The sequence below is a fragment of the Homalodisca vitripennis genome, chromosome 5 (genome assembly GCF_021130785.1).
Source record: "Homalodisca vitripennis isolate AUS2020 chromosome 5, UT_GWSS_2.1, whole genome shotgun sequence".
NCBI lineage: Eukaryota > Metazoa > Arthropoda > Insecta > Hemiptera > Cicadellidae > Homalodisca > Homalodisca vitripennis.
In genome coordinates this window covers 143,937,824-144,009,912 of record NC_060211.1, presented here as the reverse complement: position 1 = coordinate 144,009,912, position 72,089 = coordinate 143,937,824, and the positions used below count along the sequence as shown (strand labels likewise).

At 31.9% G+C, this 72,089-nt stretch overlaps 4 protein-coding genes across 7 annotated transcripts in view; all 4 read right to left on the bottom strand.

The window, feature by feature from the left end:
• Positions 1-13,812, bottom strand: part of LOC124362964 — a 16,756-nt gene extending 2,944 nt beyond the window's left edge. Inside the window, exons 1-6 of the mRNA XM_046817878.1 lie at positions 13,743-13,812; positions 6,294-6,407; positions 6,060-6,120; positions 4,076-4,176; positions 3,497-3,653; positions 1-2,072 (exon numbers count right to left, since the gene is read on the bottom strand). The exon at positions 1-2,072 is cut by the window's left edge and continues 2,944 nt beyond it. Of these exons, the coding sequence (XP_046673834.1) occupies positions 1,894-2,072; positions 3,497-3,653; positions 4,076-4,176; positions 6,060-6,120; positions 6,294-6,392 (597 nt within the window). The 5' untranslated portion in view covers positions 6,393-6,407; positions 13,743-13,812 and the 3' untranslated portion in view covers positions 1-1,893. The remainder of the gene's footprint in view (positions 2,073-3,496; positions 3,654-4,075; positions 4,177-6,059; positions 6,121-6,293; positions 6,408-13,742) is intronic.
• Positions 13,813-15,681: 1,869 nt separating this feature from the next.
• On the bottom strand, positions 15,682-20,839 carry LOC124363645. Its single transcript, XM_046818906.1, has 5 exons — positions 20,747-20,839; positions 18,994-19,054; positions 18,127-18,227; positions 16,322-16,478; positions 15,682-16,035 (listed from the first exon to the last, which is right to left on the bottom strand). The coding sequence occupies exons 1-5, from the start codon at positions 20,837-20,839 to the stop codon at positions 15,959-15,961; spliced, it is 489 nt and encodes a 162-aa protein (XP_046674862.1). The 3' UTR covers positions 15,682-15,958.
• A 7,199-nt stretch (positions 20,840-28,038) lies between these two features.
• LOC124362961 lies at positions 28,039-37,092 on the bottom strand. 2 transcript variants are annotated; one of them, XM_046817872.1, is made up of 6 exons: positions 36,953-37,092; positions 35,272-35,394; positions 31,787-31,847; positions 30,901-31,001; positions 29,112-29,268; positions 28,039-28,421 (listed from the first exon to the last, which is right to left on the bottom strand). In XM_046817872.1, exons 2-6 carry the CDS (start codon positions 35,359-35,361, stop codon positions 28,345-28,347), a joined length of 486 nt encoding a protein of 161 aa, XP_046673828.1. In that variant the 5' UTR covers positions 35,362-35,394; positions 36,953-37,092; the 3' UTR covers positions 28,039-28,344. The 2 variants fall into 2 exon arrangements, with proteins under 2 accessions (XP_046673828.1, XP_046673829.1); XM_046817873.1 differs by having other exon boundaries at positions 36,863-36,968.
• LOC124362963 lies at positions 36,953-51,239 on the bottom strand. Of its 3 annotated transcripts, none has more exons than XM_046817876.1 (6): positions 50,995-51,239; positions 48,977-49,084; positions 47,074-47,134; positions 44,979-45,079; positions 42,973-43,129; positions 36,953-42,252 (listed from the first exon to the last, which is right to left on the bottom strand). In XM_046817876.1, exons 2-6 carry the CDS (start codon positions 49,058-49,060, stop codon positions 42,176-42,178), a joined length of 480 nt encoding a protein of 159 aa, XP_046673832.1. In that variant the 5' UTR covers positions 49,061-49,084; positions 50,995-51,239; the 3' UTR covers positions 36,953-42,175. The 3 variants fall into 3 exon arrangements, with proteins under 3 accessions (XP_046673832.1, XP_046673831.1, XP_046673830.1); XM_046817875.1 differs by having other exon boundaries at positions 51,075-51,239; XM_046817874.1 differs by having other exon boundaries at positions 51,079-51,237.
• Positions 51,240-72,089: the final 20,850 nt, after the last annotated feature.

Genomic DNA, 72,089 nt, shown 5'->3' with positions numbered 1-72,089 from the left:
ACAATAATTATGAACCAACAGTTGAGTTTAACTCAGGTTATTCATTAAAAAGATTAAAATTAATCTCTAAAATACAGGGTTCTTAGTAATGAAAATATAATTGTAGAGGGCTTATGGAGCTTACAACAAAACAACAAAAACAGCCCATATTTCATTCTCATAAATAGTTTTATGCCTTCTTACATAACTATGTAAAATATGTTTTACTGTGCTGTTAGGTTTTATTGAAAAAAAAAAATAAAATTTAAACTCTTTTTATAACTTTTTAAAGTTATTAGTAGTATATTATTATACCATCAAAGTTTAAAACTACATACGAAAGTTCTAAAATGTACATAATACTTCTAAAAAAAGGATATATTTTCATCTGAACTTTTAAAATTTAACGAACACATTTAATCTAAAAAATTCTGTTCAGAACACATTTAGTTTATAATTAACTATTATGTTTGGCAGCTTACTGTATTCTACTTATAAAATAACAATCAATTTACCATTTCAATAACGATCAATTTACCATTTCAATAACAATCAATTTACCATTTCAATAACGATCAATTTACCATTTCAATAACGATCAATTTAACATTTCAATAACAATCAATTTAACATTTCAATAACAATCAATTTACCATTTCAATAACGATCAATTTAACATTTCTGTAGACCTATTACTATTTGCTACAATGCAGTGACCAGACTAAACAAAGTATTTGGGTGACGATTATAGACAAAAAGCTATTATATAGGGCTACAGCCTATAAATTTTGATGGTTAAGAAATACATACTAAATGAAATTCCAACAGCACAGAACCTATCGAATCTCACAACTAACAATACTATCATGCTCATTGCCTGCTGATAATCTTAAAGATAAATAAATAAATTTATTATTTCATAATTTGTATTGTTTACCACCAATTCAGAGGTAGTTTTATTTAACAATTTGCTATGTTTTAGTTCTCTTGATATTATTTGTTGTTTTTATTAAATATAATTTGTAAATAACAGCTTTAATAAGAAATTTTGTTGAGGACTATTAAAAAAAAATATAAGAGACTTGTAAATGCACAAAAATGCAGTATCATACGAGTACATATAATACAAAAACAACTGATATAAGAAAAAAATAATAAATAAATAAATACAAAAAATAAAAATTGTGCTAAAATTTCATAAATATGAAGACGCTTAAATGACACACACACACACACACAAAGCCTAAATTTATAAATAATATTTATGGAAAACATAGATATCTAAACTTCTAAGTACAAGTGCAAATGTTCAACATGTTAGCTGCTATACCAGCCTGATTGGATTATCGTAGATTATCCTCAGCAGAAACATCAGTAGCTGATCAGGTCAGCATAAGTATTTCGTGGGACTTCCATATATTGTTCTTCAACATTATCAAAATCATTTAGTGTTTTTTTCAGTCAGCTGATTAAAACGGCTGATTTTTAGCAGTTGACCGTTGTAAAAATAATAACTACAATACTTTTAGGACAAATTTATAGAATCCAAAGTAACTTTGTTATTCTTGGAAGAGTAAATAGACATGATTGATAGTAAACGAGTATAGTACAAATAATATTAAAATATACCATATTTTATAGTAAAGTATTTGTATACAGTAAAAAAAAAATATATATAAATGACACTACCATTAGTAGTGGCAGTGTAGCAAGCTCTTAATGCCAACCACCATGGAATCACTGGGACAGAACATGTTTAAAAGTTCACTAAATCACAAGTTATCACAGTATACATTTTCTACTGTCAGCACACTCCGTGGACAATTTAGCTTATAACATTACAAGTATAAATAAATGTCCATGAAGAAAACGGATGACTGTAGCTGCCTGAGTAAAAATATTATAAGCTATGCTTTACAGTATGTAAAAAATAATATAACCTGGATTTTTAAAATGCTGTGTGAACACTTCAGTTACAAAGTTTCCCCTTCGGCATCCATAGGGTGAGTCAATCTTCAAGACGTAGTCTTGTCTGGGACGTGCAAGAGTTCGGTAATAGCTGTACACGACTAGCCAACCGTAGATGTCATCAACTGTACAACAACACATTGTTAACTGAACCTTTCAATATTCATATTACAATTAGTTTGAGCTTTCAATATGTTTATGCATTAATAATTAAAGATCAAAGGATGAATAACTCTTAAAATTCATAGATACCAAAAGTAGGTTAGATACAGAGATTAACTCTAGATTGGTATACCTGAAAGTGAAGAGGAAGACTTCCAGTCCCTTTCAGCTGACTAAAAAACAATTCCATACGCCCTTTGGCTTTGCTACGAGGAAGTTATTTAATGTTCAAAAAAAGTAATTTATATGGAGCAGACAGATACTTATTCAATACACTTGCTCATGAGCGTTTCAGTTCACTGATGAATAACAGTGCAAACGAGATCAAATTTTGTTCAGATTAGAAACGAATTGGATGTTTATAATTATTCATATCAGATACAAAATAATAAAATATGTCAATATGTTATCATTAATATCATCATTAACACTGATGTACTGACTTTGAAATATGTGCTGAACAATCTTATTTACATTGAGCAGAACGACGATACCTGTAATTAAACTAGTCTTACTATTAACTTTTTTGTCTATTGTAGAAGTGGTGGGAAGCCCCTTTCAAGTATCTTCTTCAATATTTTTGCTGCCTACACAAAAATACTCAGACCTATGCTGTTTTATTTACTGAATGTACTCTATATGGTTTTTCAAAAAGTAACTTATTTACTGACATAATTTATAACAATGTTATGTACGATGTGGGGTGATATTTTATTATATTAAAAAAATAAAAGTATTAAAATTTGTTGTGCAAAATAAAAGTTAGTTTTAACATTTTTATATGCATACATAGAATCTATTTATAAACAACATTAAAAAAAACCAATGTAAATGAAGAAAAATCAATAGTTAGAATATAACATAAAAAGAAGCTCCCTGTCTAAATTGCCGTTTGATGTCTAGCATTTTTAGCAGAACATTGGTATCTCACACCTTATCATTTTGGAACTGAACAAAAAATTGTTTGCTTGGATTTGAAACTGTTAAAACACACACTGCTGTTAAGGCTGAGCTTCAAGGAATGACAAAGATCTTTCAATATTTGAACAATAAAAAATTATTTATTTGATTATAATGATGGATACTTTATTTACTTGTGAACTATACTTAACAGTCTTTTTGTTTCAAAAGAGCACAACTGGAGGATTTGACTTTAAAAATGTATCCAAATTTCATAACATTCATTAAAAATTTCAGAAACAGGCAATAAAATAAATACTTAAAAATAATTTAGTTTTAATAGTTAAACTAAATGTTAAAAACAAACTAAATAAATTTATTTTAATTGGGGCATGCTACAGTTAATTATTTTTTCTACATTGTTATTATTATGGGTTGAATATTGGTTGTTCATGTTTAACTGTAGATTAATAACTATTTAACTCACTGAGCATTATGATGGTCACTAAGACTAGCTTATAGTTGACTTCTATGAGTTTGTGGAATATCAGGACCCGAATATAGATAGATGGGACTACAAAGGCTTCCAGGAGTGCCACCATTACTGCGGTGATGAGCCAACCGAACATAGGCTTGTTCCTCTCCTGCAACAGGTGTCACATCCAGGCTAATCATATAAAATTTACATTTAATTTTTTTACCACTCAAGCATTATAAATCTGGTAATTTTATTAATATTTAGCCTTCTGATTTGTGTAGTATTACAATGACGCTTCATACATATAGTTTATAATTTATGTATTAAAAAGACCAAATTTCAACTCAATTTAGAATGTGTTTATGTCACTGTTTTCCTACACTCAGCTCCATGAGTATTATAAAACTGTAGACTAGTTGAGTCTTATAAAGTGTTAGCATTTAAATTAATAATTCATTTAAAGTGAAAATATATCATTGCCGGCTTAATATTATGAAAATTCATATGGAAACATAATGTTTAGTCAAAAGTTACAAGATACGATTATAAATCTTTCATCCAAATTCAATTTTTAGAAGTACAACTCACCTTGTATACACCAAAGAGAAGCGAGGCTGAAGTGCCAATGTGAACAGAGTGGACAAGGATGGCAAACAAGAGGATTCCAGCACCCTCTGCCACGTAGTCAGCTGTATACAAATAGAGAAAGAGAGATAGACTGATAGGAGGCTTGTTGTAATAAAATCTGTTATGTTTTAGTTAACATTGTACTGCCATATCATTTATTTGTAACCAAACTGTTATATAAATCTACCCTTTACTATTAAGTCTCAGCATAGTCTTCTCATACATGCTACATAGACATCCAAATTGTGCAACCAATCATGATTACCAGGTATGGAACATACATCTGTGATTTGACGTCCATAATTTACATTTATATGAGAATTTGATTACTTAACTGTTTATTAAATTTTATAATAAGTTACCACTCAAAATAATTTTTTTTAAGTATTGCTCCCACTCAAACCTACACACTAGTGGTCATCCATTGGCAAATGACATCTGATCAGCAAAACTCTTAAGATTCCAGTCTACAATGCAACCTTGAACCCCATGCTCAAACAGTTGAATTGAAGACTTGTTCAAACGAGTTAAGTGTGAGTAAGAGTTGCAGAGTCATAGCTCATATACAATTTTAAAATTCTATTAAAACTCGCTCAAGTTGTTATAGAAATATCCGACCTGTTAATAGTACTTCAGGTACTATAATACAAGACATATCATTCCAAGCCTGGTCGTTTGATTTAAATATTTATTAATAATGTAAAAAATTCTTTATTCATAATTTTAATAGCAGCTTTATTGCAAGAAACTAATCTTATGTACTCATGAAAATTTTAAACAATATATCTCAGGCTTAAGTTCATTACACAACAGTTTACAGCCACAACCCAGGGTTGCAATGATATGTCTTGTACTATAGTAAATATAATTGCATAGTTACAAACCTAAAATACTTTTCTTGTACTAAAGGTAAGTGCTGAAAATCTTAAATCTAAAATTCTGCCGGTACACTGCAACCATGTAGATCTCTGACATTCCTTCCTAACATTTATCTATTCCATCCTGTGCTGGAAACTGGACAGTCTTGGCTGCTACATATGTGTAACTCTAGTTCCTATTCTAAAGGATGATGGCTTACTCAGGATGATTTTGGACCAAGGGCCTTTATGGACAAAAGCGTTAAATCAGAATCTTTACCACAATAAAAACAGTATTCTAAATTTAATACCCAAGTTCGTCATGGATTTCAAAACAACACTACTCATGAGAACTTTAGCTTGGAAAAGAACACAAGGATATTGCCAGGTTATGCTTTCTCTTGGTCCTATATCTAACAACTTCGTAGCAAAATAAACACAGATCAAAAAACCACAAGAGAAATAGATTACTAAGTTGGGAATAGTTCAGGTATTACTGGGAAATATTTGCAGTCTCTAAATGTTTAAATTAATCTTTCTTATGATTAATTTTACAAACATTAGTTACTGTGAAACTAGTTTATATTAAATCTTAAAAAACTACAACATATGTTAAATCTTATGGTAGAAGGATTCCATGTTTAGCCTAATAGTACTGTTTATAACAAGTACAGACCGATAAAATCAATATAAAACAACTTTGTTACAAAAACTTTAAAAAAATGATCTATTTGTTCTTTTTAGCTTAATTAAATTGGTTAAATTCCCATTTACTTACTGTTGGGGTATTATAATAAAGTCTGTAGTCAGCTGCAATGGTGGTTTTAAGGAGAGGAGGGGCAGAGGGGTCATGGGCCATTTCCAAATATATGGTTCTCGTGGTTTTTGTTTTGTGCACAAATACAGTTTTAGACAACAAAAATTTCAGGGAAGGGACCTCCATTCTGTTCCTGTCGAAACTTTATGCTAAATCTTTCCTTGGTTAACTGAAGCTGTTCACAGAGTTGAAGTATGAATCTCAATTATATTGTAGGTTACGATTAATATTTTAATTCTTTTAAATATCACATAACACTTAAAATACTTACGATTAACTGATATCATGATGATTGTTGCAAATATTTCCAAACACATGTATATGCTTCCCAACTGAAACAAAAACAAAGGATAACACATTGGAAAACATAAAAAAATAAGTAAAGTCTAGCAGAGAGTAAGTAAATTAATTAATTTAACAGCCAAGACAATTCCAAGAACCAATCTCTTTGTACATAGGTTTATGATAATATGAAAAATTGGATGCTTCTTCTCTCTGCACTTACCAGCGATATCACTCCAAACATTTTAGCTCCCTCCCTGAGAGACAAGCAGCCACAACAAGTCTCCAGTTCTGGGAGGTATGGGATCTTTATATTGTCCATTTTGTTGATCTCTACCTAAACAAAAAATAAACGGCTTAGTTTCTCCCACAATCTTTAATTAGTTTAACACCTTTACCGAAACATGACTTTCACATGGCTTTATGTTTAAAGAAAATCCTAAGATCCTTCATTTTTTGAGCTTAACAGACACACCCGGTCTAGGAGACCCTTATTGTTCACTTAATACAAAACGTTATAATATCAGTAGTAGTGGTTTTGAATGAAATAATAAAACAAAATACAAACAAGATCTGTTAATATGTACAAAATTATGTAGAAATTAATGTTTTAGAATTTGAAACTTGAATTGCACATAGAATATTGAATTGTAAAATTTGACGTTTGAAGTTCTTTAGTGGTTTTAGGCACATGAAATGCAAATCTTTTTGCTGCATACAAGACAGACATGGTCAGAGCATGCTACACATTTATGGGCAGTCTTTCTTCACTTTGCACACGGACACTTTGAACAAGTTTTTATCTTTGGTTGAACAAAGAGTTTGTCATTAAGTTCTGCATTTTCTTCATGAGATTTTCAAAAAAAGTCCACAAGTATGCCCTTGAGGTCATGGGGCAAATTTGGAATCGTGAGTCTTCTCTCTAGGATAGTCCAAGTCATTTTAAGTGAAACTAAGCCAAAACCGGTTCTAGTTGTAGGAAGGAGTTGGGGGGGGGGGGGGTAGCTACTGTGGCGGACAGCGGCACACATGCTGCAGGGCTGCCAATAAAAAAGTTAAATTTCCCAGGGAGTTTCAAAGACCAATGTTTCGGTAAGGGTGTTTATATTATTTGGTATTTTGTGAGTATTTTCATGCATGAAGAAAATGGGCAAAGTGGTTATTTTTGTTCCAGCATACTTCCCGAATCCATCTATACCCTGTTCTAAAAAGATTGTTAGAATAATGCATAAGGAAAAGAGTAACACTGGTCCTCAAATCTAACAGCAACACCCACCATACCTTCTGGGGCAGCTTCAACATTAACAAGAGGCAAGGAGCTACTTGATTTTAAGATTTGATCTAGAATTAGCTAATAAGAAGGCAGAACCTATTTTTACTATAAAGGCACAGGAGGTGTTAGATATCACCTTAATAAAAGGCCAAAACAATATATATTTAATCAGATGGTAAGTTTCACCGAAGATTTCTTTATTTCTAAGGTTTGATCTGGAGATTGATTTAAAGATAAATTTAACCTTTAGGGTTCTCAATTTAACCAACTGGATGGGATATAGAGAGTCATTAGCAGAAGGGTTATTAGAGTTGGATCAGTATCAAAAAATTAAATAGAACTGGAAAGGTTAGCACAAATGCTAGAAATGTCATAATAAAGATGTATGAGGAAAATTTTTTCCATTAGAGGCAATAAGCTTATATGACTCGGTTGTCAAAGAGATTTTATGTATATCAGTGGATAAAAAGATCGGAAATATTAAAACACAGTAAAGAAACTCTTCAGATGGGCAAAAGTTACAGAAGAATGAGATCTATTACAAAGTTGTATAAATGAATATAAGGAAGAAATAAGGAAAAACAAAAGGAGAACTTAGAGAAACCAATATAAAGATATACATGGTGTCGATGATATACCTGTAAATTACGTCTCAAAGATTATAGTTGAAAAAACTTGTTTTAAGAGTAACAATAACTTGTTGGTTTGATACTGTTCATCACAAGTCTGAGAGATCATTATCTGAACATTATCCATGAACATACTAATAGGTGTGTTGGAGAAAGTCTCTACTCTAAACAAGCAGATAGTAATAGTGGGTGATATAAATGTACACAACCTAAAAGAAAACAACGATAACACGAAATATTAAAAATGTTAGAGATTATTGATACTACAATATTTGTAGAGATTATGTGATTTAGTGATTCTTCTTCCTCCAACAAGAATCACTTTTCAAACATCATACTTTAATTTTGAAATCTAGGCAACCAGGCAGATAAATTCTAGGCAACTTCATATAAGTTGAATTTTGGTACATCCTTTTCATAAACTTTTATTTCTGTATTGAAAATTACAAAATATTATACTACTATATAAAATTATAATGATACCTGTGAGTGTAAGTGTGACTAATCATGTAAAAACTATAGGGCTGATTGTACTGGTACTCTAAATGAACATTATTGGGTCCCTGATTAACATATAGGCCTATTACAATTTTGAAAATCCTTCTAAACTACACTATACTGGTCTGTACGATTACTTGTGAAAAAAATCCGGTCTCTAAAGTTCCATTACAGCAAACAAATGTTATTTATTGAAAAAGCCTGTTAAATGTAGTCAAGTGATCTGTGTAAACCTTCTTTCATTACCACTATTTTAAATTAAGACTGCAGTAAAATAAGCGGTCACCATCACAATCAAATCATTGATATTCATAATTATCTAAACTACCATAACCAAAATGTTGAAACAAATTACATTATAGGTATAGTTCATCATAACTCAGTTACTGTTTTTATACCTTAAAAAATAATAGTACATTAACATCTTACTTGCAACCATTAATAAAAAAAGAACTATATGATGTACCTACTTTGTTTAAAATAATTTGGAAGAATATTGTTATTCAATACATTAAAAAGAGCTGGGATACTTAACTATGGATAACTATAATTTAATTAGAATGTTTCTGAATACAATATTTCAAATTTATAATCAATGACATCTTTCACTGGTTTGTTTGTCGTGGTGGCCGCATACTATACTGCAGCCTGTTTGTTTACATTTATAGTCTTAAAAGCATAGAGTAAGCTTGATAGTAACAATACCTCTTATTTCAACCTTTTCTGTAACCGCTGTTGAGTACAGAGTAAGAAAATATTTAAATAAGAACATTTAAACTTTTAGGAAAAATATAAGTTTCACTGTAAAATTTTACCAATAATACTAAGTATGGAGTGCCTGGTTAATACTGACGTGCAGATATGAAAGACAAAGTTGCTATCTACCTTTAATAAAAATTTAAAGACTTATAAAACCCCTCTTAGTTGTCTTTTGACAGAAGCAAGCTTCTCCGATATGCGTATATAGCCTATATATTTTCTTGATCGGGAAAAAACAGGCAAACTCAAACTATGGCACCACCTGAAATGGAACTAAATTACAATGGCTATAAATATACACTTTTTGACCAAAATTGGCTTTTCAGACTTTTTATCCTTCATCAAGGCAACAAGGCAAACTCAACCAAGGTGGGAAATATAATTCATTCAGATCAGAAGTACGTTTAGATACACATGCAAAATCTAAAATAAAAACCATATGCAATTTCGCTTAATACATGAAACTCTTAACCATGAACACTGGCAGTATAATTTACTTAAAATATGCCCACTTCTGATTAAAAAATGTAAAAATTAGCTCCACCATTTATTACATCATAAGTGCATTAACTGAAAATCTAAGGACTTTGCCTTTAGGATTCCTTCACATTTGGCTAAAATAATTATTACTTAAATTGTTAGATTTGCTATTAAATATAATATCACAGAATATTGTCCGGAGAGACATTTGAGTTATTCCACAATTTTCAGGGTACAAATAAAAATAGTTTCAATCTCTATTTTCAAAATCTCAAAAAGCTGCTATCTCAGGAGAATTAAACCTTAAGCACTGGCTCAGGGTGTTTTCAAACCCCCACCTTGGTAAATCTAGATACAACTGGAAGGGGTTAGCTGCAATGCTGCGCTTTTCAGTAGTTCCATGTTAACTCATGTGTGATCTTTTAAAGTGGTTTTCGTCAGTTCATTTCACTCTACTGCAGTCAAGGAGGGTTCAAAATGCCTTGGGATATTGTTATACCCTATGCTAGTTTATGTGTTTTGTTGCTGTTGGAACTTCTCCATGTAATTATCATTTTAAAGAAACCAGAATTAGGCAATATCTATAAAGATATAGAGTGAAATTGATAGCTTTCTTATTGAGCCAGAATCAATCATGATGAAGAGGACCATATCATTGTTTCTGACCACATTAATTCTACTAAAGATGACAATAAGGATGAAATTGGATTTGCAATGATAAAGCTATAAGCTGTACGGCAACTTTTCAATGCTCATATTCTGACATATATTTGGCAATCTGCAAAGAAGATTGTACAATTTCCATTGGATGAAGGAAACACCAACAGAGCAAATGTAAAAAGAAGGAAAGTTCGATGTGTAGTGTGCCCAAGGAACAGGGACGTTTAAGAACAAGTGTTTCCTGTGCAAGGTTTAGTAAACCAATGTGGATAGAGCACATGAAAAATGTGAAAAGTGCTTGAACCCGAAGCTGAATTAGAGTAAGGAGTAATTATAGTTAAGGAAACAGGATTTTTCCGGACATTTGCCATCGTTTAGTGAAACAAGAAATCAGTAACACTACGTTTCGAGATCTCAATCTGATCTCTTCTTCAGGTAAATAACTAGTTCCTAATACATAATTAAAAACTAGGTTAAAATAAACAAATCACACCATGCGTTGTGGAACGCAAGTCAGGAATCACAACCACCGTGTTGTTTGTCAACTTCACTAACTCTAAAAACATGCACTTAATAAAAAAACTATACACAAAAACTAACCATTAAAACTTGAACTACAGAATACAGGTCACAATACATCTGCATTCGTCTACTAACCACCTACAACCTATGACAGAAACATAGTGTTACTGATTTCTTGTTTCACTGAACGATGGCAAATGTCTGGAAAAATCCTGTTTCCTTCACAATCCTTCCATCGTAAAAAATAACCTTCAAACAAAGAATTATAGTTAATTCATTAATTTTCTCCAGTAATTCTGTGTACTTTTTATATTTTACATTTCACTCCTAATTATAAGCAGTGAATTTGGTAAATTAAATAAAGTACAAAATAATAAATTTGTGTTATATATTTGTAAATCACTAAGGTATATTTTAGTAAGCTTTTAAAAGTAGGGTAATTTTGAATAAGCATAATAAGACATGTACCATTATAAACTACAAGAAAATATGTTTAAAATACAATTTCAATATTACTTTAAATTTTTATAATGTTTAAAAGTTTGTATGGTATCATATTAATTTTCTAAACCAACTTATTGAAATTTGTTACTTTTTACACAATATTTTATGAATCAGAAAGAATGCAGGTAATTGAAACATCTGGTAAACATACTTCAAACTGTGACAAAATAATTAAATACAACCTACATTATGATAAAATCAAAATAATTTAAAAAAAGCATTTTGGTACATTTGTTAAAAATTTACTAAAATAGGGGTCTGGTGGACCCACCACTACCTTTTCTTAAGAATGTCATTCCAAAGAAATATAATGACATTCTGTTTTTCAGTGGGAAATTGAGTGCAAATCCGCAGATAACTACTAGTAATACATAAAAATTAATGAATAACATGTTTGAGAGAGAATTCATACCAAGGATATTATTGTATGGCGAGTTTATAATATATTTTAGCTTTTTCAAGCATTTGTAATTATTATAGTTTTCATCTAGGCTAATACTAATTGGTACTATCTTTAGGTTTTTTGTTAGTCACTAATGCTGTGGTGGTGCTGCAGCATTGTGTTAACTTTTTGAACTAACCTACTAGTTCCTTTTTCGACTTTTTTATATTTAAGGTTTGAATGCACACCTTAATTGTTTTCTGTGAACTTTCTAGACTGCAGTATAATAAGCAGCAAACACGGCAATAGAATAATTGATATTTCTGATTATCTCAACTACCAAACAATAAAAAACTGAAATGTCAAATCCAATTATTTAATATGGATTCCAAATTATAGTATAATTCACCTTATGTTATTATATCTAACAAATTTATAATTAAAAGACAAATTGAAAACTATCCTTGTATTTATTTAAAGTAACAAACAAGGCAGTGTAAAACTTACATAACTTACTTCTTACTACTAATGTGTCTAAAAGCCTATGACAAAAATAATGCATTTTCATCGCCATTGCACTTGTTGCCAGGGTAGGGTACGATAAGCGGACCCGGTTTTTTATATCAAAATTGGCAAACTATATTACTTAATCATAACCATTGATATAATCAATCGATACCAATTAATTATTTTGAACAATTAACTTAAATAATCCATATCACCACCAGCTGTAAACACTTAAAAATAATACTCGTAACGTAATATTTCAATTTTATATAAGTAATATTGGATTATTAAAAATGGCAGTCAATTTTAGAAAACTACACGACATTGTTTCGAAAGATGTTAAGACATGTTTTTCGTGACTTCAACATGTTAGACTCGTACCGAAAAACCCATTATGTGAAATTTGTGGGAAAGAAAAAACTAACTGTAAGAAGAGCAAATATGGTCGTCTTAATTTTTTAAATTTTGGTTATAGTAATTTGTTTGATTACTGTTAATATTAAATTCATATTTTAATTTAAAACATATGATTGTTATTAAGGACTACAGATACTTTTATATCGATTGATAGTCTAGGATTTGAGATGCGAATATTAGGTATCGATGATTACATTCTTCAATATAAAAAACCGGGTCCGCTTATCATACCCTACCCTGTAGCCATTACTCAAATGTCATACGTCATGTGATTTTTCTTTGAAATAATTTGAATTATTACATATTAAATATGTAATATATACTATTGTTAATACGCTACCCAGAGATAGCAATAATCAATTGTATATAACTATTAATAGCAGTTTTTTGTATTTGATAGTTTAAGCATTTTTAATCATTCTTCGTTCGTTCTTTCATAATCTTTGTTTCTTTACTGGAATGATTGTCGTAGTGACCGCTAATTACACTGCTCCACTTTCTAAGCATTTCACATTTAAACTACAAATAATGAAAAGTGGGTAATTTAATATTTAGTAAAATATGCAAACTGTCGTTGATAGAACCCCTCCCCCCTAAAAACACCTGAGATATCTACCTGTTAGTCTATCCTATGATAGGGCAAATTGCTCCTATTAAATAAATCCCTAGTCCTCCTATAAAGTATATTACGCCTAACAAGAAAACTAATTGGATAACTCCTAGCCTTGGTCACAAATAAAGTTTTGATTTATAGGCTAACACAAATACAACAAAAGAACTGGAACATAAAAAGTTAAACGACTATAAATATTCTTGAAATTCAAAATTTTAAATACCCGATAAAGCTTTACACAAAGATATGTATGAGTACAGGTTACTTTCTCTAACAATCAAACAAGTAGATTTGTTTAATTTCACATTATGCAAGAATTTATTATATAAAACTGAATAATACATATTTTAAAAATGTAGCAAAACATAATATGTTATATGTTTGTTAAACAAATAAATAAAGGGGTTAGTAATAAACAATAAACATACCACCCCTGAAAGTATCACTTAGTCTTACCCCCTCCAATCCATCAGATTGTCAAAGTCGCAATCAGCTGTTGTTTTTATTGAAGAGAGTAACCAACACTTGCAACAAAAAACTTCTCAGTGTGTACCTTTTGCTGTTGAGTAATAAATATTTTATTTTTTACTTTGTAAGCCACAGCAATAAAGAAACCCAACAATGAGGGAGTAATTGTAGCTCATTACAATTTTTGTAATAGTATAAAACATTAAACACAATATAGTATTGACATATATTTAAATGAAATAACGAAACGTTATACTACATGTTCCAATAATCGAAAGTAAATATTAAATTGAAGTAATTTTAATACAGACTAACTTAATAAAATAAAATATATTTGTGTTTTTATATATACAGTTTTTAAAGTGAACGTCAATTTTCCTTATTTTGAATCAGTAGATAAGTTGTGACAAAGACTTGCATTGTTTTTGACACAGAGGAAGACCACCTCAAATATAACACGGTCAGTAATATAGGCGACGACGTACAGTGTAATATGACGCTCTGAAACATGGTCAAAAGTACTGTTCTGATTTAAGATTACTATAAGCACTATTTTAACTTCATATAAGTTGTATAACATACATATTAATAAAACAAGTGAAAACCCTTTTTAGCTCAGCATAACAGGTTTTTTTCTTGTTAAATTTAGGTCCTTATAAGAATATCATGTTAGTATAGGAGATGAGAAGCAAATTGCAATGTATTACTGGTTAAAATCGATGACGGAATATGAGCAAATTTTCTTTGAAACTGTTTTTGTGCTTATTGCATTCGAAGCTATGAATGCCCGTTGTTTGTTCTCTTTGCGCCCCTTAACAGTCATTGATACACTAAGAGAAATAAATGAGTTGAATAACCGGTGTAGATTAATTATTTAGGTTAATGAACAATAAGATTAACATTTAAATTTAAATCAGTAGATAATTTAAATTTATATTAAATTAATAGTTCTGAATTAAATCTTTATAATCGTTACGCGATGTTAACAAAACCACAATAACAGTTCTGATAACATTATATTCGGTACGCAACCATTATACCATTATACGCAACAGGTATAAATACCTCTATAAGTTAATCAATTGTCTCCAAAAATATTGTGTCCAATATTGTACAGGGCGCTAATTTCCTACTTCAGTAGTACCAATGAGATAATCAGTATTAGTTTATGTATTAAGATATTTTGACTCTCTTTTCCGTTTCGAGTATACATAAAGATATTGCAAGTTACCAAGAATATCACGCATTGTCATTATCTGTTCCACTATCTTACGTTATTATCTAAGAGTTTCATATTTACCTAGCAACTGATCCTGGTAATGTCGAAGCCGTCGTATATTTAAAAGTATACTGTGACTGATAAATTGTACCCTCATAAAATAAGAACTAATATTAAGTTAGTGGTATGAAAATTCAAGTTTTGTAATAATAATAGGTAGTAATTTATTAAAAACTGGTAACAGCAGATAAGAAATGGTTATGCTTTCTTTACATAAACATTAATCAATACGGTTTTATTAGCTTAGTATATTTGTTAGAAACGTCGTTTTGGATCACATTCTTCACAATATACTCATATTAATTGAAGTATGTTATCTTTATTTAAAACTGAATTTACAATTAAAGAACTGAAATAATTTAATTTAATCGTAATCTTTTATTTCAACCAACAAGTGGCTCTTCTTCACTCTGTTGCCATAATAGTCCTCTGTTACTGAACGAGGGATTGAAGATACACTAAATTAAACATATTAATAACATATTGTAGACATATGCACTTTGAAGTTGAAGCTTTTAGATCACTATACTTTCAATGTGTGAAATCCTTAATGGTTAAACTTTTATGAAAGGAATAAAATCATTAGTTATATAGACATTTCTTTATTTAATTCATAATACTCAACATTTTTCTGAACAGCTTTGTATGTTTTGTTTTGGCTTTTTTTTACAATTTTAGTTTTAGGCAAGTAAATTATCTACATAGTTCACGCTACAAGATAACATTATAGGTTTGTGTTTTAAAATCACTGTTATAAATTTATTTGTGTTGGGACTAATTATGTAAGTCATGATTAAGAAGACTTTTCTAATTATCTTCTCCTCTTGTGAATTTTCTCTCAAATGTCAACTCCATCAACTCTCTCCCCACAATTCTTCTTGTGGTAGGTCAGTGCAGTTAAACCACGTCCGTGCCCTGAGGAGTCAATTTCCTGTAGTAGCTGTGGACCACAAGCCATCCGTATACGTCGTCAACTGCAACATTAGAGACAGAGATTTGTCATTTGATGCTTGAAATTCACATTGGCACCGGCTGATTATTCAAACAATTATTAAAGCTAAATATTATAAGTTTTCGTGGAAGTTAGAGTGTAATGAGTTTAAAACATACAACTACCCGATTCATTCTTTCAAAATCTGCATTGTTTAAACGTTTTTTTAAACGATATTTGTCCTTAATTTAAGTAGTTCAAAGGCATGTAAGAGTAAAAATTTACACCTATTTAATTACTGAAACTGGTAGGAAAAGGCATATGCTCACTCATCATCAGCAACGTAATGCAGATCATCTTGTAGTCCTTGTCGAAAGGGAGGTGTAAAGTCAGAGCTCGGATCAGTAGTGATGGCAACAGGAAGGTTTCCATCACGAAGATCAGCACGGCAGTAATCAGCCACCAGAACATGAGGTTAGGTTTATCCTGCAAGAGGAATGAAGTCACTTGAGGGTATAGTAGCAAACAATACAATTCATCTCCTAAACTGATTCAGTTGTAAACAGTCCAAATTTATGTCAGACTGCAGTGAAGATGGTTTTATGAATTTGATACCCCAATCATAGAAACCTGCAGGCTGAAGATTAGTTGACTGGGCTCATGACCACATGTTGACGTTCCAGGTTGTGATTGGTATTTCTACCATTTTCGGATATAAAAATATAAGAAAGGAATTTTTATTGATTCCATCATTACCGTTATAGTTCTCCCCTTTTGTGCATCAAGACTTTGATTACGAGTCTGTGCCATGAGATCTTTTATCCGCTAGAAACGAAAAGAATGAGAGGTTCATGCAATAACATAAATAACTAATAACATGTATAAACTCAAGCTTGAGATATGAATTACCATTCAACGTATTGGAACATATTTTATGAAAAGTAAATTTTTGATTCGATTTTTACGCACTAAAAATTTTACGACTGAATGTAATATTACTGCATTTATAATATGTAATTAAAAATTCGTTATTATTCTTCCTCAAGCATTTTAATTAACTACATTAAAAGGGATTTCGGTGTGATTACAACTAAACGCGTTAATTTGGACTAAGGTTGATGAGGTGAATCATGTAATTCGGAATATCTTTCATGTATTCGGTGAATAATCGTGGTTTAATGATAAGCAATGTACTGTACGCGATCGAGCACAGTTGGCATAAACGTCACTTGGGTAGTTGCTGTTGCTATTACACTAATCACGAGGTTAAACATTTCCATTATGTTTCATGAATGTGCCCATAATACACTTGCGGTGTAAGTGTAGCTCGCCGCTTACAGGGATGTCTATCGCGAAGCCATTTTGAAAACAAATTGGTCGTCCGTCATCCCTCACCAACCCATCACTCACCCTGTCCGCATTACACGCTATAAAACAAATTTCATCGAGAATATTTACAGTTAGTATTTACTTATGATAATGATTGCAGTACATACTATAGTAGATTTAGTTATGGACATATCCTGACAGTTTTATCACTATGGATAAGCTCTATTCGTTCTTGAGGTAGTGTGTTCATAGTAAATAAAAAAAAAAACCAGTTTCCAGATATTCAACCTAAACTTTTTATTTCAGATTCCCTTTAATGGCCATTCTTGACGTTTTTAAATGATAGAAATATTGCAACTTACTTTTTACAATTTTTATCCAAAAGCAATCACAAAAACACAAAACAAGCTTTTTTTGAAATTTTAAGGTGTACTGGCTCCCTTGAAGCATTCTTGAAAGTTGCATGCTTATCTTTCAGTTAAAAAAGAAATGATATTCGCCTAAGGTACTGTCGCCTTTGATAAATGGGATGATACAGAACAAGGATGCATATGGAAATCTGCCTTCTAAATTGAATACATTAGAATCTATACTATAAAAAACATTAATTACTATCTACCACACAGCATAATGTATTTATTTTCGCCATAACAACATAAGTAATTAGTTTTATTACGAATGGAAAAGAAGTTAAACTAAACTATCAATTTGAATAAATACAAATTCTTGACTGTAAACAAATTATTATACTATATTATGTACTTATATCTAGTTTAAAATCAAAATGTAAGTTATGCAGCCTTACCTGATATACTCCCAAGAGCAAGAACACCGAAGTGACAGAGTGGACGATGTGCACCAGGAGCTCCACGGCCAAGGCGCCTACCGCCGTAGTTATGAATTGCGCTACAGTCATAGTTTTTATCAGGAAGAAGATAAAATAACTATATACACATGTATTACAGATAAGATCTAGAATTAAATGGGCAATCCTTGAGCTATACTGAAGATAATAACTATAATTCTACAGTGACTCAAGTTTGTGGTGTCCCAAAAATCATTTAAGCATTATTTTTCATATAAAAAAAAGTTAGAAAATATTTATATAACTAGTTTACAGAGCGCACATTGAAAAGTCTGTTTAATTTCTGTTACTAGCAAATTATTACAAAACCTGCTAGATACCTAGCAAGATGTACTAATACACTAGAGACGCGATTATCAGAAGCCATTAAATACTCAACCTCTGCTTAGTATTGAAATGCATTTGTACAGCGTGGGTTGTCGTTCGCTGTTTATAGACATAATGTAACCCATTGCTATCGGATTGATATATATTGATTGATTGATTGTAATCATAACAATTATTTCAAGTATTCGGTTTAGTACATAGTCTAGTTCCTAGCAGCAGCCACTTATGACACGTTCACTGTAGTTCAAACTAACGACATTTTTTAGCCAAATAATATGATTTTAATACTATAGAAATACATAGATTTGTCTATAAGAGTATTAGATGAGTAACTTTGTGTTTTTAAAATGGATTTTATACCAATGGTAACTGGATTACGAACAACTTTAACGTACTATAATAAACATCGGGTAAGAACATTTCGGATAGTCGTGTATCTAGTGTATGACTAAAAAGAAATAAATGAAAAAATAAACTTACGGTGCACATGAAACAATATTATAGCACAGGCACATTCTAAGCAGATGAACAGGCTCCCTATCTGCAACAGTGATAAATATCAATTGTCACAATTCCTTCACAGTTACAATATTCAGATTAGATCATACTGTCTTGAGTTTAAGAAGGGTGCTTGCAGTTAGGTCGATTTTAAACTGTCGACAGTTCCTACGACCTTAATATGTTGTGATGTAAGTTAGATCAATTTTAACATGTTCCTCCTTCATTTTGAATAAGATTTCATAGAAATCTGCCTATCGTAATCAACTTCATAATGATGTTCCCGGAGAATTTTTGTCACTTGCTCCAACCATGGACCTCGAAATCAAGACCAACCATACTCCAACCATTTAAAAATGTATATATATATATATTCTGGAGAGAATGATGTACTTGTAAAATAAGCCAATAGTAAACAAGCATAAAGTTACAAAATACACAGAATTTTGTCCCTTGCTCCAACCATGGACCCCGAACTCAAGGCCAACCATACTCCAAAGATGTACATTATATATATATATAATATATATATTCAATCATAAAAAAGTACTTGCTCCGCCGGACTCGAACCCGGATCTCTCACTTGCCGGGTGAATGTGCTACCATTACACCACAGAGCCCTTACTTTTTTACGATTCAATTATATTGTATTTGGCCGTATCTGTCACATATGCGTTTTAAATAATATATATATATACATATATATATATACACATATATATATATATATATATATATATATATATATATATATATATATATAAGTATATAATAATATACAAGACACAAAGTTACAAAATACGAAGAACGTTAATTTAATAAACAGATATTGCATTTACTGTCTTATTCGTATTGTTTTAAATTAATTAATTTTTGCAGTTTTGTGTTTGTTTATTACTGACCTATTTAACATACTATTTTCGGAATGAAATTCTCTACATGTTTTTTTGTTATAAAGTTTCCTTGTTTATTAACCATTACTTCTGTGAATGTACTTAACATTCAAACAAAGCACTTATTTCGAGACAGAATTTTGCATATTTTGTCTAATATCTCAGATATGGGTGTTCTTACAGGTCTGGGACGTATTTTATTCAATTTTTCAGTCAATTATACATGAAATCCGATAAATTTTACACCTAACTTTACCCATAAAAAACTATTTCGTTTATTCTTCTGCCCTTTCGCAGTAAATCTGGTGAAATCCTATGCTGAGCCTTAGTTCGCTTGTGAAGCGTCTTCGGACATATGTTTATATGGGGGGTTTTCATTATTATGATGAGAGGAAATCAAGTGAGAAATAAGCGGAGTTAATTGTGGGCCACCCTTGATATATACCACCCTTCCGTTCCTTATGGTAATTCAGAGTGAGTATGACTTATACTAGCTTACCACAGACAGAAAACTGAAAAGCTTTGAACCAGAGCGAAGAGAGACGAAACAGCAGCAAGATTTATCCCTGGAAATGTTAACTTCTGCTCACTAAGAGTGGAGTTTTCACTTGTGTCAACTTACGAGGGAGATGAAACCATATAATTTTGAATCCAGAGCGAAGAGAGACGGAACCGCAGTAAGACTGTAGCTCTTGGCAATGTTCCTTCTGTTCACTAAGAGTAGAGTATCACTTGTGCCAACAGTTTGGATCAAGAGCGAAGAGAGGCGAAACCACAAGACTGTAGCTCATGGCTACGTTCTTCTGTTTAATAAGAGTGGAGTATCACTTGTGCTAACTTACCAGAGAGATGAAACCAAATAGTTTGGATCCAGAGCGAAGAGAGACGAAAACCGCAAGCAAGTCTTGTAGCTCTGGCAATGTCACTTTTCTCATATTACAACAGTGTCTGTTCTTTTTCTAAGTAGGCTACAAAAAAAACAAAATATTTACAATATTAGTGCGTTTGACATTTTAATGAAAGGAAACGATACTGTTCTGTAATATTTAGGCAAGTTTGGTAGAACAAAACTATATTTAAATAGTCCATACCGTTATATCATTTAAGTATATGTGCTCCAGAAATTCATCTTACTTACTACATAACATTAATGCGCAAAACCGGTATTGGAAGTAAACATAGTTGTTTAATACTACTGATAAAATAACAGTTGCTTCATGTCTTAAAATTACTTTGGTAACTTTTAGAGATCTAATACTTTTGTACATGTAAGAAAATTGACTGTCTATCTAAAAATATCGTGTCAGATTATAAGAAATAATAATTCACTTTCTAATTAAATATGTGGGTAGAGCTACACTCTGTTATATACATAAAATACCTCATAATAACAAATTATACGTATTTAATTGAAAGAAATCATTTCGGATGTCTACTCCTAAATTATGGCGTAGAGCTACACTCTGTTATATACATAAAATACCTCATAATAACAAATTAATCTTATTTAGATGAAATAAATCATTACGGATGTCTACTCCTAAATTAAATCAATAGAAATTAATTAATAGTTAGTTGGAATTGGGTCATTTAACCTCAATACCATAGGAACATTTTTGTCCTAGAATGAAAAACAAAATAATCCTCATTTTTTATATATATACGACTAACCCCTTATTTTAATTAACCCATTTTAATCCAAAACAAAAGAACTTTAGTTTTTAAAGGATGGTTTTTTAGAACATGCATACTAATTGTAGCCGTAGGTCATGATAAATATTTTTTAAAGTGAGTAGTACAATAATATTTTTCTGTCATCAATTTAAGTACCAATAATTATTTGTTAAATATAGTAGTATAAAAAGTTTTATAAACTAATGTTAAATATTTGATAAACTATAACATCTAAAATTAATAATGTAATGTTTAGTAATTTTTAAAATAATAATTTCGATTTGTTTCCAATATAATTTGAGTTCATACCATAAACATTTATATCATTTTTAAGATATAGGCCTACAAATGTTATTAAAAAAATCCTTCTGTTAACTGTAAGCGTATTTTAAGTGCCAAATATATCAAAAACCATATTTAAATTCTAGGTAGAACCTTATAAAATATTACTAAAACAATATTAATGTTTTTTGTAGCATTAAGCTTGAAAACCCATGTGAAATCTGGCAAAAACAATTGTGTTTCATGTCCCTTGTTTTAACCCAATAAATTAAATGTAATAAGGAAAAACAATTTATTGTATGAAATTAAAATCTATTTGGAACTAAATATTTGTACTTAAGAAAATAAAGTTGTTTTCGAGATCGTGAATTCAAGAAGGGACCGAAATGTTTTTAAACGTCGAAACTTTGTGTAGTATATTGAACTTATTATATTACCTCTGAATATAATAAGAAATTGGTTTTACTCAAAAACCAAATCATATTGGAGGCAGGATTACAGTCTATATAGTAATGGTAGCTGGCCTTACCTGACCTGTGCAAGTACTTGGTGATTTCAGATATGAAGTGGTCAATTCAGTCGGATTTGCCCATAAAGGTATACTTTACTTAGGTACTTACGTGCTTCAAATGGAAGATGCCCAGTCGATTATACTAGCACTAATAGATTATTTTTGACTACTTGGACACTGCTTGAATCGTTACAAAACCATAGTACGCCACACTGAGTATTCTCGCCAACATTTGTGAACTTATCTCTCCAATCCAATCGCTTCTCTCGTTTTGCGGGTGAAAAGCCATGACATTGATAAGCCAGTACTGTTGATAAAAATTAAAAAACAAATAATTACTTTTCGAAAGACAGTTCTTTACTGTTACCCAAATAATGTACACGATACAAGTAACTTTTGAAATTAAAATATTATAAAATACGTAATTTGACATATATTTATACGCAATGTATTCAAGTCAAGCTTTTTATTAACAAATAAAGCTTCCCAACAGATTTTAAAAGGACTCGGCAGAACATAAAAAATTTAAATCTTGGTAGGTTGGTAAAGCATGAAAAAGTGACTTCATCAAATATTTTTCGCATAATTTTACTCAGTTTATTGTTTTTAAAGAAAATGAATCAGGGCCATTATCGTTAACAATAAAGCAAATGTACAAATGTCACCTTAGTTTTACCTTTAATTTTGACCTATTAACCCCAAGACCAACAAAAGTCATCCTTCTTATCTAAGAGAACTGTTTCATATTAAGAATCTAATGCAATGTAAGTACCTATCAAAAGTTATCGTTCGGACGTACGGTTAATTTCAAAGGTTTTTTAAAGCTTGGACACCTTTGTAGAAGCCCATGCCTGGCTCTTAATAAAGAGTCTAATAAATATTGCCTTGAACTTATTTAAAACTCAATTAACAGTTATTTGTTAGGAATTAATTAATCATTAAAATGGACAGGAAAACACTATTTTGTACGTAAATCGTTCAACGTGATAAGCGAATTTTGTTTATTGCTCTCATATTGACACTTAAGCTTGGAAGGACCTGTTCTGCAAGCCAAAAATCTTTTAGAACCTTTTAGTTTTCTTGTTGTCTTTTTTAACAGGTAATTTTGTTTGAGCTGAAAAAACACATTTATAAAACCTTCACAGTTTGATACAGTTTTAATCTAGTGGTTATTGCGATGGTCTTGATATACCACGGTGTTCGATAGTAAAAAATAATAATAACAAAATACGTAAAAAAATACGTTGAAAGCCTGCGAGGTGTCCAAGAGCGAATCAGCACTTGATCAGAAATCAGAAAACCTATAGAAAGCAGAAAATTAACAGAAGATTTTATACTGCAATAGGACTCGATCAGCAACTGCGATAGTTTTTGTGGGTGTCAAATAGGAGAGTAAAAAAAAAATGTTCATAAATAGGAATTAAACAATAAAATAAGTATTATACGTAAACAAACCAAAGTCCCTCTCATCCTCTCCTATCTCTCTCGAACCCTATCCTCACCATCCCTTGGGTCTTTTCAATATTACTTTAAATTTTTATAATGTTTAAAAGTTTGTATGGTATCATATTGATTTTGTAAATCAACTTATTGAAATTTGTTACTTTTTTACACAATATTTTATGAATCAGAAAGAATGCAGGTAATTTAAAACATCTGGTAAGCATACTTCAACTGTAATAAAATAATTACAAAAAACATACATACTGATAAAATCACATTATTAAAAATATCATTTTGGTACATTTGTTAAAAGTTTACTAAAATAGGGGTCTGGTGGACTCCCTTTACCACCTTTTCTTAAGAATGCCATTCCAAAGAAATATAATGAGATTCTGTTTCTCAGTGGGAATATTGAGTGGCAAATACGCAGATAACTACTAGTATTACATAAAAATTCATGAATAACATGTTTGAGAGAGAATTCATACCAAGAGTATTATTGTATGGCGAGTTAATAATATATTTAGCTCTTTCAAGCATTTGTAATTATTATAGTTTCAGGCTATTACTAATTGGTACTATCTTGAGGTATGTTTTTTGTTAGTCACTAATGGCGTTGGTGGTGCAGCAGCATTGTGTTAGCTTGTTGAACTAACCTACTAGTTCCTTTTTCTTCGACTTTTTTATATTTAAGGTATGAATGCACACCTTAATTGTTTTCTGAGAACTTTCTAGACTGCAGTATAATAACAGCAAACACGGCATTAGAATAATTGATATTTCTGATTATTTCAACTACCAATTTTACATGTTTTATTTTACATTATGCAAGAATTTATTATATTAAAACTGAATAATACATATTTTTAAAATGAAGCAAAACATAATATGTTATATGTTTGTTAAACAAAGGAATAAAGGGGTTAGTAATACACGATAAACATACCAACCCCTGAAAGTAATCACTTAGTCTTACCCCCCTCCAATCCCTCAGATTGTCAAGTCGCAATCAGCTGTTGTTTTTATTGAACAGAGTAACCAAACACTTGCAAACAAAAAACTTCTCAGCGTGGTACCTTTTGCTGTTGAGTAATAAATATGTTATTTTTTACTTTGTAAGCCACAGTAATACCGGATGCTTCAAAAAAATGTATACGCACTTTAAACTATCGTAGTTTTCCCGCTCTACAAGGCTAATGTTATATTTCTTCGCCAGGTGGCAGCATAATCGTCCCTTTATGTTATATTGTTAGTTGGAATTTGTAATATCAACATGGCGGACGTAACGTTTGAGTTTTGAAGAACGTAAGCAGTTATTAAGTGGTACTGGAAGTTTGAGAATGTAAATGAAGTTCAAAGACAGTGGAGAAGGGATTATGATTACAGAACCACCTTCAAGATTAACAATTTCCACGCATACGAGACAAATTCGAAGTTCATGGAACAGTGCGTGATGTGCATAAAGGTCATTCAGGTCGACCTCGAACAGCTACAAGTGATGAGTCTTCAACGGCAGTCTTGGAACTGTTTCAACGCTCTCCTAACAAATCTTCAAGGCAAGGGGCACGTGAAAGTGATGTAAGTGCTAGCAGCGTGCTACGCCTTCTGAAGAGAGGAAAGTATCGTGTTTACATTCCAAGGCTGGTGCAACAGCTAAGTTACGACGATCCAGATCGAAGGTTACAATTTGTGAATGGGTTCAGGAGATGGTGATACGTGAACCGGAATTTATGGGTAGCATCATTTGGTCGGATGAAGCCCAATTCAAACTTAATGGAACTGTCAATAGGCACAATTGTGTTTACTGGGCTGAAGACAATCCTCACATTACAATTGAACAACCTGTAAAATTTGCCTTGGTGTAAATGTGTGGTGCGGTTTGTCTTCAAGGGGACTCATTGGACCTTTTCGATTTTGAAGGTACTGTAACTGGTATTATTTACGTAACAATGCTTGCTGATTCCATATTTCCTGCCATTCGTGCATTTATACGGTAATAATAATTTTTTATTTTCAACAAGATGGTGCATCGCCGCACTATCATAGGGACGTACGAGCTTTACCTGGATCAAAATTTGCCGGGGCCAGTGGATAGGGGGCAGAGGGCCAAATCGAGTTTCCCAGCACGCTCTCCAGACCCTATAAAAACCACTGGATTTCTTCTTATGGGGCACAGTAAAAGATGAGGTGTACAAACGTAAACCACGTAACCTAGACATTCTTTTGGAATGAGATTCAAGCTGTGTGTAGAAAAATCTCATTGGAACGTTTTTGATACGATGTACAGAATCAGTGGTGACTCGTACTCGGAATTGTGATTGATGCTGCAGGTCACCAATTTGAACAGTATTAACATTTTGTTATTTTACGTTTCATTTACATTGGACTTTAAGCTTTCTAATTTCCTGAAATTTTACTTTGTAGAACGGTAAATAAAATTTTCTATGGAAGTTCAAAGTGTGTATACATTTTTTTGAAGCACCCAGTATATATATTAAATTTTTTTGTGATTCAATGTTTATTGAAATTATTTATATAATATATATATATATATATATATATATATATAATATATATATATATTTAAATGAAATAACGAAATGTTATACTAAATGTTCCAATAATCGAAAGTGAATATTAAATTGAAGTAATTTTAATACAGACTAACTTAATAAAAAATAAAATATATTTGTGTTTTTATATATAAAGTTTTAAAAGTGAACGTTAATTTTCCTTATTTGAATCAGTAGATGAGTTGTGTCAAAGGACTTGCATTGTTTTTGACACAGAGGAAGACCACCTCAAATATAATACGGTCAGTAAAATAGGCGACGACGTACAGTATAATACGACGCTCCAGATGTAACATGGTCAAAAGTACTGTTCTGATTTAAGATTACTATAAGCACCATTTAACTTCATATAAGTTGTAAAACATACATATTAATAAACAAGTGAAAACCCTTTTTAGCTCAGCATAACAGGTTTTTTTCTTGTTAAATAATTAGGTCCTTATAAGATATAATGTTAGTATAGGAGATGAGAACCAATTTGCAATGTATTACTGGTAAAAATCGATGAAGGAATATGAGCAAATTTTCTTTGAACTGTTTTGTGCTTATTGCATTCGAAGCTTTGAATGCCCGTTGTTTGTTCTCTTTTGTGTCCCGTAACAGTCATTGATACACTAAGAGAAATAAATTAATTGAATAACCTGTGTAGATTAATTATTTAGGTTAATGAACAATAAGATTAACATTTAAATTTAAATCAGTAGATAATTTAAATTTACATTAAATTAATAGTTCTGAATTAAATCTTTATAATCATTACGCGATGTTAACAAAACCACAGTAACAGTTCTGATAACATTATATTCGGTACGCAACCATTATACCATTATACGCAACAGGTATAATACCTCTATAAGTTAATCAATTGTCTCCAAAAATTGTGTCCAAAATTGTACAGGCGCTAATTCCTACTTCAGTAGTACATGAGATAATCAGTGTTATCTCATTGGTATTAAGATATTTTGACTCTCTTTTCCGTTTCGAGTACCTATACATAAAGATATTGCAAGTTACCAAGAATATCACGCATTCTCATTATCTGTCACCATGTTACGTTATTATCTAAGAGTTTCATATTTACCTAGCAACTCATCCTGGTATTGTCGAAGCCGGTCGTATATTTAAAGGTATTACTGTGACTGATAAATTGTACCCTCATAAAATAAGAACTAATATTAAGTTATTGGTATGAAAATTCAAGTTTGTAATAATAATAATAGGTAATTTATTAAAAACTGGTAACAGCATATAAGAAATGGTTATGCTTTCTTTACATAAATATTAATCAATACGGTTTTATTAGCTTAGTATAATATTTTTTAGAAACTTCGTTTTGGATCACATTCTTCACAATATACTCATATTAATTGAAGTATTTTATCTTTATTTAAAACTGAATATACAATTAAAGAACTGAGATAATGTAATTTAATCGTAATCTGTTATTTCAACCAACAAGTGGCTCTTCTTCACTCTGTTGCCATAATAGTCCACTGTTACTGACAAGGGATTGAAAGATACACTAAATTAAACATATTATAACATATTGTAGACATATTCACTTGAAGTTGAAGCTTTTAGATCACTACACTTTTAATGTGTGAAATCCTTAATTGTTAAACTTTTATGCAAGGAATAAAATCATTAGTTATATATACATAAATTACTTTATTTAATACATAATACTGAACATTTTCTGAACAGCTTTTTATGTTTCGTTTTGGTTTTTTACAATGTTAGTTTTAGGCAAGTAAATTATCTACATAGTTCACGCTACAAGATAACCTTATAGGTTTGTGTTTTAAATCACATGTTATAAATTTGTTTGTGTTGGGACTTATTATGTAAGTCATGTCTAACAAGACTTTTCAAACTGTCTTCTCCTCTTGTGAATGTTCTCAAATGGCAACTCCATCAACTCTCTCCCCACAATTCTCCTTGTGGTAGTTCAGTGCAGTTAAACCACGTCCGTGCCTTGAGGAGTCAATTTCCTGTAGTAGCTGTGGACCACAAGCCATCCGTATACGTCGTCAACTGTAACATTAGAGACAGACATTGTCATGTGATGCTTGAATTCACGTTGGCAAGGCTGTTTGTTCAACAATTATAATAGCTAAATATCATAAGTTTTTGAGGAAGTTTGAGTGTAATGAGCTACACTTCCAGATCCATTCCTTTCAAAATCTGCATTGTTTAAACGTATGATATTTGACCTGATGTGGTGAATAAACTATCATCTAGTTTTGATTTTTTAATCTAACATATACGTGGATGAAATCCTGTCAGGAGGGCATTTGTTATTCATACCTAAAAGAACTTCTAAAGACTTTTCTATGTATCCTCTCTGAACTAACTATACAACACTCAGCTACAACAAAATACAATGTATGATTAACCTGTGGACTAGTATTAAAAGAATACAATGACAATCTCCCAATAATCTCCCCCCTCTCTCATACCACCTCCCACCCTCTCCCTTTCTCTTCTCTCTCCATCCTCCTCCGGCCACCTTCATACCCTCTCACTCCCCCTTCCTCCACCCATCACTCACTCTCTCTCTCTCTGTCCCTCTCTCTCTCTCTCTCTCTCAATTGTTATTGTGATTCAAAAGATATTACAGATGAATTAAGTCATTAATTTAAATTAAGTAGTTCAAAGGCCTGTAGGGTAAAAATTTACATCTATTTAATCACTGCAACTGGTAGGAAAAGGCAAGATGCTCACTCATCATCAGCAACGTAATGCAGATCATCTTGTAGTCCTTGTCGAAAGGGAGGTGTAAAGTCAGAGCTCGGATCAGTAGTGATGGCAACAGGAAGGTTTCCATCACGAAGATCAGCACGGCAGTAATCAGCCACCAGAACATGAGGTTAGGTTTATCCTGCAAGAGGAATGAAGGCACTTGAGGGTATAGTGGCAAACAATACAATTCATTCCTAAACTGATTCAGTTGTAAACAGTCCAATTTATGTCAGACTGCAGTGAAGATGGTTTATGAATTTGATACCCCAATCATAGAAACCTACAGGCTGAAGATTAGTTGACTGGGCTCATGACCACATGTTGACGTTCCAGGTTGTGATTGGTATTTCTACCATTTTTGGATATAAAATATAAGAAAGGAATTTTTATTGATTCCATCATTACCGTTATAGTTCTCCCCTTTTGTGCATCAAGACTTTAATTACGAGTCTGTGCCATGAGACCTTATATCCGATAGAAACGAAAAAAATAAGAGGTTCATGCAACAACGTAAATAACTAATAACATTTTAAACTCAAGCTTGAGATATGAATTACATTCAACGTATTGGAACATATTTTATGAAAAGAAAATTTTTGATTCGATTTTTACGCACTAAAATTTTACGACTGAATGTACTATTACTGCATTTATATGTAATTGAAGATTCGTTATTATTCTTCCTCATAGCATTATAATTACCTAAGTTAAAAGGGATTTCAGGTGATTAGAACTAAACGCGTTCATTTGGACTAAGGTTGATGAGGTGAATCATGTAATTCGGAATATCTTCATGTACTCGAATTCGGTGAATAATCGTGGTTTAATGATAAGCAATGTAGTGTACGCGATCGAGCACAGTTGGCATAAACGTCACTTGGGTAGTTGCTGTTGCTATTGCACTAATCACGAGGTTAAACATTTCCATTATGTCTCATGAAATGTGCCCATAATACACTTGCGGTGTAAGTGTAGCTCGCCGCTTACAGGGATGTCTATCGCGAAGCCTTTTGAAAACAAATTGGTCGTCCGTCATCCCTCACCAACCCATCACTCACCCCGTCCGCATTACACGTCTATAAAACAATTTCATCGAGAATATTTACAGTTAGTATTTACTTATGATAATGATTGCAGTACATACTATAGTAGATTTAGTTATGGACATATCCTGACAGTTTGATCACTGTGGATAAGCTCTATTGGTTCTTGAGGTAGTATGTTCATAGTAAATAAAAAACCAGTTTCCAGATATTCAACCTAAACTTTTATTTCAGATTCCCTTTAATGGCCATTCTTGACGTTTTTAAATGATAGAAATATTGCAACTACTTTTTACAATTTTATCCAGAAGCAATCACAAAAACACAAAACAAGCTTTTTTGAAAATTTAAGGTGTACTGGCTCCCTTGAAGCATTCTTGAAAGTTGCATGGATTATCTTTCAGTTAAAAAAGAAATGATATTCGCCTAGGTACTGCCGCCTTTGATAAATGGGATGATACAGAACAAGGATGCATATGGAAATCTGCCTTCTAAATTGAGTACATTAGAATCTATACTATAAAAACATTAATTAGTATCTACCACACAGCACAATGTATTTATTTACGCCATAACAACATAAGTAATTAGTTTTATTACGAATGGAAAAGAAGTTGAACTAAACTATCAATTTGAATAAATACAAATACTTGACTGTAAACAAATTATTATACTATATTATGTACTTATATCTAGTTAAAATCAAAATGTAAGTTATGCAGCCTTACCTGATATACTCCCAAGAGCAAGAACACCGAAGTGACAGAGTGGACGATGTGCACCAGGAGCTCCACGGCCAAGGCGCCTACTGCCGTAGTTATGAATTGCGCTACAGTCATAGTTTTTATCAGGAAGAAGATAAATAACTATATACACATGTATTACAGATAAGATCTAGAATTAAATGGGCAATCCTTGAGCTATACTGAAGATAATAACTATAATTCTACAGTGACTCAAGTTGTGGTGTCCCAAAAATCATTTAAGCATTATTTTCATATAAAAACATGGATAAATATTCAAGTTCGAAATATTTATATAACTAGTTTACAGGGCGCACTGTAAGACATTGAAAAGTCTGTTTAATTTCTGTTACTAGCAAATTATTACAAAACCTGCTAGATACCTAGCAAGATGTACTAATACACTAGGGGCGCGATTATCAGAAGCCATTAAATACTCACTTCTGCTTAGTATTGATATGCATATGTACAGCGTGGGTTGTCGTTCGCTGTTTATAGACATAATGTAACCCATTCCTATCGGATTGATTATATATATATTAATTGATTGATTGTAATCATAACAATTATTCAAGTATTCGGTTTAGTACATAGTCTAGTTCCTAGCAGCAGCCACTTATGACACGTTCACTGTAGTCAAACTAACGACATTTTTTAGCCAAATAATATGATTTTAATACTATAGAAATGCATAGATTAGTCCATAAAGAGTATTAGATGAGTAACTTTGTGTTTTAAAATGGATTTATACCAATGATAACTGGATTACGAACAACTTTAACGTACTATAATAAACATCGGGTAAGAACATTTCGGATAGTCGTGTATCTAGTGTATGACTAAAAAGAAGTAAATGAAAAAATAAACTTACGGTGCACATGAAACAATATTATAGCACAGGCACATTCTAAGCAGATGAACAGGCTCCCTATCTGCAACAGTGATAAATATCAATTGTCACAATTCCTTCACAGTTAGAAACAATATTCAGATTAGATCATACTGTCTTGAGTTTAAGAAGGGTGCTTGCAGTTAGGTCGATTTTAAACTGTCGACAGTTCCTACGACCTTAATTTGTGTTGTGATGTAAGTTAGATCAATTTTAACATGTTCCTCCTTCATTTTGAATAAGATTTCATAGAAATCTGCCTATCGTAATCAACTTCATAATGATGTTCCCGGAGAATTTTTTCACTTGCTCCAACCATGGACCTCGAAATCAAGACCAACCATACTCCAACCATTTAAAAATGTATATATATATATATATATATATATATATATTCTGGAGAGAATGATGTACTTGTAAAATAAGCCAATAGTAAACAAGCATAAAGTTACAAAATACACAGAATTTTGTCCCTTGCTCCAACCATGGACCCCGAACTCAAGGCCAACCATACTCCAAAGATGTACATATATATATATATATTCAATCATAAAAAGTACTTGCTCCGCCGGGACTCGAACCCGGATCTCTCACTTGCCGGGTGAATGTGCTACCATTACACCATAGAGCCCTTACTTTTTACGATTCAATTATATTGTATTTGGCCGTATCTGTCTCATATGCGTTTTAAATAATATATATATATATACATATATATATATACATATATATATATATATATATATATATATATATATATATATATATATATATATAAGTATATAATAATATACAAGCACAAAGTTACAAAATACGAAGAACGTTAATTTAATAAACAATTGCATTTACTGTCTTATTCGTATTGTTTTAAATTAATTAATTTTTGCAGTTTTGTGTTTGTTTATTACTGACCTATTTAACATACTATTTTCGGAATGAAATTCTCTACATGTTTTTGTTAAAAAGTTTCCTTGTTTATTAACCATTACTTCTGTGAATGTACTTAACATTCAAACAAAGCACTTATTTCGAGACAGAATTTTGCATATTTTGTCTAATATCTCAGATATGGGTGGTCTTACAGGTCTGGGACGTATTTTATTCAATTTTTAAGTCAATTATACATGAAATCCGATAAATTTTACACCTAACTTTACCCCATAAAACACTATTTCGCTTTATTTCTGCCCTTTCGCAGTAAATCTGGTGAAATCCTATGCTAGCCTTAGTTCGCTTGCGAAGCGTCTTCGGACATATGTTTATATGGAAGTTTTTCATTATTATGATGAGAGGAAATCAAGTGAGAAATAAGCGGAGTTAATTGTGGGCCACCCTTGATATATACCACCCTTCTGTTCCTTACGGTAATTAAGAGTAAGTATGACTTATACTAACTTACCACAGACAGAAAACTGAAAAGCTTTGAACCAGAGCGAAGAGAGACGAAACAGCAGCAAGATTTATCTCTGGAAATGTTACTTCTGCTCACTAAGAGTGTAGTATTGTGTCAACTTACGAGGGAGATGAAACCATATCATTTGAATCCAGAGCGAAGAGAGACGGAACCGCAGTAAGACTGTAGCTCTTGGCAATGCTCTTCTGTTCACTAAGAGTAGAGTATCACTTGTGCCAACAAACCAGGGAGATGAAACCATATAATCTGAATCCAGAGCGAAGATAGACGGAACCGCAGTAAGACTGTAGCTCTTGGCAATGCTCTTCTGTTCACTAAGAGTGGAGTTTCACTTGTGTCAATTTACGGGGGAGATGAAACCATATAATTTGAATCCAGAGCGAAGAGAGACGGAACCGCAGTAAGACTGTAGCTCTTGGCAATGCTCTTCTGTTCACTAAGAGTGGAGTTTCACTTGTGTCAACTTACCAGGGACATGAAACCATATAATTTGAGTCCAGAGCGAAGAGAGACGGAACCGCAGTAAGACTGTAGCTCTTGGCAATGTTCCTTCTGTTCACTAAGAGTGGAGTCTAACTTGTGTCAACTTACGAGGGAGATGAAACCATATAATTTGAATCCAGAGCGAAGAGAGACGGAACCGCAGTAAGACTGTAGCTCTTGGCAATGTTCCTTCTGTTCACTAAGAGTAGAGTATCACTTGTGCCAACAAACCAGGGAGATGAAACCATATAATTTGAATCCAGAGCGAAGATAGACGGAACCGCAGTAAGACTGTAGCTCTTGGCAATGCTCTTCTGTTCACTAAGAGTGGAGTTTCACTTGTGTCAATTTACGAGGGAGATGAAACCATATAATTTGAATCCAGAGCGAAGAGAGACGGAACCGCAGTAAGACTGTAGCTCTTGGCAATGCTCTTCTGTTCACTAAGAGTGGAGTTTCACTTGTGTCAACTTACCAGGGACATGAAACCATATAATTTGAGTCCAGAGCGAAGAGAGACGGAACCGCAGTAAGACTGTAGCTCTTGGCAATGTTCCTTCTGTTCACTAAGAGTGGAGTCTAACTTGTGTCAACTTACGAGGGAGATGAAACCATATAATTTGAATCCAGAGCGAAGAGAGACGGAACCGCAGTAAGACTGTAGCTCTTGGCAATGCTCTTCTGTTCACTAAGAGTGGAGTTTCACTTGTGCCAACAAACCAGGGAGATGAAACCATATAATATGAATCCAGAGCGAAGAGAGACGGAACCGCAGTAAGACTGTAGCTCTTGGCAATGTTCCTTCTGTTCACTAAGAGTAGAGTATCACTTGTGACAACAAACCAGGGAGATGAAACCATATAATTTGAATCCAGAGCGAAGATAGACGGAACCGCAGTAAGACTGTAGCTCTTGGCAATGCTCTTCTGTTCACTAAGAGTGGAGTTTCACTTGTGTCAATTTACCAGGGAGATGAAACCATATAATTTGAATCCAGAGCGAAGAGTGACGGAACCGCAGTAAGACTGTAGCTCTTGGCAATGCTCTTCTGTTCACTAAGAGTGGAGTTTCACTTGTGTCAACTTACCAGGGACATGAAACCATATAATTTGAGTCCAGAGCGAAGAGAGACGGAACCGCAGTAAGACTGTAGCTCTTGGCAATGTTCCTTCTGTTCACTAAGAGTAGAGTATCACTTGTGTCAACTTACCAGGGACATGAAACCATATAATTTGAGTCCAGAGCGAAGAGAGACGGAACCGCAGTAAGACTGTAGCTCTTGGCAATGCTCCTTCTGTTCACTAAGAGTGGAGTTTCACTTGTGTCAACTTACCAGGGACATGAAACCATATAATTTGAGTCCAGAGCGAAGAGAGACGGAACCGCAGTAAGACTGTAGCTCTTGGCAATGTTCCTTCTGTTCACTAAGAGTAGAGTATCACTTGTGCCAACTTACCAGGGAGATGAACAGTTTGGATCGAGAGCGAAGAGAGGCGAACCGCACAAGACTGTAGCTCATGGCTATGTTCTTCTGTTTAATAAGAGTGGAGTATCACTTGTGCTAACTTACCAGAGAGATGAAACCAAATAGTTTGGATCCAGAGCGAAGAGAGACGAAACCGCAGCAAGTCTGTAGCTCTGGCAATGTCACTTTTCTCATGTTACAACAGTGTCTGTTCTTTTTCTAAGTAGGCTACAAAAACAAAATATTTACAATATTAGTATGTTTGACATTTAATGAAAGAAAGCAATACTGTTCTGTAATATTTAGGCAAGTTTGGTAGAACAAAACTATATTTTAATAGTCCATACCGTTTATCAGTTAAGTATATGTGCTCGAGATATTCATGTTACTTACTACATAAATGATAAAATAACAGTTGCTTCATGTCTTAAAATTACTTTGGTAACTTTTAGAGATCTAATACTTTTGTATATGTAAGAAATTGACTGTCTATCTAAAAATATCGTGTCAGATTATAAGAAATAATAATTCACTTTCTAATTAATATGTGGGTAGAGCTACACTATGTTATATACATAAAATACCTCATAATAACAAATTATACGTATTTAATTGAAAGAAATCATTTCGGATGTCAACTCCTAAATTATGGGCGTAGAGCTACACTCTGTTATATACATAAAATACCTCATAATAACAAATTAAACTTATTTAGATGAAATAAATCATTACGGATGTCTACTCCTAAATTAAATAAAATAGAAAATTAATTAATAGTTAGTTCTCATTATTATAGTTGGAATTGGGTCATTTAACCTCAATATCATAGGAACATTTTTGTCCTAGAATGAAAAACAAAATAATCCTCATTTTTATATATGACTAACCCCTTATTTTAATTAACCCATTTTAATCCAAAACAAAAGAAGTTTAGTTTTTAAAGGGTGGTTTTTTAGAACATGCATACTAATTGTAGCCGTAGGTCATGATAAATATTTCTAAAGTGAGTTGTACAATAATATTTTTCTGTCATCAATTTAAGTACCAATAATTATTTGTTAAATATAGTAGTATAAAAGTTTTATAAACTAATGTTAAATATTTGATAAACTATAACATCTAAAATATTAATGTATTGTTTAATAATTTTTAAAACAATAATTTCGATTTGTTTCCAATATAATTTGAGTTCATACCATAAACATTTATATCATTTTTAAGATATAGGCCTATAAATGTTATTAAAAAAATCCTTCTGTTAACTGTAAGCGTATTTTAAGTGCCAAATATATCAAAACTATATTTAAATTCTAGGTAGACCTTATAAAATATTAGACTACTAAAACAATATTAATGTTTTTGTAGCATTAAGCTTGAAAACCCATGTGAAATCTGGCAAGAACAATTGTGTTTCATGTCCTTGTTTTAACCCAATAAATTAAATGTAATAAGGAAAAAAATTTATTGTATGAAATTAAAATCTATTTGGAACTAAATATTTGTACTTAAGAAAATAAAATTGTTTTCGAGATCGTGAATTCAAGAAGGGACCGAAATGTTTTTTAACGTCGAAACTTTGTGTATTATATTGAACTTATTATATTACCTCTGAATATAATAAGAAATTGGTTTTAATCAAAAACCAAATCATATTGGAGGCAGGATACAGTCTATATAGTAATGTAGCTGGCCTTACCTGACTGTGCAAGTACTTGGTGATTTCAGATATGAAGTGGTCAATTCAGTCGGATTTGCCCATAAAGGTATACTTTACTTAGGTACTTACGTGCTTCAAATGGAAGATGCCCAGTCGATTATACTAGCACTAATAGATTATTTTGACTACTTGGACACTGCTTGAATCGTTACAAAACCATAGTACGCCACACTGAGTATTCTCGCCAACGTTTGTGAACTTATCTCTCCAACCCAATCGCTTCTCTCGTTTGCGGGTGAAAAGCCATGACATTGATAAGCCAGTACTGTTGATAAAATTAAAAAACAAATAATTACTTTTCGAAAGACAGTTCTTTACTGTTACCCAAATAATGTACACGATACAAGTAACTTTTGAAATTAAAATATTATAAAATACGTATTTGACATATATTATACGCAATGTATTCAAGTCAAGCTTTTATTAACAAATAAAGCTTCCCAACAGATTTTAAAAGGACTCGGCAGAACATAAAAAATTTAAATCTTGGTAGGTTGGTAAGCATGAAAAAGTGACTTCATCAAATATTTTTCGCATAATTTTACTCAGTTTATTGTTTTTAAAGAAAATGAATCAGGGCCATTATCGTTAACAATAAAGCAAATGTACAAATGTCACCTTAGTTTTACCTTTAATTTTGACCTATTAACCCCAAGACCAACAAAAGTCATCCTTTTATCTAAGAGAAACTGTTTCATATTAAGTATCTAATGCAATGTAAGTATCTATCAAAAGTTATCGTTCGGACGTACGGTTAATTTCAAGGTTTTTAAAGCTTGGACACCTTTGTAGAAGCCCATGCCTGGCTCTTAATAAAGAGTCTAATAAATATTGCCTTGAACTTATTTAAACTCAATTAACAGTTATTTGTTAGGAATTAATTAATCATTAAATGGACAGGAAAAACACTATTTTGTACGTAAATCGTTCAACGTGATAAGCGAATTTTGTTTATTGCTCTCATATTGACACTTAAGCTTGGAAGGACCTGTTCTGCAAGCCAAAAATCTTTTAGAACATTTTAGTTTTCTTGTTTCTTTTTTAACAGGTAAATTGTTTGAGCTGAAAAAACACATTTATAAAACCTTCACAGTTTGATACAGTTTAATCTAGTGGTTATTGAGATGGTCTTAATATACCACGGTGTTAGATAGTAAACAAGAATAATGACAAAATACGTAAAAAAAAAATACGTTGAAAGCCTGCGAGGTGTCAAGAGCGAATCAGCACTTGATCAGAAAATCAGAAAAACTATAGAAAACAGAAAATTAACAGAAGACTTACCACTGCAATAGGACTCGATCAGCAACTGCGATAGTTTTGGTGGGTGTCAAATAGGAGAGTAGAAAAAGGTTCATAAATAGGTATCAAATAATAATGTTTTTACAGATCGTAGTTTTAGGTTGATATTATACGTAAACAAACCAAAGTCCCTCTCATCCTCTCCTATCCCTCTCGAACCCTATCCTCACTATCCCTTGGATCTTTTCAATATTACTTTAAATTTTTATAATGTTTAAAAGTTTGTATGGTTTCATATTGATTTTGTAAATCAACTTATTGAAATTTGTTACTTTTTTACACAATATTTTATGAATCAGAAAGAATGCTGGTACTTTAAACACCTGGTAAATATACTTCAAACTGTAATAAAATAATTAAAAAAAAATACATTCTGATAAAATCACATTATTAAAAAAATCATTTTGGTACATTTGTTAAAAGTTTACTAAAATAGGGGTCTAGTGAACCCCCCCCCCCACCTTACCTTTTCTTAAGAATGCCATTCCAAAGAAATATAATGACATTCTGTTTCTCAGTGGGAAATTGAGTGCAAATCCGCAGATAACTACTAGTATTACATAAAAATTAATGAATAACATTTTTGAGAGAGAAATCATACCAAGAGTATTATTGTATGGCGAGTTAATAATATATTTAGTGTACCTATATATTTGTTGTTGAGTAAAAAATATTTAGTTTTTACTTTGTAAGCCATAGCAATAAAGAAACCAACAATGAGGGACTAACTGTAGCTCATTACAGTTTTTGTAATAGTATAAAACATTAAACAATATAGTATTGACATATATATTTAAATGAAATAACGAAATGTTACAATAATAAGAAAGTGAATATTAAATTGAAGTAGCTACTTTTAATACAGACTAACTTATTAAAATAAAATATATTTGTGTTTTTTATATATAACGTATTTAAAGTGAACGTTAATTTTCCTTATTTGAATCAGTAGATAAGTTGTGACAAAGGACTTGCATTGTTTTTGACACAGAGGAAGACCACCTCAAACATAATACGGTCAGTAAAATAGGCGACGACGTACAGTATAATACAACACTCTGAAACATGGTCAAAAGTACTGTTCTGATTTAAGATTACTATAAGCACTATTTAACTTCATATCCGTTATATAACATACATATTAATAAACAAGTGAAAACCCTTTTTAGCTCAGCATAACAGGGTTTTTCTTGTTAAATAATTAGGTCCTTATAAGATATAATGTTAGTATAGAAGATGAGAACCAATTTAAAATGTATTACTCGTAAAAACCGCCTTTCTGTGTGTAAATGATAGTTGAATTTCCCCAATAAAAAATATATCATTAGCGTTAATTTTGACAAGGTTCTAAATTGCAAGATAGTGGAAATGGTTAAGAATATAGAACAATATTTGTTCTGGCATTTGATATTTGTAGTTTGACACACGTAAAACTAAACGCCAGATACTTAAATAATGGTTATGTTAACAAATTTTGTTAAAAAGAGGAAAATTGTTGTTTTCAGCTACAAAACTTAATAATTGGTTTTCATGAGTTTATCTGATTCTGTTTTACTTGAAAATTAAATCCGGGCTTTTAATAACTCAAGAATAATAACTAGTCTACTTTTAATCAAGTAAAATTCAAGAAATTGTACAGAATACATTTATTACTGTTTCTTCATAGCCACGCTAAATTACATCAATATATATATTTTGTACTGTTTCCAAAATTTTCTAAATACAATACTAAATATGATAAGGACAGGATATAATCGGTATCAAAAATACCTTTACTATGCACATAGCCGTCAATATTACAGACTGAGTGGTTTTGGATTCTTGGTGATAGACTAGATAGCTTAAACCAATAAGTTGGAATCCGAAGGAGAAATTAATTTCGGTTAGATTATTGTTTTCTTATTTCATTGTAATCACCCTTCAACTTCAATATAACTTCGTTAAAGATACATAAAAAAAAAGAAATAAATCTTTTGATAAGCAGTGGAGGATTTTTACTGCCGGTCCTAATCCCCTGCACTTAGGTGTGTGGGATATGCGTGTGTGTTGGTGTGAAACTATCATAATGCCGCAATCACTATTTATTTTGCTAATAATAATAATAGTGATTCTGAGTTAGAAATCAGGCTGAAAAAAATCGTGAGAAAATAAAAATGTATTTTCTTTTTAGAAAATGTGTATTAATTATACTCGAGGCAGAGGTTTTCATTAATTATGTTCCCACACCACACTTTTCAGAGATCAAGAAGTATAATTTATCTTAATCCAAACAGATGATGTTGGGGTATAATATAATAAAAAAAATATATATATATATAAATCATCAGTTGATACTTTAAGATAAACACACATAAAAATAGATTACTACATAATTAAAAGATTCGCATAGAAAAAAACAAAGTATAAGAAAAATGCCAACGATAGATTAAAAAGCTTATAACATAAATTCGCTCGGGCAATAATAGTAATGGTGCTCATAACAATAAACACGATCCCATTTAAAATGTAAAACAGTTATCAGTATTGGGCGATGTAAGAATATGAGCAAATTTTCTTTGAACTGTTTTGTGCATATTGCATTCGAAGCTTTGAATGCCCGTTGTTTGTTCTCTTTTGTGTCCCATAACAGTCATCGACACACTAAGAGAAATAAATGAATTCAATAACCTGTGTAGCTTATATTCAGCTGAGTGAACAATAATATTAACATTTAAATTTAAATCAATAGATCATTTAAATTCATATTAATTTAATAGTTCTGAATTAAATCTTTATAATCGTTACGCGATGTTAACAAAACCACAGTAACAGTTCTGATAACATTATATTCGGTACGCAACCATTAAACACAGGTATAATACCTCTATGAGTTAATCAATTGTCTCTTTAACTTTTAATTCCCGCTTTTTAATTTACCCTGCACATTAAAGTTTCACCAAAATTGCACAGGCGCTATATCCTACTTCAGTAGTACCAATGAAATAATCAGTATTAGTTCATGTATTAAGATATTTTGACTCCCTGTTTCGTTTCGAGTATACATAAAGATATTGCAAGTTACCAAGAATATCACGCATTGTCATTATCTGTCACTATCTTATGTTATTATCTAAGAGATTCATATTTTACCTAGCAACTAACCCTGGTATTGTCGAAGCCGGTCGTAAATTTACAAGTATTACTGTGACTGATAAATTGTACCCTCATAAGATAAGAACTAATATTAAGTTAGTGGTATGAACATTCAAGTTTATAATAATAATAGGTAATTTATTAAAAACTGGTAACAGCATATAAGAAATGGTTATGCTTTCTTTACATGAACATTAATCAATACGGTTTTATTAGTTTAGTATATTTTTTAAAAACGTCGTTTTGGATCACATTCTTCACAATATAGCCTACTCATATAATTATATTGAAGTATGTTATCTTTATTTAAAACTGAATATACAATTAAAGAACAGAAATAATTTAATTTAATCGTAATCTGTTATTTCAACCATCAACTGGCTCTTCTTCACTCTGTTGCCATAATAGTCCACTGTTATTGAACGAGGGATTGAAAGATATACTAAATTAAACATATTATAACATATTGTAGACATATGCACTTTGATCACTACACTTTCAATGTGTGAAATCCGTAATTATTAAACTTTAATGCAGGAATAAAATCATTAATTATATACATAAATTTATTTATTTAATATATAATGCTCAATATTTTCTTAACAGCTTTTTATGTTTGGTTTTGGCTTTTTTACAATTTTAGTTTTAGGCAAGTAAATTATCTACATAGTTCACGCTACAAGATAACCTTAGGTTTGTGTTTTAAATCGCATGTTAGAAATTTATTTGTGTTGGGACTCATTATGTAAGTCATGTTTAAGAAGACTTTTCTAATTGTCTTCTCCTCTTGTGAATATTCTCAAATGTCAACTCCATCAACTCTCTCCCCACAATTCTCCTTGTGGTAGGTCAGTGCAGCTAAACCACGTCCGTGCCCTGAGGAGTCAATTTCCTGTAGTAGCTGTGGACCACAAGCCATCCGTATACGTCGTCAACTGTAACATTAGAGACAGACATTGTCATGTGATGCTTGAATTCACGTTGGCAAGGCTGGTTGTTCAACAATCATGATAGCTAAATATCATACGTTTTTGTGGAAGTTTGAGTGTAATGAGTTACACTTCCAGATCCAATCCTTTCAAAATCTGCATTGTTTAAACATAATATGATGTTTGACCTGATGTGGTGAACAAACTATCATCTAGTTTTGATTTTTTAATCTAACATATACGTGGATGAAATTCTGTCAGGAGGGCATTTGTTATTTATACCTAAAAGAACTTCTAAAGACCTTTCTATGTATCCTCTCTGAACTAACTATACAACACTCAGCTACAACAAAATACAATGTATGATTAACCTGTGGACTAGTATTAAAAGAATACAATGACAATCTCCCAATAATCTCCCCCCTCTCTCATACCACCTCCCTCCAACTCCTCCCACCCTCTCCATCCCCCATTCTCCTCTCTCTCCATCCTCCTCCGGCCCCCTTCATACCCTCTCACTCCCCCTTCCTCCACCCATCACTCACTCTCTCTCTCTCTCTCTCTCTGTCCCTCACTCTCTCTCTCTCTCTCAATTGTTATTGTGATTCAAAAGATATTACAGATGAATTAAGTCAATAATTTAAATTAAGTAGTTCAAAGGACTGTAGGGTAAAAATTTACATCTATTTAATCACTGCAACTGGTAGGAAAAGGCAAGATACTCACTCATCATCAACAACGTAATGCAGACCATCTTGTAGTCCTGGTCGATAGAGACGAATAAAGTCAGAGCTCGGATCAGTAGTGATGGCAACAGGAACGTTTCCAACACGAAGATCAGCACGGCAGTGATCAGCCACCAGAACATGAGGTTAGGTTTATCCTGCAAGAGGAATGGAGACTTGAGGGTCTAGCAGCAAACAACACAATTCATCGCTAAACTGAATCAGAGTTATAAACCATCCAATTTATCTCAGACTGCAGTGAAGATGGTTTATGAATTTTAAACCCATTTATTATAATCTATTTCATGAAAATCTACAGGCTGAAGCTTAGTTATGCTTAGTCATGACCACATGTTGGCGTCCCACGTTGTAATTGGTATTTGCTACCATTTTTGGCAAAAAGATACAAAATATAAGTAGGAACTTTTATTGATTAGATCATTACTGTTATAATCATTTAGTGCATCCAGAATTTGATAATGAGTCTGTGCCATGAGTCTTTTTGGTATAGTCATCCACAAATATACCAGGAGCACTTCTATGTTCTTACTAGTCTATCTCTTCATGAATACCCTCGTATACTCCGTCCGAGATCTTTCGTCTGATTGCTACTAAACACGATCACTTAGTCTACGGTTGATTAAGTGATGAATGGAAGTCGGAAACTCTTCATCTGATGAACAACCGTTGACGTTTACTGATCTTGGTAATGTACGCGATAGAGCACAGTTTACACAAACAACACTTGATCGTTACGGTTTTTGTAGCAGTAACCTCGCGGTGAATCAATTCTATTTTGGCTTAAGAATGTGACCATGGGTTAGGGTGTAGGTGTAGCTCGCCGCTTAAAAGGAGGTCTATCGGGCTGCCTTTGAAAACAAATTCGTATAATTTGGTATAGGAGATACATAAATATATATACGTATATATGATTTATCTCACTTAGCTGACACATGACGCTTTGATCACTGTTTTGGCGATTTGTCCGTCATCCCTCACCAACACGCCAGTCACCCCTGTCATACTTTCTATATGCAATACACAAGTATGAACAATTGTCAGAAGACAATTTTAAAGGGGCTGGTACTGCTTCTAACAATCAAGGATTAGTTATACATAGAGTAGTTATATATTATTTTTAAGTAATACCATGGACATGAACACTTATTTATCAATGTTAAATAAGCTTGGTTTTCTACTAATTCTACACAACTTCTGGAATTATACATAGTAAAATAGTGTCCCAACTTATAAAACTGTATGTATATACATTGTTAGCTACAAAATCTATTTTTTTTATTTTAAATTTACAAAAATATGAGAATATTTACAGTTAGTATAAACTTATGATAATTGTTGCATTACATACTAAAGTAGATTTAGTAATGAACATATCCTGAAAGTTTCATCACTGTAGGTAACTCTATTAGGTCTTGAGATATTATGTTTATAGTTAATAAAACACGAGTTTCCAGATATTCAACTTGAACTTTTATCCCAGATTCCCTGTAATGGGCATTCTTGACGTTTTTTCATTAAATGATAGAAATATTGCAACTTTTTACAACAATTTTATCTAGAAGCAATCATAAAAACTCAAAACAAGCTTTTTTGAAAATTTTAAGGTGTACTGGCTCTCTTGAAGCATTCTTGGAAGTTGCCTGGATTATCTTTAAGTTAAAAAAGAAATTATATTCGCATAGGTACTGCCGCCTTTGATAAATGGGGTGATACAGAAAACGGATGCATATGGAAATCTGCCTTCTAAATTGAGTATATTAGAATCTATACTATAACAACATTAATTAGTATCTACCACACAGCACAATGTATTTATTTACGCCATAACAACATAAGTAATTAGTTTTATTACGAATGGAAAAGAAGTTGAACTAAACTATCAATTTGAATAAATACAAATACTTAACGGTAAACAAATTATTATACTATAATATGTACTTATACACGTATCTTGTTAAAATCAAAATGTAAGTTATGCAGCCTTACCTGATATACTCCCAAGAGCAAGAACACAGAAGTGACAGCGTGGACGATGTGCACCAGGAGCTCCACGGCCAAGACGGTTACCGCCAAATACACGAATTGCGCTACAATCATAGTTTTTATCAGGAAGAAGATAAATAACTTTATACATATGTATTACAGATAATATCTAGAATTAAATGGGCAATCCTTGAGCTAAATTGAAGATAATTACTATAATTCTGCAGTGACTCAAGTTGTGTTGTCCCAAAATTCATTTAAGCATTATATACATATAAAAACATATATAAATATTCAAGTTTGAAATATTTATTTAACGAGTTTACAGAGCTCACTGTAAGACATTGAAAAGTCTGTTTAATTTCTGTTACTAACAAATTATTAAAAAACCTGCTAGATACCTAGCAAGATGTACTAATACACTAGGGGCGCGATTATCAGAAGCTGATAAGACCTATATCGGACAACCAAAGTTGCGGAAAGTTTGACCGCCATTAAACACTTATTTCTGCTTAGTATTGATATACATAATTATGTACAGCGTGGGTTGGCGTTCGCTGTTTATAGACTTATAATGTAACCCATTCCTATCGGAATGTAAGCACAATTGTTAGATAAATACAGCACTAATCCTAACTTTGTTATGTAGAAAAATAAGGAAAATACAAATTTTAATTGTAGTCATAACAACATTCTGCTTAGTACATAGTCTAGCAGCCACTTATGACATGTTCACTGTCGTCAAACTAACGACATTATTTAGCCAAATAATATGATTTTAATATTATTCTATTTAATATTAATATTTAATATTAATACTATAAAAGATGATTTTGATGTTAACTTATTACAAAATTCTTTAGACCAGTTGTATGTTTGGTGTTCGACTAATAAGTTGGAATTGAATGTAAATAAGTGTTTTGCCATGTCATACTCACGGAGGAGGATTCCTGATTTTAACATTTACTTCATAAATAATAAAGCTTTAAAAAATGTTTCTAAAATTAAAGATTTATGTGTAATTTTTAGTTCTTCATTCTGTTTTAATGATCATGTCCACATGCTGGTGTCGATTGCATACAAACTTCTGGGCTTTGTCAAGAGAAATTCAAGATATTTCCACAATACTAAGACAATTATGACTTTGTATAAAACTATGATAAGAAGTAAATTAGAGTATTGTTCTGTTATCTGGAATTCAATAAATGTGTTAGAGTGTAGCAATTTAGAGATAATACAAAACAAATTTCTTAAATTTTTATTTTACAAACAACATAATTATGTATGTCCTTACGACATGCCCACTTCTAATTTAAGGGAAATGTTTGAGATTAAAAAATTGTCCATAAGAAGGGAACTAGCCTCAATAAGTTTTTTTATGTAAGTTACTTAATAATTCTGTTGATAGTTCGTATTTGTTAAGTCACATAGGTTTGCATGCACCACATCATATATTTAGAGAATTTAATTTATTTGCTTTACCTACATGTAGAACAGTTTCTCATTATAACTTTCCTTTGTACAAGACTCTACGGTTTCTTAATTTAAACCAATCAAACATAGATATTTTTAATGATAATTTGGAAAATATTTTAAAGATATGCAGCAAACCTTTTATTTTGATTTAATTTTTTGTTCATTGTAGAAGTGTATGTGTACAATGAAGCAAGTTGTTATTTTTTTTAAATTTTATAGAGTTAATTTATTTATGTTGTGTAAAGAAATTTTAATATTAATTTGTGTAACTGCCAGCAGTTTAGTTTAGTTTAGTTTGTTATGTTAAAGTTCATATTAAGAGTACATTAATTTTAGTTAAGATAGCTGTTTTGGGAATAATTGAAGGTTTTGTACTTTGTTTGTGCTATATCATGTCCTGTAGCTGTCATGTAAAATTGAAAATAAATAAATACTATAGAAATGCATAGATTAGTCCATAAAGAGTTTTAGATGAGTAACTTTGTCTTTTAACATGGATTTATACCAATGCCAACTGGATTACGAATAACTTTAATTTATTATAATAAACGTCGGGTAGGCACATTTCGTTTAGTCGCGTATCTGGTGTATGACTAAAAAAGACATTAAAAAATAAACTTACGGTGCGCATAAAACAATATTATACCACAGGCACATTCTAAGCAGATGAACAGGCTCCCTATCTGCAACAGTGATAAATATCAATTGTCACAATTCCTTCACAGTTAGAAACAATATTCAGATTAGATCATACTTGAGTTTAAGAAGGGTGCTTGCAGTTAGTTCAATTTCAAACTGTCGACTGTTCCTACGACCTTAATATGTGTTGTGATGTAAGTTAGATCAATTTAACATGTTCCTCCTTCATTTTGAATTAGATTTCATAGAAATCTACCTATTGCAATCACCTTCATAATGATGTTCCCGGAGAATTTTGTCACTTACTCCAACCATGGACCCCGAACTCAAGACCAACCATACTCAAAAAATGTATATATATATATATATATATATAATATATAATATATTCTGAAGAGAATGATGTACTCATAAAATAAGCCAATAGTAAACAAGCACAAAGTTACAAATACGAAGAACGTTAATTTAATTAACATATATTGCATTTAATGTCTTAATATTCGTATGTGTTGATTTAATTTTTGCAACTTTGTGTTTGTTTATTACTAACCTATTTAACATACTATTTTCGGAATTAACTTCTATACATGTTTTTGTTTCAAAGTGTTCGTGTTTATAACCATTAATTCTGTCAATGTACTTAGAATTCAAACAAAGCACGTTTTTCGAGACAGAATTTGCATATTTTGTCTTATATCTCAGATATGGGTAGTCTTACAGGTCTGGGACGTATTTTATTCAATTTTACAGTCAATTATACATAAAATCCGATAAATTTTACACCTAAATTTACGCCATAAAAAACTATTTCCCTTTATTTTGGCCCTTTCCCAGTAAATGTGTCGAAATCCTTCGATAGCCTTAGTTCGCTTGGGAAGCGTCTCTGGACATATGTTTATATGCAATTTTTTCATTATTATGATGAGAGGATATCACACAAGAAATTTGTCGAATTAACCGTGGGACCACCTTGATATACACTACCCTTGATATACTTATGTCCCTCTTGTTAACTAAGAGTGGAGTATGACTTGTGCCAACTTACCAGAGAGATGAAACCAAATAGTTTCGATTCAGAGCTAAGAGAGGCGAAACCGCAGCAAGACTGTAGCTTTTGGAAATGTTATTCTGTTACTTCATAGTGGAGTATGACTTGTGCTAACTGAACACAGAGATGTAACCGAATAGCTAAGTACCAGAACGAAGAGGCGGAATCGCAAGACTGTAGCTCTTGGCAATGTTCCTTCTGTTCACTAAGAGTGGAGTATCACTTGTGCCAACTTACAAGAGAGACGAAACCAAATAATTTGGATCCAGTGCGAAGAGAGGCGAAACCGCATGACTGTAGCTCTTGGCAATGTTCCTTCTGTTCACTAAGAGTGGAGTATCACTTGTGCCAACTTACAAGAGAGACGAAACCAAATAATTTGGATCCAGTGCGAAGAGAGGCGAAACCGCAGCATGACTGTAGCTCTTGGCAATGTTCCTTCTGTTCACTAAGAGTGGAGTATCACTTGTGCCAACTTACAAGAGAGACGAAACCAAATAATTTGGATCCAGTGCGAAGAGAGGCGAAACCGCATGACTGTAGCTCTTGGCAATGTTCCTTCTGTTCACTAAGAGTGGAGTATCACTTGTGCCAACTTACAAGAGAGACGAAACCAAATAATTTGGATCCAGTGCGAAGAGAGGCGAAACCGCATGACTGTAGCTCTTGGCAATGTTCCTTCTGTTCACTAAGAGTAGAGTATCACTTGTGATAACTTACAAGAGAGATGAAACCAAATAATTTGGATCCAGTGCGAAGAGAGGCGAAACCGCATGACTGTAGCTCTTGGCAGTTCCTTCTGTTTATTAAGAGTGGAGTATCACTTGTGATAACTTACCAGGGAGATGAAACCAAATATTTTGGATCCAGAGCGAAGAGAGACGAAACCGCAGCAAGTCTGTAGCTCTGGTACTTTCCTCATGTTACAACAGTGTCTGTTCTTTTTCTAAGTACAAAAAACAAAATTTTTTCAGTATTTCTATGTTTGATATTTAATGAATGAAAACAATATTGTGCTGTAATATTTAGGCAAGTTTGGTAGAACAAAACTATATTTTTAATAGCACATATTTTTTGTCAGTTAAGTATATGTGCTCCAAATATTCATGTTACTTATTACATAATATTAATGCGCAAAACTGGTATTGAAAGTAAATATAGTTGTTTCATACTAATGAAAAAGTAACAGTTCTTTCATGTCTTACAATTACTTTGGTAACTTTTAGAGATCTAATACTTTTATATGTGTAAGAAATTGAGCTGTCTATCTAAAAATATCGTGTCGGATTATAAGAAGTAATAATTCACTTTCTAATTAATATGGGAGTAGAGCTACACTCTGTTATATACATAAAATACCTCATAATAACAAATTATACGTACTTAGTTGAAAGAAATCATTACGGATGTCTACTCCTAAATTATGGGGGTAGAGCTACACTCTGTTATATACATAAAATACCTCATAATAACAAATTATACGTACTTAGTTGAAAGAAATCATTACGGATGTCTACCTAAATTATGGGGGTAGAGCTACACTCTGTTATATACATAAAATACCTCATAATAACAAATTATACGTACTTAGTTGAAAGAAATCATTACGGATGTCTACTCCTAAATTATGGGGTTAGTGCTACCCTCTGTTATATACATAAAATACCTCATAATAACAAATTATACGTACTTAGTTGAAAGAAATCATTACGGATGTCTACTCCTAAATTATGGGGTAGAGCTACACTCTGTTATATACATAAAATACCTCATAATAACAAATTATACGTACTTAGTTGAAAGAAATCATTACGGATGTCTACTCCTAAATTATGGGGGTAGAGCTACACTCTGTTATATACATAAAATACCTCATAATAACAAATTATACGTACTTAGTTGAAAGAAATCATTACGGATGTCTACTCCTAAATTATGGGAGTAGTGCTACCCTCTGTTATATACATAAAATACCTCATAATAACAAATTATACTTATTTAGATGAAAGAAATCGTTACTAATGTCTACTCCTAAATTAAATCAAATAGAAAATTAATTAATAGTTAGTTCTCATTATTATAGTTGGAATTGGCTCATTTAACCTCAATATCATAGGAACATTTCCTCCTAGAATGAAAAACAAAATAATCCTCATTTTTATATACGACTAACCCCTTATTTTAATTAAACCATTTTAATCCAAAACAAAAGAAGTTTAGTTTTTAAAGGGTGGTTTTTTAGAACATGCATACTAATTGTAGCCGTAGGTCATGATAAATATTTCTAAAGTGAGTTGTACAATAATATTTTTCTGTCATCAATTTAATTACCAATAATTATTTGTTAAATATAGTAGTATAAAAGTTTTATAAACTAATGTTAAATATTTGATAAACTGTAACATCTAAATTAATAATGTAATGTTTAATAATATAGAAAATAATAATTTCGATTTGTTTCCAATATAATTTTGAGTTCATATCATAAACATGTATATCATTTCAAGATATACAAATATTATAAAATAAAATTCCTTTTGTTAACTGTAAGTGTTTAAGTATTTTAAGGGCCAAATATACCAAAACTTATATTTAAATTCTAGGTATACCTCATAAAATATTAGAAAATACTACTAAAACAATATTAATGTTTTTGGAGCATTAAACTTGAAAGCTAAAGTGAAATCTGGCAAGAAAAATTGTGTTTCATGTCCTTGTTTTAACCCAATAAATTAAATGTACTAAGGAAAACAAATTATTTTTTTAAACATAAAATCTATTTGGAACTAAATATACTTATACTTCAGAAAATAAGGGGGAAGGAAACAGTCCATATCGTAATGTAGCTGGCCTTACCTGACTGTGCAAGTACTTGGTTATATCAGATATTAAGTCCTCAATTCAGTCGGATTTGCCCGTAAAGGTACTTTACTTACTTACGTGCTTCAAATGGAAGATGCCCAGTCGATAATACTAGCACTAATAGATTATTATGACTACTTGGAACACTGCTTGAATTGTTACAAAACCATAGTTGGCCACACTGAGTATTCTCGCCAATGTTTGTGAACTTTTCTCTCCAACCCAATCGACTTCTCTCGTTTGCGGGTGAAAAGCCATGACATTGATAAGCCAGTACTGTTGATAAAATTAACAAACAAATAATTACTTTTCGAAAGACAGTTCTTGACTCTTACTCAAATAATGTACACAATACAAGTAACTTTTGAAATTAAAATATAATAAAATACGTATTTGGCATATATTATACGTAATGTATTTAAGTCAAGCTTCTATTAACAAATAAAGCTTCCCAAAAGATTTTAAAAAGACTCGGCAGAACATAACAAATTTAAATCTTGGTTGGTTGGTAAACCATCTGATCTGAAAAAGTGACTTCATCAAATATTTTTTGCATAATTTTACTCAGTTTATTGTTTTTTTTTAAGAAAAAGAATTTGGGCCATTAGCGTTAACCATAAAGCAAATGTACAAATGTCACCTTAGTTTTACCTATTGACCCATTTTGTCCTATTGACCCTAAGACCAACAGAAGTCATCCTTTTGACAGGAAAAACACTATTTTGTACGTAAAATCGTTCAACGTGATCAGCGAATTATTTTTATTGCTCTCATATTGACACTTAAGCTTGGAAGGACCTGTTCTGCAAGCCAAAAATCTTTTAGAACATTTTAGTTTACTTGTTTCTTTTTTAACAGGTAAATTGTTTGAGCTGAAAAAAAACACATTTATAAAACCTTCACAGTTTGATACAGTTTAGTCTAGTGGTTATTGAGATGGTCATAATATACCACGGTGTTAGATAATAAAAAATAACAATAAAATAACCGTAAAAAAATACGTTGAAAGCCTGCGAGGTGTCAAGAGCGAATCAGAACTTGACCAGAAAATCAGAAAAACTATAGAAAACAGAAAATTAACAGAAGACTTACCACTGCAATAGGACTCGATCAGCAACTGCGATAGTTTTGGTGGGTGTCAAATAGGAGAGTAGAAAAAGGTTCATAAATAGGTATCAAATAATAATGTTTTTACAGATCGTAGTTTTAGGTTGATATTATACGTAAACAAACCAAAGTCCCTCTCATCCTCTCCTATCCCTCTCGAACCCTATCCTCACTATTCCTTGGGTCTCAGCCAACTAGATAAACTATAGTCAAAATTTTAAACATTTTTCTAACCACAGATATTATCTTCGCAAATTTAACGTACATGATAATAAATGTATTTTTCAGAGGAATTCGTCTAAATATGTTATGAAAAACAAGGTTAGGTTTTTTCAAATACATTTTAGCTTCCTTCCTGACCCATTCAAGTACGTATAATTAAGTGTCTTGACTGGTATGAAAACGAGAACGTCTTGTAAGTTGTGTCAGTTTGATTGCGTCAATTGTTGCTGCTGATAACTGACACCTCCTTATATTGTATAATAATTGGCACTCGCCAGAAATGTTACAGTTACCACAAAATATTGCGCAGCAGCACTATTGCGCAGCACTGAACGTACATTAAAGCAGCAAAGCGTTTACTAAGTGTCTTCACTGGTATGAAAACGAGAACTTCTTGTAAGTTGTGTCCTGTTTGATTGCCTCAATTCTTGCTGCTGATAACTGATACCTCCTTATATTGTATAATAATTGGCACTCGCCAGAAATGTTACAGTTACCACAAAATATTGCGCAGCACTGAATGTAACATAAGTACACAGCAAAGCGTTTACTTAAGTGTCTTCACTGGTATGAAAACGAGAACGTCTTGTAAGTTGTGCCTGTTTGATTGCGTCAATTGTTGCTGCTGATAACTGATACCTCCTTATATTGTGTAATTATTGGCACTCGACTCTATGTATGCGAATACATTATTATTGTGTCTTTTAATTGACTCTATATAGTGAGATCGGTTGTTTTTGATTGATTTAAGCGATATATATTTTTCGATCCAGTAATTTTATTAAATTTTTAAATAAGTATTGTGGACTTATTTACTACCTACTATATATTATATATATATATATATATATATATATATTTGATTTGCATATTATTAATTATCTAATAATATTTCTACGCTCATTGTATGTACTAATTAATATCCCTTTCGTCCTTTGGAGAGTTAGTATTTTGTTGAATAATTAAAACCTAATTATAATTATACACAACCAATTATAGTTATATTCCAACAATTATTGAACTTTATTGTCTTAAAAATAATCTTTAGATTCTTATGCAGGTATAAAATGAAATTTAACATGAAAATAACACTTAGTAAATGAAAAACTACATTTATCAAATGATAATAGATTATGTAAATTCCCTTTTATACGATATAATACGTACATTTGGTACTTTACAAACTTATATAAAACTATTGGTATTCAGAGAATATTTGAACTGTTGCCAGTTTGATTTTTTTTGGATTATGTCAGTATAAAATTTGGATTATGGAGTTTTTGGGATTAGGGATACAATTCACTATGACAATGTTCGAAGTTAATAATTACTTCACTAGTGGTAAAAAATAAAAAATTGCAAATTTCCAAAACCACTTATATTATTCCAGAAAACATTAACATAATTGACATTCTCGAATATTAATTTAATGGAAATGGTCAGTTTAAAATTGGAAGGTTTTACTGGAATATTGAGCCGCTTGGTAGCCAAGTGTTGACATTACATATTATTAATATGGCGGAACCTATATCTAAAGCTGACTACATACAAGTTTTACCATCCATTTTATCGACAGATAAAAAATATCATAGAACAAAATGTTTTAAAATATAGTCTTAGTCTTAACAGACGTTTTTCTTTTTGGAGAATGCCAGTGGTAAACGGAAAAACGGTGCGGTTGTTATGGCTAGGTCAGTTTGCTGAGAATATTGTGGAATGTGTTTTTGTTCTTCAATTTAAGTCGGTTATCAATATCAGACGGCACGCGGTCAAGGTCAAGGTCACTGGACCACGCAGCGGCAGTGCGTAGTCGCTCTCTCAAGCATCCATGATTAAACTCTCTATAGTGCAAGTTTCTTCAACCTTTTTTAATCAAGAGCCACATTGTAAATTTTTGGAGGAAAGGCGGACCAGCAATATTTCAGGGCAGAAAGTCTAGCTCCCCCCAATACACCCACGAAGTTTTTTTTTCTAATTAAGAGCTTTTGTTGTGTTTACGTATGTCACTAAACACCTCCTAGTTTAGATATACAAATTCAAGCAGTTATAAATGCAGTAATATTGAAGTTAAGACAAACGTTTTAAAAGCACCTGCATATTATAAACTGCAATTACGGGACAATTTAACGATATTTTAAGCGGTAGCCACACATTATTTGAAGGCGGTAAGTTATGGTGTATATTTGTATATGAAATAAATTTGTGATTGAACTTAAAGCTTGAGTGTTATACCGCTTTATAATAACTTTATAATAAAGTACATGTACGTGTTGCATGCGTCTTTTTATAACTTTTTATTGTGGTTTGCAAGACACCTAAGCCTACTAAAAATTTTAAATGGTCTTTAACTCAATTTATATATATATGAGCAGTAATGACCATAATTATTTTTTTGTTTTAATTATTTATTAAAATATTATTTGAATTATAGTGTGTTTTGAAATTAACTTGATTATTTCATACCTTACATATCAGAACTGTCGCAAAAGATAATTTTATTTTGTTGCTATTACTCAAAACCGTACCTACCAATCCTACTAATAATATGAATGCGAAAGAGCCTTTGTTTGTTTGCTTTGCTTTCACGAAAGCTCTAAATATTATAAAATATTATCAATATTTTTCATCTTATAACAAATAAACACTTAGTGCCTTTGTTAATGTACTTCTAACTGTACATTTTTATAAAATATTAAGTATTAGATCTAAAAGACAATGTCACTATCTAACTTTTACTATAAATTTAAAGACTGATATAAAAACCATCTTAGTTAACTTTTAACAGAATTGTTAGGCTTTTCTGATTATATATATATATATATATATATATATATATATATATATATATATATATATATATTGCCATTTATACAAATTTTATTAACGTAAACAAAAGTCGTTTGACAGGTATTTGGTCTTCCGACCATATGTTAGTTTAGTTATTTAAACGCATATGTGACAGATACGGCCAAATCTATATATATAAAAATGAAACTGTTCGTGTGTAACAGCATCACTCACAAACGGCTGGACGGATTCGCCTAATTTTTTTTTAATTTGTTCGTCTTGATCTGTAGAAGGTTATAGGATACTTTTTATCCCTTTCCCGATTCAGGATTCCGCCCCACTGGTTACAGAAATACCCGTAAGAAATGCATTGCAGCAAACATATGTTATTAAGTGAAAGAGTCTTTTCAAATTTTTAATCAGCTGTTCTTTGTAAACATATATAATGCGACAAAAAATATATTTATATATAAATTTCTTTACACTTATAGTTTTAAAGCATAGAGTAAGCTTAAGAGAAACGACAAATTTTGTTTAAACTGTTTCTGCAATCATAATATATAAAAATGAATGTTTGTGTGTTTGTCCTTTATAGACTCAGAAACTATTGGACCGATCACTATGAAAATTTGTATTTTTCTATGTAGAAGGTTTATACGCAATGCCCATTGATGTAACTAACCACCAGGCTGTACTGCAAGATATAAAAGTTATCAAAGCGCCTGCACATTATAAACTGCAATTACAACACAGTAGTTACGTATATTAAAATATCCAAACACTATTTGAAGGCAAAGAAATATACGGGCAAAGCTTAAGAGACGCGTGCGAAGCCGCGGGAAACAGCTAGTTAAATATAATTAATTGAATCGTAAAACGTGAGGGCTCTGTGGTGTAATGGTAGCACATTCACCCGGCAAGTGAGAGATCCGAGTTCGAGTTCCGGCGGAGCAAGTACTTTTTGTTATTCAATGTTTATTGAAAAATTAAATAAGGCTATTGCCATTTATACAAATTTGATTAACGTATATAAAATAAGGGTATCATATACAAATTGTATGTAAAATAAACAAAATATTAACTATGAAACTAAATTAACTAAAATGAATATTAATTCTTACAGTTAATTTGACAAAACTTAAGATTGCAATACAAACCAATATCTATATACATAAAATGAATTTGGGCTAACTAAGCAATTCACGATCTAGAAGCGTTTATAAAGGTGCAAAGTTTACGAAATCCCGTGCGAAGGCGCAGGTTACTGCTGGTTGGAATTGAAATATAAATAACTTGTTTTTGTTGTTGGTGCTTGAATTTATTGAGATTAAGATTGTATAGCCTATTGTTAGAATAATCGTTTGAACGTATTGTGAAATTTTGAAGAATAAGTGCAATTTTATTAGTGCAAGGTAAATATATTTTTAGTGCGCCCATTTTTGGGATGCCTTGTATATTCATATATAGCTTCAATTTTTACCACCGTGACCCGTCATTAATAAATAATTGTATTTCTTGTATACATTCACACCAATATATTATCAAAATCCTATACGGAGATCACAGTTAAAAAATAATTATTCTTTATTCTCGCTTTAGTTTCAGTTTATTTGGAACGGTAACACTTGATTGAATGTCAAATCCTGGACAGACTGGCAGATAGATTGCCAGGAGCAACCCAAGTTTAATTACACTTTGTGTCCTGTACTCGCCGGCTACAGGCTTTGTGTTCTCGGAACAGATAGACAGACGGGCATAAGACGATCAGTCTATCGATTGATGGAGGCAACCTTGAACCGATATAAACGTAAGCTCGTACTTTAGTTATAAATTCACTGGGTGTTACATTTGGTTATTGAATATTTTCTTTACGTATTAGTATGTACTGGTATGTAGTAGGTACAATAGTTAGGTACTAGCTCAGTATTAACGAAAGTTATACAATTTATTAAAAGTGGCCATTTACGATGGTAAGGTGTACTGCAGCACGCTGAAGTAGCGGTGCTCAAAGAGGCAAATATTTTCAAATGCTTCAAAATGTCATTTTCGGGGTAGGCCTATAGAAGTTTATTTTGGGAAATGTTTAAACGTAAGGTCGTAATGTTCATGCTACGCGCTTCGTTTTAAAGGAGGTTTTACAAAAAGGAGATTTATGAAGACATACTAACCAGAGAGTATATACCAATCTAATTAATAACGGTCTCAGTGCGCAGTTTATTAAATTTTTTATTTTTATTCTACGAATACGGTGAAAGAGGAATGTGGGAATTTATGAGAACCTACTAACAAGAGAATAGATATATATCTACTTTATAACGGTATGAGTATCCAAATGATGTCATTTGAGCTTCCTTACAGGTATTTGGTTAAAATGGGTACTTACTAACCAGAGAGTATATACCAATCTAATTAATAACGGTCTCAGTGCGCAGTTTATTAAAATTTTTATTTTTATTCTACGAATACGGCGAAAGAGGAATGTGGGAATTTATGAGAACCTACTAATCAGAGAATAGATACATATCTACTTTATAACGGTATGAGTATCCAAATGATGTCATTTGAGCTTCCTTACAGGTATTTGGTTAAAATGTATACTTACTAAGCAGAGAGTATATACCAATCTAATTAATAACGGTCTCAGTGCGCAGTTTATTAACATTTTTATTTTTATTCTACGAATACGGCGAAAGAGGAATGTGGGAATTTATGAGAACCTACTAATTAGAGAATAGATACATATCTACTTTATAACGGTATGAGTATCCAAATGATGTCATTTGAGCTTCCTTACAGGTATTTGGTTAAAATGTATACTTACTAACCAGAGAGTATATACCAATCTAATTAATAACGGTCTCAGTGCGCAGTTTATTAAAATTTTTATTTTTATTCTATGAATACGGCGAAAGAGGAATGTGGGAATTTATGAGAACCCTACTAACAAGAGAATAGATATATATCTACTAACGGTATGAGTATCCAAATGATGTCATTTGAGCTTCCTTACAGGTATTTGGTTAAACTGTATACTTACTAACCAGAGAGTATATACCTATATACTTAATAACGGTCTCAGTATCCATATTAATCCATTTTCAACTTCCTTCTAGGAATTTCGTTAAAAGGAAATTTGTGAATTTATGTGGGAGATTCTTGAGGACCTACTAACCACCGAGTATATACCAATAGCACACTGTAGCGGGGTACTGTATTTCGAGATAACCGAGTCAAGCAACATCGATCGTGACTGCTGATTGAATGGGTGACCGCCGAGTGATCATGTCCTTCAAAGCAGCCCACTTGCTCTTTTATTGGTGGTGGTTGGGAAGTCACTTTTAAGCCGTTGGTCTTCAGGTTATGTTTGAGAGGACTTCTTAGCCTTAACTTCACCTGGCAAAATAAGACATTCTTTACCTTACTATTTTTGTATACTTCATACATGGAGAGCACATGCTGTAAAGCGGAGTGTGACGTCATACTGAACTGAGTACGTTCTCCTTGTTGATCCAAGGTCGCACTACTATCAGTTAATAGGTTATAAACATTCCATTTAATTAGATTTCGATGTAAATGCTCTTTATTACCGAATGGCGCAGCAAATATTCTATGTATTGTATACGATTACTAAGCAAGGAGGTAGAGCCTACAAAAATATGCCAAATCCAGGACAGTTATAATGATTCTCGCTGTCGTAACTTCAGTGTACTTTCTTGTAAAAAGATTCTTATAAGATTATTTATTACAACTAAGTAATGGAATTGACAGCATAAAAGTAACGAAAACCCAAATGGTTTTGTTTTGATGTTTTGCAATATTATTCTACGAGACATGTCTCGTAATTGAGATATTCCAACTCCACCACTGGGACAAAAAAAATCAACATTACTGCAAGACTTTAATTTGTAGCGTTGTCGCTAAGCAAGAGATTAGTTTATTTTACTGATTTATTATTCTATGAATAGTTTTGTTGAGGATCTCAGTTTAGTTTGTTCAGTGTTACTTTAACTCAAAGTTTTATGTTTCAACAAATCTGCTTTCTTTTACACAAACCATGAAACTGAATTTTTTCCGTACAGTCACATATTTTTTATATTCAGAGAATACAAGATTAGAAGTAACAGTTTTTACGTGGTTTAACAATGTTTTTTAAAAAGCATTTGTTAATTAGAAAGTTTGTTTTTTATTAGAAATATTTAGCTGAATTTAAAACTTTTCATGCAACCGTGCTACAGAGTATTGCACTTTAAACAATGAAAACTTTATTGAATTTATATTCTGTAACGTCTGAACGTAAATATCTCCAAACATATGCTAGAACTGATGGATGATCTTAGAGTCGTGTGGTAATTAAAAGATAAAAGCTCGCAAGAACGGATCGCCCAATGGACGCTCAATAGGAAATGACAACTGTAGAAGGGAAATTACGTTCTGTGGCAGTATATTGGCTAGCCTGCGGCCTTCTTGAGTGCCTCTTAGTAGCCGACTTTCCTGTTATTAGGCTTTACAGTTCTCATTTACAGAAAAATACAGAATAACCATCTCATATATGTTTAAAGTAAGCAAATTTGGTAGAGCCTAAAACATTAAACCCTAGCATTCTTTTAGTGATGGCAAAACATGTATCTGTAATGCAAGTACATAATGTTGTAAAGGTAGGAATAATAAATGTTAAAAACTACAGATAAACGGATAAGTTTACTTTAACTAAGAGAATCCGGGACACTAACTTGGCTGTGATACACTTACATGGATATAGACAACGTCACGAGATAATTTGGCTACATTTTGCATTATGAATCCACAAATTATTTAAAAGTTTATTGATAAAAATGTTAGCAGTTTACATAACGACAAAACATATTACTTCACTGGTACTCAGATTTGGAAAGTTTTGTTTTGTTATAACAATTTAAATGGAGTTTGTCTTTTCAGACGATTTATTTTGTAGACTGGATTTGGACCATAAAATCAACACAAAAATCGATTTTTCCTTTTAGCAATTTTTAAAATTGTTTCAATAGATTTACTTTAAGACAAATTTCACATAAATAGGAAAAACATTACGATTTATGATAGATTTTTTGAAAGTGACCATAATAACTAAGTTTTACAGAAAACCATTTGAAACATTAAGATGATTTAATTTGTTTTGGTAGGCAGTGTTAATGTTTCTTTCTTCATAGTGTACTTTAACTCTGTAATAATGTAAGTGTTAATTTAAAAATAAACGTTTATACATAACTCAATTAACGGTTTTTATTCTGTTGCAATTAAAATGTCAAAAAATATGTAAGCCTATATTGTAAAAACTATTAGGTTAACACCTAATACTGCATTCGGGAAACTGGAGGCAATTTGCATAGTATAAGGACCATCCATGTATACATCGATGATAAGAACTCAACCTAGTTCGTCATGAATCGATAAAAAGAAAGAAATCGATGTCAGTCGATAGTGGGGAGATCCAAATAAGAGCGCAGTGGAAGGTTTAATATTACTAAGTAATACAATTTTAAAGGTCGCAAAACTCACTTTAAAAGTAGCTGTCATCGCCAGACGTACAAATAATTGTTATTTATATCAGTTTTATCTTGATAAAGAGATATAATGATAAATATGAGGTCATTTCCATACCTTTATCTCGTTGGCTGATGCTGAGATAATTATTGGTTCCATGCTTGATGGATTTTTATCGTGACAGGCTAAAAAAATAAAACCTGTGAAAAATGAATGTTTTTCTCTATTTTAATCCCTTATGCTATCCAACCAATTTCGAACCCACCCCCAAAACTCTACCGACTGACGATTTAACTTTCTCAGGAGAACGTCCTCTATAAAGTGTGTAAGAATCTAGGATTGTCTTATCTACTGGCTGTTGGTGTGCACCTCCTGGACTAAGTTGGTGCGAGATGTTGCATGTGTATTTCGTCCCAAAGAAGAGAGTGAAATTAGTTTTAGGCTTACGCCGTGTTATAAGGAACATAAGTTCGTCGAAGCATTGCTTATATAATTAAAGTCTTGAAAAATGTAGGCTTCAATGTGGAGAACCAAATTTAGTCAACAGCTGTTAAACTAAAAACTGTTTCGAACCTTGAAGTTGGTGGTCAGCCAGATGACGTTCGTCTTCGTCTTGTGGTCTTGTATCTTGGTTTATTTTGGTCACTGTTGTAAACACTGACTTCAATCTTGCCACTAGGGTTCAAGTTACAGTCCATAATCGCTAGCTCGTAATTTGGGACGTACAGGAACTTGGTCAACATCTTTCAGCAATGCTCCTAATGATTATGTTCTTAAATCTATTGCTTGGCCTTTGAATTTTTGTTTGTATATTATTTATAGATGTTATACACATTAAAGCATCTCTGTTGTACTGCCACATAAAAAACCTATAGATTTAATTTGTTTCCACTCTTTGAAAATTATGTTTTAATTGAAAAAATGTAAAATTTTTAACTTTAAGTAGTAATGTATATTACTATTACTGAATGGAAAGTTTAAGGTAATATTTAAAAGGAAATTCTTTAATATCTATGATATTTAAAAATCACATAAAGCTTGCTGTCTATGACGGACGATAAGTCTACGACAGATCCATATTCCAAGGGGACAGTGTCAGTGTCAGTATGTTAATCTCACCCCCCCCCCTCCATATACCTGTGTATATAACACTTCAGCCAAACAATACGAGCGTAACAGGTCGCTGTTCGGGTAGGGTACGATAAGCGGACCCGGTTTTTTATATCGAAATTGGCAAACGATACTACTTAATCATAACCACCGATATAATCAATCGGTACTGATTATTTTTAAAAATTAACATAAATAATCTATATCAACAGCTGTAAACACTTTCAAATAATACACGTAAGGTAATATTTCAATTTTACATTTATAATTAACATTTGATTATTAAAAATGGCAGTCAATTTTAGAAAACTACACACACGACATTGCTTTGAAAGATGATTAGACATGTTTTACGTGGCTTCAACATGTTGGACTCGTACTGAAAAATCCATTATGTGAAATTTGTGGGAAAGAAACAACTGTAACTGTGAGAGGAGCAAATATGGCCGTCTTCAGTTTTACTAATTTTGCTTATAATAATTTGTTTCATCACTGTAAGTAATAAATCCATATTTTAATTAAAAACATGATTTTTATTGAGGACTATAGATACTTTTATATCGATTGATAGTCTAGGATTTGATGTGCGAATATTAGGCATCGATGATTACATTCTTCGATATAAAAAACCGGGTCCGCTTATCGTACCCTACCCCGCTGTTCCAATATATACAGAACGACAGATCGTTACCTTGCGTTCGGATGTCAGTGTCTGTGTCTGTAGAGAGAAGTAGTGTCTGTAGAGAGAAGTAGTGTCTGTAGAGAGTAGTTCTTCTACAATAAGTTCACTTTTACAACTGTTAAGCATTTAATTAATTACTATTAAACTGTGATCTAGGACACAAGTCGCTATGTTACATACATATAATTGTTGGAGTATTCTGTATGGGTTACAACAGGTGTTGCTGATCAAACAATATCAATATGACATCCGAGACGTGCAAGAAGAGATCAACTAAACCCACAGTGTTGTGTCCGAGTGTAGATCTAATGAGCTGCTCTGGCAGATACTATTGAGCTCTAAATGTGCACGTGTTGGAATATATTATACATGATACTGCTTATCTGGGCGTGCTCTGCGAGACGTTGGGGTAATTTATCCCTCATACAAAAAAGATTACATTTAATGTTGCCGTTTAATTTAAAACGAATTTACTATACAGGTTAACGTAATTCAAATAATAATTAGTTTTATGTATAACTAATTTAAAACTTGAAATATCATTAAAGTTGACAAGGAATTCGGCTCAGACCATTAATACAATCTTAAAACATTAAAATGATCTACCTTTTCTTTTTGAAGGCACAACAAATTCCCATGTAGTTGTAGTGGAAATAATATGTAAGAAATTGTCATATTTCTCGAAATGCAATAAGTACAAACGTTACTTTCACCAAACTCTGGACGTATTTAAATTTTTATATCTGGGTAAAATAGTTTAACTGTATTTGAAGAGGCATTGAAGGCTATTTTTAGATAACCAAAAGTGAGCGCTCCAACATAACCATACAAAAACTTAAGGTGTAAGTTGATAAAACAAACATTTAGGCTTATTAAATATACTTGAATATGAAATAAAAACAAAGAAAGTTCCATAAACGATGGCCAAATCAGCCTTACTTTAACTGACGCCTTACTATTCAGGTGGCTTTCGATGGCAAAATTTTATAACGAACTGAAAAAGAAACCTAAGGTATCAAATGGAATTTTGATTTATAATGAACAAAAAAATGTAGCCTATGGGTATGTGTACTAAAATTACAAATATGCTACAAAAGTACGAATGACCTTGTATGAGTTTGTAAGCGCCAAAAATGGACTTTTTCTGATCTCTAAGACGGTAGGCGCTTCATCTTATTTATGACGAGAAATATTTCATGCTCACTTTAGCTCCAGACTCGTAACTCCCTTGCTCTCACATGGATACTTCTGTATATCCAACTTCGATATCCGTCATCTCCTCCACTGATCTATCAATACCTACAGAACCTAGAATACTTCAAGTATTATTTATGCAAGCCGTTCCTTCCGTTCTTTCTTTCCATGTGGTTTACGTCTCCAATTTATACGGAAAAGGTATTGTGTAGACATCCAATAAAATATGAGTTCACATTTTGTTGGTAAACCAAGCACTTCCATTACTTCAGTAGTAAAATTAACTAACGAATTGTAATAAATCCACGAGTATTTTATTAAAATATTTATGTCACGTTGAGGAAAACCATTTCAGCCATTCATTAATGTTATGTTGTAAACATACTTAAATAGTTAATTTAATTCGTGTTTATAAACGAACTAGTCCAAGTTTTTACAATTTGCAACGCTAACGCCATAGAACTTAATGTCGCAAAGTGTCAAGTTATTACTTTTGAGCGTCGACAAACACAGAGTAACCATAACTACCACGTAAATGGTTATCGATTGAAAAGAGTGGACACAAAGTGCTGTGACACATTATGATATCTTCACTAAGATCCTAAGTACGTATCATCCATGTCACAGCAAGAGCATGTAAACTTCTAGGATTCATCATAAGGTCTACCAGATATTTTCAATGAACTTGGTGTCTGGCGATCTTGTTCCTCCTATCCTGAAATACGGTTCTGTGGCATGGTGGTCATACCGACTCGGACATCACAAGATACTGAACAGGTTCCAAGTCGGATCTACGCGGTTGCTGGGAAAAAGACCTAGTTACATCTTTATGGTCACCCCTTAGATTGCTGTTGCCGCTCAGTTTCGTATTCCGCCTCTGGCCCAGAGACGGAAGTGTTGACCTTGTGACATTATTTAATCTGGTCAATGGCATGATTGACTATCCAAATCTCCAGAGCAACATTCCACTTGTGATCCCTTGAGGGAATAGATGAATGACAACCTTTCAAAATAAATTTGAGCTAACCAATTACGCTTACAATGGCAGCGTCTCGAGGAAGTTGAGGTTGGTAATTCGCCTTGTTACCCATTCTGACTATTTTGGGTGCCACATTTATTACGTTCTGTTTATCCAATAGATACTGTTTTGCAGCAACAGTTTCATTAGTTTACAGTGACGAATCAAAGTTCTTCAGTTACTGAAAGAGAAATTATGTGCAAAAAATATGTTATCTTATGAGGAATAACTAACGTCTAGGCTTTCTGGTACACACCACGTTGAAAGTACTTGTACAAATACATTCTTGAGATATTTTAGCCTTGCTATGGAGCCATCTTCAGTCACCAGATGTTTAAAAATGTAAATAATTCTTCTCTGAGAATTTTCCGAATTTCGAACTCTTATCCTACAAGAACCCCCCCCCCACCCTAAAACTTGTTCCCTTTATTAAAACTATGTAAAATGTTGAAGATATTTTGTCAATTCATTAATTTCAACAACGGTACTTCATTTTATTTATGTGTATGTAATTCATCCCATTACATTGTTTCTCACTAGTGCCAGGAATAACGTCCTGGAAGTCATGGTTCTTATAACATTTTATAAATCATAAATTAAAATAATTTTTATAGAAAACGAGTACTCCCTTTCATTGTTTATTAACTTGAGTTTTAATTGATAAATTTTATTGCATTTTGGTACAATTTATAGTAAACTAAATAAGATTAAACGTAAATATATACTCTCAACGATTTAAATTTTCAAATTAAAATCCATATTACATAGTTCTTGTGTTAAATGAAACGTAAACAACCAAGTTGCTTTAAGTATATAAGTGTAAAATTGCCACTGGAGAAACTAAGTAGATTTTCTCTCGTTTTGTATGAATGAGATCTAAGAGATCTGGAAGTTTCTGATCTTCAGTTAAAGTCGCATTTGTGTATGTAATTTGTATAACTAATTTAACTCTGCCTGGTGTGCAATACTTTGCCTTCTCCCCGAGTTTACTTAATGTCTGGCCTGAACTGCGTTCTACACTTCCATTACACCGCTGTTTGTATGCTCTAACATTGTCAAGGATTCTTGGTAATGTTATGCCGATTATCTTCAAAACTTCAAAGTTATTTCTGTTCCCAATCTAAACTATTAATAATTGAAAGTAAATTTATAATAAAGGTAAGTGCTACAATAATACATCTATTTCAAATATAAAAAAATAATAGCTATTGTTATATTTTGTCAAAAATAAAAATAGTGCTATGATAAAATTCAATGTTTTATTGACCAACATGTTTCTTATTTTAAATATTCCTGATTTTTAGCTAACTTATAGACCATGATAAACTGCTCTGGAATTTTTCTTTTTTATTTGTTAATTTACAATATTGTTAATTTAATGTTATGTAATTAACGTTATACTAGTACAAAGAGCTGTTAAAAACAATGTTTTCTGGCATAAAGACTTAGGAAGCAGATTTACATTCTGCAGTAATATCACCGCCATTGAGTCCGAGGGCAGTTTTACATGTACAGATTCCGTTTAGGAAGATGAGAATATTAGTTATGACTCTATATGCTATTACACAATTATTACATTTTATAGGTTTTGTGTATTTACTCTTATATATTACCTAGTACTACAAACGTATGTAGTTTTATTCGCTGGACCTCACTTAGAAAATAACAAACCATAAATAAAAACAATACCATAACTACCCAAAAATCTAAGTAACTTGATAAAATCAAGTACCATCGTAAATTAAAAATTGATTTTTAAGAATTATAAAAAATAAACAATCTATGCTTTACAAGAAGTGCTTTCCGTATATTCCTTGTTCTCCTAGGCAAGAATGTGAGGAACCTCTAATTACACTTAGAGCCGCTTCTCTCAACACAGTTGGTTCAAACCACCGATGGCTTTCCTCATAATATGAACCTCTTTAAATACCGTTTAGTTTGCACCTATTCCCGTCATGGTTTGAGCCAAGTTTCCAGTAAACGACTGTTCATGTTCACTGTAGTCTGCTTAGAGGTTATTTATTTATTTTTTAAGCTCATGTAAAGCTCATAGTTTCTGATGTGTTTGGTTTCACTTACTAAAGTGAAAACCCATTTATCAGTTGAATTATAGCTAAGAACCCCTTTTCAACACTGAGCCTGAGAACTATAGGCTTAAAGGAGACTTCCATACCACTACCAATGGAGAAGTAGGACTGCTTGCAAGAACAGGATCACTCAGCGATAGCTCATCAAAGGAACAGTCACGCTTGGTGTTGCTTGACTCGGTTATTACGCCATAACAGTCGTCTCGTGATCGCTAGACTATACTATATTAGGCTATATTATTACATTGCTTTACGTAATTGCATTGTTACATTGTAATGTTAAATAAACATAAATCGCATTTAATATTTGGCACTATTCCAGCTATCTACACCTCCATGCCTCCTCATAGATACTTAAAACTTAAAGTTTACGTTCAAGTAACTGAGATTTCTGCTTTAAAATAATTAAGGGTTGCTAATTAAATATAAACTTAAGTAGTATTAATACCTCTTTATAGTTCTATCTATAAAATCAATATTAATTCATAAATATATTCCTTTGTCAATAGTATTTTTGGGATGAATAACATTCCATCTATCGACTCAATTATAGTTTTATAAACTCATGGATAGATTAGCGCGATACATATTATGATTTTTCTCAATTAATTTTGTGACAAAACTTTTCAAATACTTTATAGTTAAGGGAAAAGTTTATAAATCACCAATCAGATGTTAAATTGACAAATGATGTGAAACGACAAAATAAAACAACACGGGGAGTACGAGCAGAGGGGTAACTCAATAAATGTCGAGCTTTCAATAGCCAAGTGCTTATATAACGGGAAATCGCCTTAAAATACTTTATAGATTGAAACGTCTCTCAGGTCTTCTTATAATATTATTTCCAAGTAATTTCATCAGAAGGCACTGATAAATAGTTTAAGTGCCTTGACTTGTGACAGTAAAATGTAATTATTAGCTTCAGGGTTGCACAGGAACAATGACTGGGTTCTTATTATGTTCTTTAATGTGTCAAACAATGACAGTTATATCATGTTCTAATACTTTTATAAAGTTTAGGCGCAAACTGTTGTTATGAGATGAAATGGTGTTTAGAATAAGTTTGAATGTCCTGTGCAGTTATTTAACCCTCTAGGATCATCAACGTTTATACATTATTAGCCCAGTTAAAAGTGAAACACAAAGGCTTTCCGTTTAACGTGGAAACAGAACCACTCAATTATAGGTCCTTAATTAATTTATTATTTAGATGAATTCTCTCTCTTTATGAAGATAATTTCTTTACTTCAGTCTAATATGTTTCAAGTTTATATACACCTTCACAAGATATCATCTGTACAGGCAGACAGATACATATACAGACAGTCAAACATAAAAAGCGTTTTTCCAGCCTCAAAAATTGTAGACTTCGACAAATCTCAACTAATAATAATTACGGTGGTTAAACATTGTTAATACATTTGGCACGTTTAATTACAATATATGGTAGTGTTAGTTCATTATTTAAAATCTCTCTATGTAAACATTGCCCTCGGTTCCAAGTGGCGATTTTATTAATACTGTACTGGGCAACCTTCTAGACGTAGCAATGTGCCAAAAGGTATTGTTAATACAATCTTTGATATATTCTTTTGAGGGAAATTAGTTGTGTTGGAATTGTTCTACTCATTATTTACCTCTTCTTTTTCGTACAACCAAATAAAAGAAGGAAATAGTTTTTTATGTGGTTTTATGGTTGGTTATTAAGTTAAATTAATATTTGAATATTAAAAATAAACGAATGCCTGCATTGTTTTTATAAGACTACTTCTTTACTCAATTTCATATATATATATATATATATATATATATATATATATATATTTATTTATATATGCCATATCGTCTTATTTATAGGAACATTTTGATTATTATATAATATTGATTTTATTTACTAGAAATACTATATTTTGTTATTAGAAATACACATTTTCAACACTTATGGCGTTATTCTCATTTTAACTTTAAATTAATAATCTCTAAATATTTTAGAATAAAACAAAATTAAGGTTATTTTAATTATAATTGCCATTCAATTACCAAGATTCGTTTTAATGTTTGGAAAAAACAACTAACAATTTGATGAAAGTATAAATAAAGTTCAGCCTAGACGTTGAGTAAACCAGGGGAGTAGGCAAAGTGCTGATTGCAGTGAGCAAAGTTAAGTTAGTTATACATAAACACATAACAAATGAGAGTTTAATTGAAGATCCGAGCTTCTAGACCTTTTAGATCTCATTAATAAAGTATGAGAACAAATTATATGAGCTCTTTCTTTGGCAATCTATTATTTTGGTAGGATGTTAGACGTTTTGCTCTAATGCACGAATTTCCTAATGGGGATTTCATTTTGTAATTGTTTTATAAAGTGAAAATAATTAATTTATAAATTCGTAAGCACTACCACTAACTTTGATACTCCGAAATATTTCATTACACAAATAAAATTTCACTGCAATAAATAATACTATGAAATATTACAATGAGTTAGTATGATTGTATTAGGTTGAATTTTATCAGGCCATTCTTAGATGAAAGCACTATTTTATAGATTAGATATAGCCCGTAACATATGCTTTTATCTGTTGTTCATGGACGTATTTTTCATGAGGTGTTTTCTCTGATGGTGGCAGTTCTCTGTGTTTTCTCTGAACAGTTCAAATACTTTTGTAAACATTTGTGACTTTTCTGGGAATTGAAACCGTGGCTTCTAGATTAGTTAGCCTCAGCTTTACTCTTTCACTTCGGCGAGGGTTAGAATGTATAAAATTTCTTATTACAGTGACAGTCACAGGTTTGATTCTTGTTCTGTCTGTCGCCACTTATCTCTGAGAAAAAAGAGGCAGAAATAATATTTTTAACGATCAATACACTCTCATTCCATATTTATATTTTCCTGATTTAAAACAATTCTAAGATTCATGTAAAATTTAAAATATTTTTAATTTTGGAGTTATTGAAAAATTGAATATAAATCGTTACATGTGTTTCGAACAAATAATTTTCATTTTAACCAGTTTGTGTTGTGTGAAAAATGACACCTCCCTCAGTTCTTTAGGCCAATTAGAGTTTCAAGAGCAATTTTGGAAAAGACTGTTCGTGAGTTTGTGGAAACTTTTCATATCCGCATTTTCGAAGTGGTTTGAGTTAAAAATAAAAAAATAGGGTAATAGTAAACACTATTATTATACTTAAATTCAGCAAAATCTAAAATGGTCAGATTAATTGAGTGTGTTGATTCGACATGGAATACATACAAAATAGCCCGAAATAATATGGACTCCATATGCGTTGTTTTAAATCGTTGGCATTATGTTTCTGGTATCAACGATCGCCTAAACTTTCGTCTTTCATGATACTTGGCGTTGAATGGGTCGTCTTCGAGCGTCCGGTTGTTGGGAGGATTGATTATAAAAGCTGTCAGAATGAATTATCGCACCGAGATTCGAACCCAGATAGGTAAGAGATTGTTCGTTATGAGTATATAGACAGCATACATGTATCATAGAAATCCTTGTCTAATTCAGTTTTTATCTGTTAGATATTCCACAGAACTTCTCCATGCAATATTCTAGAATATAGACTAGTATATGAGATTCTTCCGAATGGTCTTGCATGCTACAGTTATTGTAATTGATAAAGATTTGCTGTTCTAAAACCTATTTTACTGTTTTAATTCTCACAGATTTTTAAACGAAAGCAAAAATATTTGCACATAATTGACGGAAAATTGTATGTGTAATGCCTAATTGTGAGTTAGTTTAGCCAGTTAATAGCAGCAGATTTGGCTGTTGGGATAACAAATGGGAGTCACATATCATTGTAGTTCTATTAGAAACCCAACATATCTACACAGGCTACGAGTATACGGCACCATGTGTAGCCTAACAGGCTTCGCTGAAATTGCTTTAAAATGTCAAATTTGTAGCTCATTTCCTTTGTTTGAAGGTTATTTTTGACGATGGAAGGATTGTGAAGGAAACAGGATTTTTTCGGACATTTGCCATCATTCAGTGAAACAAGAAATCAGTAACACTACGTTTCGAGATCTGCAATCTGATCCCTTCTTCAGGTAGCTCATTTCATTCTCGAGATGTCTTGTGGACAGATAGACAATCATACAGAAAAGAAAGTTTTACATCCCCCGGAAGGCAAAAGAGAAATTGTGTCAGCCTAATGAGTGGTAGGCTTCATATCTATACTACGTCATAGAACTTTCTTGTCTTGTAGAAATGAAGTTTCAAAATTTAAACTCTACAAATAAAGCATTTCGCGATATATCTTGCCACATGAAACATTCACATTTCTGTTCACTAAATTTCACGAGAGTATTCAAATAAAAACTTCCAGTAAAATAATAATACAAGTCGCAATAACTAAGAGTCCGCTGAAATTATGTCTTGTCAAAATTGTTACATTGATTTACAGTTATTTATGAATAAAAATGTCACATGTTAAAACCTTGTAATGCTTATTCTCAGTTTGTTTTACAATGTATTAATTATGTTAATTTTGTGTTGACGTCATAGTTAAAAATAAAACCATTGTAAAAGAATTCGCGAAGGCTCAGACAAATCCGATGGAGAGACATGAACCATATTTGAACTCAGTGTTGGTCATATCAAGCTTCATGCAAAATTCCAAGTTTACCTGTCAGTTTATTTTTGAAGCGTAATCAGTTGTATGTTAGTGATAACGATTTGAGTATCTAATAACGTTCAGACATTATTACATTTTTTAAATAAAAAAAAAATATTGTTTGTATCTTTTTATTGACGCCGGGAAGTGAACCACATTGAGAGGTGGAATAGAAGGAATGACTATGACTACTAAAATAACAGTTGGAGTACTCAATGTTGTATAGGAATTGATAGATCAGTTGAGGAGCTAACGGATATCGCAGTTGGATATACAGAAGTATTGATGTGAGAGCAAGAGAGTCACGAGTCTGGAGCTGAAGTGAGCATGAAATATTCCTAGTCATAAATGAGATGAAGCTCTCACCCTCTTACAGATCAGAAAAGGTTCAATATTAAAACACTTTTATATCGCGAGATGTATACGTTTATGGCATGCCGGTTATTGTTTTATAAATTAACCACGTTTTTCTTTATTTAGTTTGACATTTTTATCATACTAACATTGTAGTACTAAAAGATTGATTTGTATTAAATATTGTCTTATTATTTTGATAGTATTGCTTAGCTTCTGACAAATTGCTAATTTAAACATTTTGCCTGATTGTAAACTAATGTATGGTCCTCCTTAATGTCCACACTATCCTCGGCTGTCGATTTCTTCCGATCTGAAGTCAGTTCTTGCCTCTTCTTTCTTCTTTCCATCGTTGAGTTAGAATGAC

What these genes read in the sequence shown, in the direction of transcription:
- LOC124363645 (XM_046818906.1), bottom strand. Translation starts at nt 20,839, where the DNA reads ATGAGAAAAGTGACATTGCCAGAGCTACAAGACTTGCTTGCGGTTTTC. An exon ending in TGCTCTTGGGAGTATATCAG is followed by an intron (nt 16,479 to 18,126) that starts GTAAGGCTGCAT and finishes TTCCTCTTGCAG; the next exon opens with GATAAACCTAACCTCATGTT. An exon ending in CATTACGTTGCTGATGATGA is followed by an intron (nt 16,036 to 16,321) that starts GTGAGCATATGC and finishes CTAATGTTGCAG; the next exon opens with TTGACGACGTATACGGATGG.
- LOC124362961 (XM_046817872.1), bottom strand. Translation starts at nt 35,361, where the DNA reads ATGAGAAAAGTGACATTGCCAGAGCTACAGACTTGCTGCGGTTTCGTC. An exon ending in AATATTGTTTCATGTGCACC is followed by an intron (nt 31,002 to 31,786) that starts GTAAGTTTATTT and finishes CTATGACTGTAG; the next exon opens with CGCAATTCATAACTACGGCA. An exon ending in TGCTCTTGGGAGTATATCAG is followed by an intron (nt 29,269 to 30,900) that starts GTAAGGCTGCAT and finishes TTCCTCTTGCAG; the next exon opens with GATAAACCTAACCTCATGTT.
- LOC124362963 (XM_046817876.1), bottom strand. Translation starts at nt 49,060, where the DNA reads ATGAGGAAAGTACCAGAGCTACAGACTTGCTGCGGTTTCGTCTCTCTT. An exon ending in TATTTGGTTTCATCTCCCTG is followed by an intron (nt 47,135 to 48,976) that starts GTAAGTTATCAC and finishes TCACTGTTGCAG; the next exon opens with ATAGGGAGCCTGTTCATCTG. An exon ending in CATTACGTTGTTGATGATGA is followed by an intron (nt 42,253 to 42,972) that starts GTGAGTATCTTG and finishes CTAATGTTACAG; the next exon opens with TTGACGACGTATACGGATGG.